The sequence below is a fragment of the Telmatherina bonti genome (assembly GCF_933228915.1).
Source record: "Telmatherina bonti genome assembly, chromosome: 5".
In the NCBI taxonomy this organism is placed as follows: domain Eukaryota; kingdom Metazoa; phylum Chordata; class Actinopteri; order Atheriniformes; family Telmatherinidae; genus Telmatherina; species Telmatherina bonti.
In genome coordinates, this window is record NC_136623.1 from 26,526,115 (window position 1) to 26,598,203 (window position 72,089).

Genomic DNA, 72,089 nt, shown 5'->3' on the forward strand with positions numbered 1-72,089 from the left:
TTGGTGGAATTTGTCTGAAATAAATGACAGATCTGTCATGCCATCATTTAGAACAAGGATCTCAAACTCAACAACAGGTCTAACTCAGCACCAAATAAGCTGTATGCATTTTTACCCAAGACAGTATTGTGTGATAATAATGTGTTCTTGTAATTAAGCAAATGGAGTATTGTAAAGAATGGAATGGGGCAAAAAAAAACAAAAAAAAAAAAAACAACTGCACTGCCTCTTGCACTACATGCCAGCACCTGTGTCAATATGGACTCTTTTTTTTTTTTTTTATCAACTGTGTTTGACCTTAGAAGCGTGTAAAACCTGCCTAAAACCAGGCTCATATGTAGAACTCAAAGACGTTTGTATGCAATAGTCACATATATGTTATGTTGACGTCAGGTTCGGAGAATTCACATGCGGACTCGGCTTGGAGTTTCGATAATTTATTTGCTTCTTTCAGATTCTTGATTCTTTCCCAGGTGGATGCGGAAACCAGGCTTAGTCGGCAGGCAGACAAGCGGGGAGGAAAACCTAGCGGATAGAGAGGCGGGCAGGCAGGCGGGCAGGCAGGCAGGCAGGCCGGCCAACAATCGGGCAAACAGGCAGGCTCTCTGACGGGAAAAAACACACGGGTTATTGATCAGGACTACACACAGGAAAGAATCTTTCAGGCCGAGAGTTGTACCGCGGAACGGTCAACAATCTGGCGATGAACAGCAGGCCGGGCGGATCCTAAATAGTGCTGCAGCTGATTGCCAGAATGAGGATCAGGTGTTTAGGATGCCAGGCACGCCCACCAAGGAACAGGATCACAACAATATAATTGTTATCATGAAACAAGACAATCTAACTTATTACTTGTTTAATATTATTATCATGCAACTAAGAGCCAGCTATCACCAAGCCTCGATTTCATGCAACAGAAAAGATTTAATTACTACAGAAAAGTCAAATAAGCAAGTCTACTCATTTAAAATCGGAGCATATAATGTAGTATAGCTGCATAAACAATAGTGTAATGTAGCTGTACAATGAAATTTGAAACACAAGGCAACACAGCCGCCCATTTGACCTCTGATGGTCTATATGCACACTTTTGATTTGTCCCTAAGATACTTGCCATGGTGATGTGGCCTTGTTATCTGATGTTATCTGCATACTGACCATTTACATCACATGTCCCTAGTAGTTGTCAGTGTGAAGCTTCTCACCTCAGATCGCCATCCGACCCAGTCACTTTCAGATCACTCACACTTCTAAGAATAAACAGTAAGTTTGTGCCAAAATGCACTTGTCCGCTCTGTGGCCAGGGCTTCATTTTGCTCTGCTAGACTGTGTCAACCCTCTGAACATATTTTCCCTGCAGGCTTAACTGTCCTCTCTACTCTTTTTGGCCAAATTTAACAGCTAAGTTCTTCCGTCTTTGAATATTTTGGCTACAGACTTCTGATCCAGTAAAATTATATAGTGTTTAACAACATTAAAAAAAAAAAAAAAAAAAAATCATTGCTGATTAATGTTGCCAAAGTACAATTGGAATGTTGTTTTTACATTATGATTTCCAAATTAAATGAAATTAATTTTAGTCTCATGGGAAATAAAGGCCTGATTATCCAAACTTCTCAAATTTCTCATATTGCAAAAGGAATCTTATATAGTGGAGTAAGAAAGTGGCTGATTTCCAGAGGTATAAAGTCTCAGATCAAACTTGTTTCCCTCAGCGTTTCAGACAGCCTACTTTAAATGTTGGTTTCTCCTGCAACAATAAATCCAGCAAGACCATTCACTGCAGACTTAATGGCTGTATTTACTGGTCAGGCTGCGTGAAACACTGCCAGAGCATCCTGTAAACTGCTGCTCTACATTAAAAGCAATAATGTAATGAGATTAAAACCTAAACTAAAGTTTAGTTTCCATTTTAAACTCGTGATTTATTCAAATAACAAACTTTTAAAAAAATGCTACACAAACTGTAAAAAGTAAAAACACTTATCTGCATTCCTCATATCTGTGGGCTGCTGTGTAGCCATCCATACTTTAAAACATTGTTTCATAGACTGGATTGCATTTTACAAAAGCCAAACTACCTTGTTTAAGTTTACATTAAATGATATTTACTGTTGAGTATATACAGGAACTATACACCACCATCAGAACCCACAATGGGAAATGGGAGAAAAAAAGTTAGCTTATACTGTTTAAAGTTATTTCACATTATTTTCTTAAAGATTATCACAAACATTGCAAATTTGGAATAAAGCAGAGCCTGATCGGCCCATTGTGGCTCATCAATCTGAGCAGACTTTTTTAGACCACATCCATGACAAACTCTGTGCACAACCACTATAAAAGTTTTCACCTGTCAAAAATAGGTCACGGGAAAATGTCCGGAGTGTGACATTAAGTAAATAAAATCTCACTTCAAAATAAAACAAAGTTAAACTGAAAAGAAAACTTAAGTCAAGAAATTCAAAAAGCTTACTATATCTGGGGAAACAGAATAATGTTTCAAGTGATTTTATTCATCTGTTGTTGTAAAAATCAACCATGAATATGACTGATTAGGTGGAAGAAAATGTGGAATTTGGCTTGCTCTATAATGACTAACAGAAACACATATGAACTAACACCAACAAGGGAAACTACATGAACACAGATTTGAAGATAAAGTGAAGTGAATATTATCTTACAACATATCCTTGCATCGCATCACATTGCACATACACATACACATATTAGCCTATGTGAAGAAGTTTTTAGACAAAACATTTTAATTAAAATAAAGAACAAATTTTTGAAGACAACATGCTCAGAAAGGAAAAGGGTGTCTCACTTACTTTTAAATGTGAGGGTTTAAAAAAAATGGTTATACCTTTAGGATTATATTGGAACCAGTTATGTGTGATACTAAGTACTTCATTCATTCATTTTCTGAACCAGCTTAATCCAAGTAAGGGTCATGGGGGAGCTGGAGCCTATCCCAGCAGCCTTCGGGTGAGAGGCAGGGTACACCATGTACAGGTCGCCAGTCTATCGCAGGGCACTAAGTACTTTTTAAAGTAAAAAATGTTTTTATTTAATAATCAAAATTCTGCATTTCACAACATAAGGATGTGGATGAAAAAAGCATGGCTTTCAAGACAGGGTACTAATCCTGAATGCACCTTTGAAATTCACAAATGACTTCTGAGGTACAAACTGAGTGCTTGCCATGACTCATACAGTCCTCCTGGTTTAAATTTAATCAGAAACCAAAAGAGACAACATAAAAGCAAACTGTGATTGATTGATCTATCTATCTATCTATCTATCTATCTATCTATCTATCTATCTATCTATCTATCTATCTATCTATCTATCTATCTGTCTGTCTGTCTGTCTATCTATCTGTGTCAAACTTTAAAACCATCATTCAAGCATAAGAATTTAGTTAAACTCTTCTTATAAAGTTCATTTAAGTTGTTGTCGTGACTCTTATGTCACTGATGAGGAAACTGAGTCATTGAATGGGAAACTTCTTCTCATTCTATATTGATCAGGAATGTCAAATCGTGATGGGTATTTGATTTTTTAAAGCCATGCATTCTTTAAGAAGAGCACAGAGATGATGACTAAGAGTGTACGTCATCCAGAGCCAAAAATAGACTCTCCCAAATGTGACTGGAATCCTCGAAAGTGGCACATGGGTTCAGCATCATTCTGCAGCTCAGCCCAAGATTCACTTTTGTTTCTGTCACTTTTTTTTCTGAAAAAATATCTATCTATCTATCTATCTATCTATCTATCTATCTATCTATCTATCTATCTATCTATCTATCTATCTATCTATCTATCTATCTATCTATCTATCTATCTATCTATCTGTCTGTCTGTCTGTCTGTCTGTCTGTCTATCTGTCTGTCTGTCTATTTCATACTCTCAGTCATTTATGAATGACACTGGTTGTTATCCCCTAACCCTCCCCTCCTGGTTATTTATACTCGCCTATGAATCATATGTTGTCATGGCTGTCACGCCTGCGCAGTAGACAGTGTGAAAATGTGAATCGTCGATGGAAAGTAGGGGAGGGAGAGCGTGGTGACTTTAGAGTGATGGGACCCAGCTGAGGAAACAGCACCGAGTGATCACTCTCCGAGCTGGTAATGACAGGTAAATATTTGTATTTTTAATCATTGCTGTTTATGTATTTTTACTTAACGTACTGGTTCAGTGAAGTAGCTACTGATGCTGAGTTGGATTGTTGCTTTTGCAAACAGGCAGTCGGGAATTGTGTGTGTGCCCCTCAGCGGTGTCATGTCTGAACATCGTAGCAGATCATCTTGCACATCTGGACGAAGCTTGTTTGCATTTTGGGAATACCGCCATGCAAATACTGATTTAAACTTCACGTTATTATATTGTGCAACATAATTCCTTTGCAAGCATGTCTCGGGTCTAAAATAAACTTACCCCCCCCCCCCCCCCCCCCCCCCCCGTTGTAACAACGCTTGTCGTGTGTGTGTGTGTGTGTGTGTGTGTGTGTGTGTGTGTGTGTGTGTGTGTGTGCCAGAGTAGGGGGTTGGGAGGGCAAATGGATGAGGTTGGTTGTCAAGCTGGCGTCACATTTTACGTCTGTGTGTTCCTGTTGGGCTGAGAGCTGGATGACGATAATGGCGTTCAGCACCAAGAGCAGCTCCAGGCTCAGCTGTTCCTCTGTTATGGTGGAAGCACGATGTAAATTTGACTTAGATAATCAGAGCCCATAAGCTAAATTAATTAGCTAAACTAATTAATCTCTTCTCTAAAGCTGGGGGTATAATGTCTTACGAACAGCTTCTTGAGGATATTGTACCTCCATCAGAAGATAAGGAAACGTGTGAAGCAGATGGGTTATTTCTGCCTAAATCCAAATGCGTTTTCAGTTTCATTTCCATAGCATTGTTTGATGCACAACTCTATATATTTTTTAACAAGCTTTCAATCAATAAACCAGTTGCAGCTGCATTTCTTTTTATGGCATGCATGGCGCTGTTTTGCGCATTTTTAGGTTGTGGTACAGACAGCTTTTTTCTGAATCTGGGAGGAGAGGGATGTTCACTACAGTCCTCAGATGGCAGAAATTAAGTAGTAATTTGATTAACCATTGTAGCAAGGAACATTGTGCCCCAGTTTAATTAAGCATTGTACTGGTCACACTCCTTTATGACCTGACTGGTTTTTACTGACTGGTCTGTATTTGTGTTTAATGATTCAAAGAGGTGGGACACTGATGTGTTTTGGTGTAACCACCAATGCCTTTAGAACAATGGTACATAACTTAGCCATATTAGGTACAGTGCATGCTTGTGGATTATGCATTTCTTGTAAAGAAAAAACAGCAACTCTAGGGATGTTTAGTTGGGAAGGAAAGGGTTGTGGAAAAAAAAGCTTCTCACATTGCACAACTTGTGTCAATAAATTGATTTTTATTGTTTGCTCTCATAATCTTATGGTTGTGAAAATGATTCTATAATTTCATATTAGTCAGAGTTCAGGCCAGATAATAGCCTGGAGGAAGTGTGTAACCACTTTACTGTATGTAATAACACATTATCCATTAGATGTTGTTTTTTTTGTTTTTGTTTTTTTTTTTTAAATTTACATGCAGGAACTTACCAGATGTAGCAGATATTTAATAACAGATTTTGCTTTAATAAGAGCTCTTTCGTCCATCTGTTGTAGAGTTTTGTAAGAACACAGCTTTGTTTTATAACTATTGTAAAAATTCAATTCAATTCAGCTTTATTTGCATAGCGACACTTCATAACAATGTTGTCACAGTGCACTTTACATACACAAATCAACATAGACATTATTTCAAGCCAATTCATACATATTCTATAATAGAAACCAACTGATTGCATCAAATCATGACTTCAATCCAATCCCCCATCCCCCCTAAAAAAAACTAGTGGGTGTGAACTGTAACAAAAATAGCATGAACGTTTGCACACATTTGTGCTTATCTATGTTTAAGGAATAAAGAAAGCTGTTAAACTTTTGTGGCAGCTGTTTAAGCATAGAAACATTATCATTATATAACCTCAAAGCACACATAATACAATATGACATCAAAAAAATTAAATGTAATGTTAACTTTGCACTCTCAACTCAATAAATGATAACTTATGCATCCTAAGTTTACAAATCATCTCACTATGTGATGTTTATCTACAACATGTCATCACTCCATTATTACATCATTCTATATAGTCAGTGTAGAAACATAAGACGCTTCTGGCTGAAGATGAGAATTCAGTTTCTACCATGTAACATTCATACTTCCTCATACAAAGTATTAGCCTTGCAATAACTTAAATATTCAATCATGTTTAACAAAGAATTGTGACACTGCTATGTTTTGTGGACAGCATACCTACTACAGGGCTTCTAGACAAATAGCAATGCACCTCATGTAATATTTCATCTTTATTACACAGCACACAGCTTCTTGTAATGGAATCATTGCAACCTTGATAACACTGAGGTCAAACTAATCTTTAAACATAATTCTGCATACAATAACATTACTTAAAATAAAGACTAATTATAAATTGGACTAAATATATTCTAAAGCTTATTCCTCTTTTTACTTAGCTGCAGTTGTCAAGCTTTGTGACTATCATGCTGACAAAACTTGTAAGCAGTCATTCAAACATCTGCCACATTACTCACCAACATTTACAGTAGTTCTTATCATATTTTGAGTAGTATATTTATTTTGTAGTGAGAAAAAAAAAACAAACAATGTTGGTAAACATTTTCATGGTGGATTTTGCAACAGAGAAAGTAATTCTGTGCTTGTCAGTGCTCTGTGTCGCTGAAAGAACACTGAATGTAAATATGCAGAAGGCTCAACTTGATTCCTAAGAGCAGACAAAAATGCTTTAATCTAAATGTACTCTGACACCATGCCTTCAGAGCAGTGTTACATAACTTGACTGTGTGTGAGGTGTGTGTTTGTGGACATGAATGTATTCATGAATTGTGTATGCTTGTATGTGGCATAGCTGAACACAGCCTATGTTACTGCATTCTCACAGGATGCATGCGTCCATTTACGCTGTTTGTGTGTGTGTTTTCAAGTAGACAGGTGTGAAGGATGACTTCATGCTCAGAGATCTGTGGGTCAGAATATGGTGAGCAAACTCAAGCCAGTGGAAATTGCCAGCAGTATGGAGTCCGCTCCTACTTACACCAGGTAGCGATGCAGACGCACACGGAAAATATTGTTCGAATGTGTTTTTCAAATAGAATAATCCTGATTTAAGTCATACTCATTAAATAACTATACAGACAGTTTGTTGTTGTTATTGTTGTCATCGGGATTGTATCGGACCAGTCTCAAATTTAGTTTCACCTCATGTTTTTAAAGTGTGAAGTAACAATAAAAAAATCCTTAAATCCTATAAGCACTGAGATGTTATGCAGGCTTCAGTTTACATATTTTAACACCAACAACTATTTAACTTTTTTAAAAAATAATTTCACTGTTTAATTCCTTGCAGTTTTATGAGGAGTGCACAGGTTCAATATGGGAACGCGATGAAGATTTTCAGATTCAGAGATCGCCTAGCAGGTGGAGCTCTTTACTCTGGAAGGTGAGGGCAAACTCAAGCTTTCCTAAACAAATCACCATCTTACATACTGTAATGCTAACAGTCAAATCTATGACAAAAGTAACTCCCAAAGCAATATTTATGTATGAATTATTCACTGACAAATTTCTTTCCATGCAGGTCTGTCTTGCGTTTGGTACCCTGATCTTATTGGCTGGCTTCATTGTTGTGTTGGTGGGTTATGCAACTCCAGCTAAGATTGAAGCATTTGGAGAAGATGATCTCCTCTTTGTCGACAGGTATGACGACAGTACGATAAATTAACAAAAAGAAATTAATGTCATTTTTATTATTGTATCACAGCTGCACTAAAGGCTAACAATTACATCTACAAGCACAATATATATTTTTTTTCATTGAATTTATTCTACAGCTGAATTTAACAATAAAATGATATAATTTAAACATGTTATATAGTGGCTGTGTATAGGAATGGGAAAATCAATTTATAAAACAGAAATCCTTCTATGCTTTATTACTAAGCAAAATCATGTGGAAAAAACATGGTATGTACACTCTGTCTATTCTAAGGTTTTATGTATCAGAAAGAAAAATTACTCTGGTCCTAACTTTATAACAAAATCTTAAAACTGAGTTATTACAAACTTTGATGAAACACTTTAAATATTACACTCTGAGACTGTTTATTTATTAAAAAATATAACGCTTGTTCAGTGTAAAATAAAAAAAACAAATGAAAAAAAAATACAAACAAGCTAATATTGCATAGCTCAGTAATTAATGGAACCAAAATTTGCAGCAATAACTTGAAAACATCATAAGTGTGATGGTTTCAGTCAAGCACATCCCTGAGGAGCAACATTGCTTCATTTTATTTGAGACAGATGTTTAAGCACAGCTCTCTTAAAGGTACAGTGTGTAACAAATACTGACAATTATAGGTAGAAATGGGCCAAATATTGACTTCAAATATCAAGCACAGTTGTAAATGAACGGTAGCTGTCAGTGGCCAAAATTCTTCCAGACATAAACATCTTTTCGTCTGTGAAGGATCTAGTGGCCTCAGGTGCAGCAATGACTGAACTACAGGTTACGTTTTTAAAATTGTCTGCATATACAGCTTTCTTTAATGTACTTTTTAAGACATTACGTATCACAAATAGTATTCTAACAAAGAGATCTCCAACCCTGGTCCTCAAGGACCACCATCTGCAGCAATTACATGTTTCCCTGCTGCAACACATAGAAATAAATGGATCTCTGACAAGTCTGCTACCAATCCATCAATCTTAGACAGGTGCTTTGAAGCAGGGCCTTTTTCCTGGTTTTATTTAACTACATGACCTCAGTAAGATTAGAAATCTCTTTTTAAAGCATGACCTACTAAGAAAGTAGCTCAAACACAGAGGAGGACCAGAGTTGTTCTCACTTATCACAGTATTCTCACTTCACACAGTTTGTCCATTCAGAGACACCATAGTTAAAGTAGTGGCATAAACATTGCAGCTTTCAGGTTGGTAGGCCTGCAGCAATTACAAATGACTTTGTGTAAGCTAATAGAAACAGAATAGGTATTTTGGTGAAGTGATTTGATATTCATAGAAACACAGTTTTTAATTTTGTTACACATTCTACCTTTTTTAGGTCACTCAGATCAGAGCAACTGCATCAACTCAGTTTTATTCCTTTAAGGCCATTTTGTTTGTTGTTGTGTTTGCGCTCACTGTCCTCTTACACAACCTTAAATTTGGTCGAACTTTAGTTTTGGGATTGCCTCACATTTGACTCCAGAATATTTTTGTATTTGGAGAAGTTCATGGTCGACTGAAATAAATAATAATCATGCCAAGTCACGCATGCAGAGTCTGACATTTGGCTTTTTAAAAAAAACATACAAACAGTTTCTTGTATCACTGCACAACCTGACTAGGATGAAATTCTTTGTGCATCCACTGCTGGCAAGACTGGCAACTGTCCTGACTGTATAGTTCACTTATTAATCATCTTTCCCACTGCAGAGAGACGGACAACAAATTATTGGGAATTAGTATTATAACCCTAAAAATTCTTCCTTTGGGATTATTGGTGATGTCTTACTTCTCTGACATGATGTCAAGACGGAAATCAATTTTTTATAAAGATACCCACAGTTGTTAATACGCAATTAATCAAGTGAATGAAACAATGCAAGGACAAAAAAAAATCATTTGGCGTTACACATTGGAATTTGCACTCATCAAATTTTAACACGTTTGGATCTTTTTTTATTATTTTAAAAAGACAAGCCCTTTTTGACTCTATGCTCTTTTTAACTTTAACTGAAAATACCAATGTTCACCCTAAAATTAGACCTGAAGATGCTGATATTAAATTGTATGAAAGACTAATGAATTCACTGTCCTGTTTTTGAACAGCCATGCAGTCAGTTTCAACCGTGCACTGGATGTTTGTAAGCTGACCGGCGCTGTGCTGTTCTGTGTGGGCGGCACCTCCATGGCTGTCGGCCTTCTACTGTCTGCTTTTGCCAAAAGCTACTCCAAAGAGGAACTGTATCTACAGCAGAAGTTTAAGGAACGGTTGGCAGATCTGCATTCAACTGTTGGTAAGGTGGCTTCCACCACTTTTCTTCAACTCCACGCGATGAAATGACCTTTTTACATAAATCTTCCATGCAATAAGAGCGATGTCGTGTGTGAAAACTTGTCTACAAATGACTGATTATCTTGCAGGTACCCCAATAATGAGAGCACCGACCCCTGGAGAGGGAAAGGTGCCTGTCACTCTATCTAAAGTGCAGAATATTCAGCCTGGGACTGCAAACACAGAGCCCTGATCGATGCTCAAATGAAGGCATAAAGAGAAGTTTGAATGAAAATTGATCAGCTTGCAGGTTCTGTATGTGTGTGTGTGTGAGAGAGAGTGTGTATGTGTGTCAGTTTACCTGAGCAGTTTCTCTTTTTGAAAGGTCAGCTTACATGACTGATAGTATTGATTCCTCATCTTCAGTTTTTTTGACGTTAGCTTGATTTTAAGAAGTTAGCATAGCTGAACAAAGTTTTATAGTCATCACTTGAATGACACTTACTCATCTTGCAGAACAGGTGTAGCCTAACTCAGAAAACCAGAAAACAAAACACGGAAGCAAATTCAAAGGCTGAATTCAATTTTAGCACTTTTTCCAAGCAGGAAGGTGTTTTTGCTGGAGGTGAAGCGCAGCAGATAAAGAGTTGTTTCCAGTCACTGGTGAGGATCAAAACTGGCACTGAGTCCACCAATCATTTCCTACGCCTCAAATGAAAATCAGAGTATGAATGTTTGTATGTTCAACAATCCTCCTTTGTGAATTGTGCATGCACTGATGTTCAGCTAAACTTTTCATCCAAAGACTGACAACGACAGCTGTGAACTTGAACGAGTTTTAGAAGTTGTAGAATAGCCGTTTAGTGTATGACTCCTCCTTGTTTGTGCAGTTTGCATGAGACAACAAGCTCGGAGTCTTAAAAGATAGTTTGCTAAAGGTTCACTGTGTCAGATCGGATTAGACGTGAAGATGAATTGGAGAAGAACTTAATGGCAGATTTCACATTGACATTTTCTTCTGTCTTATTAAGTCTCTGACCTTGTTTCCTTCAGTAAACATTTAGGTGGGATCAATAGATGAAGCAGACAGGACATACAGAACAGGACGAGTGTGGGAGATTATAAGAAATGACAAGGCAGTCATGCCATCTGCTCCTTCCATAAATATGACCAGCTTAGATACAATTAGACACCTTCTTCTTTAACTCATTTTAATATTTTTTTCTTCCTTTTTTTTAAATTGAGACACAAGTATCCACACAAGCAGGCACATTTTCTACAATCATGAATTCAAATGTGATCATGATTAAGTGCTACTTGTGGAAACCGCGACAGAAAAAAGGCTGCACCAAGAGAGACAAAACAACCAAACAGCAAAACATGTTACATAACAGGCATATGATGAGAACGCTTTCAGCTGCTGTCTGAGGAGCAGCCTCACATTTGACAGCACTAATGATCGAGCTGTCAGGATCCAGAGATGCTTAATGACATCCTTCCTGCTCTTAAGCAGAAAACTTGAAGTTACAGAGGTACACTTAGCCAAACATAACAACACACAATACAACTTATATAATAAAATATATAATCATTGGAGCATATAAAGTCTGTATTTGCTTTTGTGCTGTTTCTAAGTTAGCTTTTATTTCATTTCATTAAGCACAACAAAACTGTAATGTTTATGTTTTTCTGCTCTTTGTATTTAATACCATGTCTCCATGCGTTATGAAGCTATTTCTAAATAATCCTCACACTATTAACTGTGTTTATTTAGTTCTTTCTTTTGTTTTATCTATTGCATTGTGTGCACATAAATGCATCTTATGTAATAAAACACAATATACTGTACTGTACTTGGTAAAACAATGTTTAAATAGAAGTAGCCAGTGCAATAGAGCCACAAGTACTTTTTTTTTTTTTTTTTTTTTACAGTAATGCTGCAAACTAAGCTTCGTTATCAGATTAGAGCAAATGGTCTGCAGGGTATTTATTGTTTAAAAATGTTATGTTGCTGTGCTGGCCACATAAGTTCATGTGAGATGACCTTTTAATATTTTTCCCACAAACTCCATCCTCCTGTCTTTGTCATTTCAGTTTGAAGGTTTGTTGATTTTTTTAACCATGTGAACTCACAAACAAAAGAAAAAAATAAGCTAAAGTGATGAAAACCCTTAAAATATGATAATAGGAAGTTTAATTACTGAGCTGTGGAAAAAAAAAAAGCCAAGCTGTTAACAAGACATGGACAGGCTCTACAGTACAAAGAGAATTTTAGTCACTGATCACTGATTGTGTTGATTTAATTTAATGCCGTTTCACTCTGCATTAGAATTTCATCACAAAATCAGGTGTTGTTTTCTGCTCTGAGTTTTTTTCTCTTATATATATTGTTTCCTTTAATTCTTGCTTTATTTTTATCCTGATGTAACTGCTGATCCTGAGTTAAAATAAAAAGTACTGTGCTCATCAGAAATTGGATTAAGAAAAAAACACACAAAAGTGTCTATATACAGTATGTCTATTTTTAAAAGAACATAATAAAAACGAAATCTCCACAGCTCAAATGGTGTGAAAATTGTATTCATTAATTCATAATTTAGAGAAAGCAAATTCTGTTGAAATCAAATTAATTCAGCTCTGTTCAGTTTTATTTTACTATAGATTTGCTTTACAGTAGATTTACAGTAGATTACTCTACAACTGAAAAAAGGAACTTCTTTGTACAGAACAGGGGTGTCCAAAAGTTGGTCCTTGAGGGTCGCTGTGCTGCAGCTTTTTGATGTATCCCTGTTCCAACACACCTGCTTCCGTTAAATGGATCCAACAGCCAATAAAGTTCTGCATAATGAGATATTTAAGTTAGGTGTGTTGGAGCAGGGAAACATGGAAAACCTGTAGGAGAAGGACTAGAGATGGACAGATAGAACCATCCTTTAGCTGGGGTGGCCATCCGCATCAAATGGATGGAAGGGAGAGGACAAAATGGAGGGAAAAACCAAAACAATAGTAAATTCTATTGTGTGGGTTAAAAAAAAAACCAACGATGCATGAAGCATTCATCTTCATCATGGAAAACCCCCAGCATGGACATTTTTAAGATGAACCTCAGAGGTAGATGGGGTGTCTGTCCCCTCACCCTAAACTGGGACCTGGTTTCAGAGAATCTTGATGTGTTGCAAGGCTTTTTTTTTATTTTTAATTCTGGAAAATCTAAAAACCACAATACGGCCTACAATTTGAGAGTGAAGTGGTTTAATGGGAAAATGTGGACCTGTGAGATCTATAGGAAAAGACCTTAATATAGTTTGGTCATAAAATATGGACAGTAAAGAAAAAGACATTTTATTTTATTCTGCAGCCAATGAAAGTTTAAAAAAAAATATTTATTACATTTTACAAATTACAAAAGGTGAAATTATCTATAGCAAATAAAAGCATACAAACACAGTCATGCTGTATATCTGTAATTGTATACCATTTAATCAATTAACAATAATGGATATCAGGCAATCCTGAATATTTATTGGTTGTCTCTGTCTTTTATTTAGGACTTATACTGAACACTTCTTTTGAAAAACCTCAGTAAATATACTCAACTGTCAGTCAGCTTGTATGTTCATAAAAATGCATTTCTATCTTTAAATATTCAGCATGCATTTTCTCTCTGCACTGAAAAGACCAAGAAAAACTCCAATAATAAGATTAATGCAACCAAAGGCGTGCATTCCCAGCATTCTGTAGTGTTCCACCACCCTTCATTACATTTTGCAGAATTATAATCAATCAAGGGAGAGTACTATTCAACACCTTGTTAACACACTCCCCCCACACACAATAACACACACACAGCAGGTGGAAGAGATAAGACAAAATTGATGGTGACTCTAGAAATAGCATCTTGAGCATCATCACCTCAACCAGTCAGGCCTCGTGACTCACACCCGCTCCTTCCCCCCTCTCCTTTGCTTTGCTGTGTCTCTTGCTCGTCACTTCCTCCTTCTTCCACACCCTCCCTTTCACCCATGTTCTCTATGTCTCATGGGATGGTGACTCAAACGCACTGACTGCATAAATCTCAATTTGAACGGCTGCAAGGATGAGAGGGCAGCGAGGCCATCATCGACAGCAAATTAGATCAGCTTTCACTACTGTTTTCTGCCTGTGGAGGCAGTTTATTGTGGTTTTTTGCAACTGTGTTTTTGGGTAAAAAAAAAAATGGAAAAAAATGTTTATATACTGAATGAAAGACAGACTGTTTTTGCAAATAAGTTTTTTTCTCTGCAAGTATTAAAAAAAGTCCAACAATCTGATTAAGGTAATGATATTTGGATGTGCATGCTGTGTTAGAATACATCTCCTTTTCCATAATCTGGGCTGTACTATCAAAAACAAATTAAATACAGCACAAAAAAAGTCAATGGATCTATCACAGAAAGTGCTTTAAGACCTGATCTACAAAAGCTATAAAGTTAAAATAAGACATAATAAATAAATATTTTTTCAAACTTTTCTTTCGGGCCACATTTGAATTTTTATCTCTATGTTTCTAATAACCAAATAAATTTAAAAAGACTGCAGTATAGCTCAGAGATATAGATATTTATTATTGACTGTCTTTGGTAAATAATAGAACTTGTACACATGCAGTCGCTTATAAATGCATCTACTTCTGTGAGATTCTTGAGTTGTCTTGCATACGATGCTCGTTTAACATGTCAACACATTTTTTATGGTGTCCAGGTCAAAGAAGTGCAAAGCTTGTGTTTTCCTCAAGTCTGAGGTGTGATTAAGATCTTTATATTGTTGCAGAAACCCATCTAACTATTCATTATCTTAACTGCTTTGTCCAATTCAGGATTGCAGGAAGCTGGAGCCTATCCCAGTAATCATTGGGTGGGAGGCAGGGTACACCCTGGACAGGTTGCCAGTCTACCTCAGGGCCAACACAAAGAGACAAACATGACCATTCACACTCACACTCACTTTTAGGAACGATTTAGAGTAACCAATTAAATTACATGCATGTTTTTGGTCAGTGGGGGTAAGCTGGAGTACCCAGGGAGAACTTACACATGTACGGGGAGAACACGCAAACTGCAGAGAACCTCCACCCAAGCTGAGGCTCAAAGCAGCGACCTTCTTGCTGTGAGGCTACAGTCCTAACCACTATCCCACCATGTTATTCATGTTTGGAACAACCGATATTCAGTCTTAAAATCCACCATTTCCGATGTACATTTTTTTTCTTTCCGAAGACCAACTGAAAGTTTCCATTGTCAGTAGCTATGTTACAATCTTAAATCACGATTAATCCATCACTTCTGAGCTGTTGTATAGTTAAAACAAAAAACTGCATCTGTATTTCTTCATATTTGAACATTCCGATAAAAATTTAAATCTCTATTTTACTTTAATTTTATTTTTCATTCATTTTATCTAACATTTATTCCTATACAGATTAAGAACAAGTTTTTAGTCTGTCAAAAGGCAATGCCTTTTTAACAGTATACTAATCCCTTCACAGTTTGATAACATTTTGGCTTTTGGAGTCTGCCTGGGTTTGAGTTTTGCCCCTTTGACAATCCACTGATTAGTTTTTTTTGATCTCCCAGAGCTCTACGTCACCTTTACTATTCCACTCTTGCCGCAGCAATTGGGGTGTTAATAAAACTTTTTATCCCTCAGCTAACATCGGCTACAAACAAACAAGTTTGGACCCCAGACTTTTGGTCTTTCCTTAATTCCTCACATAAAAAAAAAGTTGTTGACACATTAAGACACATTGAAAAAATGACTTTTACAGTTTATATTTTATTTTCCATATTGAATGAATCAAATAGCATATTTCCATTGTGATTACATCATGATGGCTGTTACAATAAACAAGACTTTTGATCTATGTTCACTGTGTGTGCTTAGCATCCAGACAAATAAAGGATAATGTAGCTCAATCTGCTTATTCAAAAAGGTAATTTGCACCACTTTTATTGTACCACTTCACTTGAATACACGCCAACATGCTATGCAAAAGCACGTCTTGATTAAAGCATTCACCTCAAATTAGACCTCTGTCTTATTTCTGAGCTTCATTCACCAAAGTGTTCACAGACAGCTTTTACTGAAACAATTAAACAGCTAAGAAGATATCAGTCTATGTCAATGCAAAAATAGGGTAGGTTAAGAGAGTTTTTTATTTTATTTGTTGTGATCAGAAAACCGTTTCTGTTAGTATTGCTATCCTGCCTGCCACTGATTCGGCAGACAAGCTTTGCTTCTGCCTACTTTGTTTTTGTTTTACTTGATTGTGTTTTTTGGAAATGGACAAACTGATTGTGACTGATACAAACAAAACAATAAATAAACAATAACAATAAACTAACTAACTTTTATTCATTTGCTTTATGTTCACAGTAACTTATATATATATATATATATATATATATATATATATATATATATATTTTTTTTTTTTTTTTTTTTTTTTTTTCCTAATCTTCTTTTCTGCTTTTGTCTTGAGTCTCTTCATCAGCATCATTCCCTGTTTCCCCATTGGCTGCAGCATCATTGCAACTCTCCGAATTATTCCTCTCCGACTCTACCTTGCTTTCTACCTGATCATCATCTGCTTTCACCTCTCCCTTCACCTTCCCCTCTTCTCCTGACTCTTTGCTTGCTTCCTCAGTTATGCTTTTTACATCTTCCTCCTGGTTCCTGTTGCTATTGCTACGTTCACTGTTTTCACTTTCTGCCGTCTCGTTATCTGACTGACTCTTGTCGGGGCTGCTGTTTTCTGCCTCTTTTTGTTCCTCCCCAGTGGATCCATCTTTAATGTGGTCATTACTGCTTTCCTCTTTGTTACCACTGTCTTCATCTTGCTTATCTTCATCTTTATCTTTGTCTGGTTCCATCTCAGCCTCAGAAGAATGGCTTCCATCCATCTTCTCTGTATTGTCCTGAGCATTATCACTCTTAGCACTTTGAATTCCCTCTGTCTCACTCTGAACTTCCTCCTTACTTTCTTTTTTTACTTCCTCCTTCGCATCCTCTATAACTTCCTCCACTTTTTCATCAATTATTGCTGCTTCTTCTACTTTTTCATCATCATTTTGCTGATCAACTTCTTTGTTGTCTTCTCCTTCTTTTTCACCATTTGCCTCTTGGTCTTCCTTCCTGTCATCTTTGCTTGTGGTTGCATCTTCCTCTGTGGTGTTTTCAGATGTAGATTCCTCCTTCTGATCAGCCTCCTCATCCTTCTCAGTAGCTTTTAGATCAGCATTAGCATCCGGTTTCTGTAATGTAGTTGTACCATAGAAAAGGTTTTAGCCTGAAATGTTTTAACAATCAGTGCGAGTTTTGTTACAAACACACACACACACAAACACACACACACACACACAAAAGACAACTTTTGTTAAAGTTTCCCATTATGCAAAAAACATCACCATTTAGCTGATTTGTAACTAGTGATAGGCAATGAATTATTCTACAACTGAATACACTAAGTTCAAAATAAAAGCATGACTCCATGGAGCACTAAGGGAACAAAAAGACAATCAAAAATTCAGATTAAAGATGCTATCAAAGAAAATCTTCAGTATCTTTCTTTTAGTTTATACCTCTTTAGCTTTCTGTTCATCAGAGCATTTGCCATCTGTGTTTCCATCATCAGCCTTTGATACCAGATCATCTGGAAAAAGAAGGTGAAACAAAGCAAGTGGGTGATGCTGACATCTATAACAAGCAGATAGATGTTTCTTTCAAGTACAAAAAGTACTGAGAAGGGAAAGAAATGGATTTCATCAAAATGTTTCTCATCACAGTCTTATGGATTGTTTGTTTAAAATCTAAACAATGACAACCATATAAATATTTGACAATTATTGTACTTCACACAAGTGCTGTAGTAAAATGACATATCAGATAGAAGTACCAGCAAAGCAATAACATAATAGAGTGCAGGATTCAGTTTTAAGAACATTAGGCCTTCTTTGAGAAAAAAAAAAACAAATTCCTATTTTTTCTTTTTTATTTTTCATGTGTTACAAAGCACATGAGCAAAGTTAACATCAGTGCTGTGTATGCCTGGGAATTCCTGTTTTGGATCTACAAAAAACATCTACAAGTTCTAAAAGACCAGATCAAACAGCTTGGAAAAATTAGAAAGATTTATACATCACTTCACTCTCCTCTCAAACATCCTCCCTTCTGGATGAAAGCAGATGCTGTAAAATTACCGACAGTAAGTAGGGTTGTTAATCACAATAAGTTTGATAACAATACAATGTTAAATTGATTAATGGGTTATGATATACTTTTTAATATCACAAATTCTACCACAATGCAATTACAATTTTATGTCATCCTGGAGCATGTTATTGGTTTTCCCAAGGGCTCCCCTCACAGTGGGGTATGTCCTGATTGCTTCATCAGGAAGGTGTCCGGCATCTTAACCAGACATCTGAGGCACATAACCTGGCTACTCTCGATGTGGAAGAGGTGCAGATCTCTGAGTTCCTCCTGAATGGCCAAGCTTCCAAGGAAGTAAGGCAGTATCGTCTGACTTTATCACAGTTACACACCGCACCACTGAAAACAGGTCTTTTCCTCAACAAATTAAAATTGTACTAATAATACTAACAATGTTGTACTGAGGGAAATGTTAACAATTCAAAATATTTTTTTATGAAGCACATATTACAAAATATTCTAACAACATTTTTAAATAGTAGTGATTTTGTGAAACCACTAAATTGATCTACTGATGAACAGTAAATGCCTAACACTAAATTGTAAACATAATGGTGATATGCCTAAGAGTTGTGGTATTTGTCACATAAAACATGAAAAAGTCCACCCACAGTGAGGAAGAAGGACGGTCAAATCTGGCAACAAGGCAATTCATCACAAATAAGTCAGTTATGAGAAAGTCATCAGTTCTGATATGTTAAAAGTAACAAAAGTGAATGTTAATGTTTGAAAGGACAGCGCATAAAGGATGTAAAGGAAAATCCAATTGTTAGCCCACCATAAGAAGGTGCAAGTTAGCTACCACATTGTTCTTCACATTAATTTTATATCATAAAATTAAGTCATATTCCCATGGTCTAATTTCAAATTGCTTCAAAAGGCAGTGTTATCTTAATAATTGGGTTTTAAAATAAGCAGTAAGCCTAATCTACATTAAATATTTAAGCAATACTATAAATGTACAAAATATAATGTCTGGATTTATTTAATTTAACATCTTTGCTGCTCACTAATGGCATAACATAGTACTCGACCTGCCCGACCGCCCATATCATTATTCATAATGTTGGTCTTAGTGAAGACTTATTTAATAATGTTAGCCTGACTCTCAAAATGAACATTTGCACCATTATCATGTGAATGTTTTACTCTCATTAACATTCATTTGTGTTCTGAAGGACCAATATTAAAAAAAGCAGACAAGGAGAAGTTGTCCGGCTGGCCTGGAAGATACATAAGAATATACTACCTACTATTGTTTAAGTGTTGAAATGTATAAACGATTTTGAACATTTGAAAGTCTCACCACTATTAGAGCTGCATATTTAGATAAAAATCTGAGATTGTACTCCTTTTATATTGTGTTGATTAGTTTTTTATGTATTAGTATTTTTCAAAATACAAAACAAAGCCTTTTATTTGGCTGAGAGAAAGTTGGCAACGTTAATCCAAACATTTGGCGGCATCTACAGCTGCAACAGCAGCAATAGTAAAAACACAAAGTTAACTAAACGGTCAAGGTCACAGTCAAGTGTGAGAATATCAAATATTCACATTCTTATGTCATAAAAATATTAAAAATCAACAACTCTGTTCAGTCAAGCAAGCTGTCACTGAGGCTGCTAGCAACTGCAGGTGCTATGCAGCTGTTAGCATTCATGCTAAGTCAGCCACCCAAAGCCACAATGAAAGCAGTTTTCTCCCCATGTGCTGGCTCACACTCCAATAAAATTTAAGGCTCCGAGAAGATTTTCATGGTAACAGCCTAAAGATATAAAAAATAATGTGAAAATTAAAGGTTTTAGGGGCTTCATATCTGGTAGAGTATGACTTTAAAATAAACACAGACTACACTATTGCACTATTACAAAATATAACTTCTATTGAAACAGAGTGAATTTACAATAGCAGAACCGTTTATTTACAAACTCCCCACAAAACATCCATCACCTTCAAAGTAAAAAAAAAAACCTGTGTAAAATCATAAATAAAATCCAAGAATCAATAAAATCTGTCTTATCAATGGAGCTTTAGTTTACTCAGTGAGACTTGTTGAAATTGCTGTTTTTAGATCTGTACTGTTGGGCTCCGACAAACACAGCACAATACTGACACCTTGTGGTCAAATTAAAAATGCAGCCAGCTAAATCTCATGAAAGTAAACAACCTCAGACAATGGAGCTGCACAAGACAGAACCAATGAACAATTTACAAGCTCATTTGGAGATCCAGCTGTCACATTGGATCACTAACATTACTATCATTATCATTATCATCCTTGCAGTGATCCTCATCATAATTAAATCAATTAAATTAAAGTAGATGTTGTTCTCTCACCATGCTTGCTACGAGGTATCAGTGCACATCTCCACACACATACTGTTTGGGTCCATCACAGAGGAGTACATTTTCAAAGATTATTCTTTTAACTGAGTAAAAAACCCTCCAATTTAGTGGCTTAAGAGACTAGAAAAAAATATCAACTTTCTTTTTTTTTTTTAACCCAGGATTAGTTTCTTGTGCAAGAAAACATCTTCCACATTAATAACCTATCATGTCTAAACTACTGTAAGGTGACACTTTGAATCCTGGTATTTAAATGAGGATGTCACACTACATCTCAACACACACTCATTTCTATTGAAGCAGTCAGCTCTGCAAGGCAGGTTTGCTGAAGTGCAAAATGAATGTGGGGCTTTTCAGTTTGTGTGTAAGCGCAAGTATCAAAGGCTTCAGAGTAATTAACCCTAAACATCATAAGAGGAATACAACTATACGCTCTGATAAACAACATAATTGCACTCTTGTTTAGAAACCCTGGATGAAGCTGAACTTTCCAATCAAAAGAACTAAAAAAGAAAAAGAAAACAGAACAGCGTAATTAACGTTTTTAATATTAGTTTCTCTTTCTACACAATCTACTTAAGGAAGAAAAATGACTTGGGAAGAGATTAGAAGAGTTTATGGAAACATTTAATGCATTTCAAATGCAAAACTGATTGAAGTTTAGCCATGGTGGGAGATGAAACGTTATGGTAATAATCACGGACCTCTTTAAGAATATTTTATGGAAATCACCCACATTCATTAAAAGCGAGGGCCGAATGACAGAGTGAGCAGTAAGCAGCATAGAGCTGCTATGACTCTAAACATCTTAACGTGATTTGGGGATGAGGCACAGGCTCATGAAAATGCTAAATCAAATTAAATACAATGTTTAGAATATTTGCTTCCAGCTCTTGATTAAATCCGGTGTGTTTGTGATTGTGGCATTGCAAATAATTGGATAGCTCCATGTACAAGTGCCCATATTTAAGTATTTGACTTTTTTTTTTCTAAATTAAGCAAACATATGCATGCATCCCTTTTTATACTGCTGGCACAAAAACAAACACACCCACATTTCAGGACTACAGCTACCTCCCATCCATCAGTACGAGCAACAACAAGGATGCAGCTGTAAGTGGGTGTAATTACTCATATAAATGGCTCTTGCTGCCGTCATCCTGGAAGGTAAAGTTATAAATGAATGTTGTTCTACAGAAATGTAATAAAACACGACTGAAGATGAAGTGATAGCATAGAAAGATAGTATTCCACTCCTCAACAAGCAAACTCCATCTCTGTTTACACTCACTCACACACACATAGTGTGGCTTACTGCTGCTTGATTTTTGTACATGTAAGCCTTGAACGTAAATTACTTGTCAACAACATGCCACATTACATGTTACTTTTTAAAAATTTGAATATTTGTGTGAAGGCAAACCAGGTTTTCTTGTTAGTTTGGCACTCGCATATCATTTTGTATTTATTTATTTATGCTTTTGTTCACATTACATTACAACACTGACGTGAAACCTGGTTGGAGAATCCAGTTAATGAACTGGCTTTCCCCACTGTGAAATTAGCCTCTTTTGTCAGATGAGAGATTCACTTTGATATTGTCTTAAAAAGCTTTTCAACTCCCTCAAACAACTTTTTTCTTTTATGAGAGCCACCATCCTGACTCCATGGGAACTAAGTAGTAAGAAATGAGGATGTATGTGTGCCTCTGTGAAGTCACTATGAAGTATTGTACAAATACCTAACTCTTGTTTCTCTGAAAACCTTTGTTGTTTTCCTAAATTATTCTTAAAAAGAAAAAGAAATAAATAAAGCTTCATCTTGTGGTGAGATGTGAACAGAGACTAACAATGAAAGAACACTCAATACCTAAATTCATTTTTTTTAAAAAAAAAGGAACTTATGCACACAGCCGTTCTATAATCCTCATTTGGCTTTTTGCACTTTCATTCATTCATTCATTTTCTAAACCGCTTAATCCAATTCAGGGTTGCGGGGAAGCTGGAGCCTATCCCAGCTGGCTTTGGGCGACAGGCAGGGTACACCCTGGACAGATCGCCACTCCATCGCAGGGCCACACACAGAGAGACAAACAACCACTCACACTCATTCCTAGCGGCAATTTAGAGTAACCAATTAACCTAACATGCATGTCTTTGGATGGTGGGAGGAAGCCGGAGTACCCGGAGAGAACCCACGCATACACGGGGAGAACATGCAAACTCCACACAGAAAGGCCACTGACCAAATCCCTCCCCAGCCAAGGATCAAACCAGTGACCTTCTTGCTGTGAGGCCACAGTGCTAACCACTGTGCCACCGTGCAGCGCCGCTTTTTGCACTTGGTGAGCTTAATTCTGAAAAGGAAAGGCATACAAAGCAAATAAAGCCAATCAATCACCACATAGATACACATTTGTTATTACCTTTTTTGTTTCTGATTTTCATCTTAAAGCAGTCAAACTCTATCATCTCTGACAAGCTGACATCTACCTGAAAGGCTTTTTGGAAATATCTGCCATTGTAAATGTTCTGAATGTCATGGTGTATGTGATAGAATTCTCCTTTAAACCAGCACATATGTATAAATATGTATTACATATTTACACTCAATGCATTTAATACACATCAGCACATGCGTGAGTTATAGTAGCATGTAAAACAACATGCATTGAAACTCAGCCCGCTAATTATGAAATGTTGCCACTCAGCACGAGTGCTCCAGCCATCCTCTTAAAAGATTTAACGACTGTACAGCCAGCAACCGGGTGGGAGGCCCACTTGGTGCTGAGTTTATAGTGATTGGATTCAAAGAAAACAATCCAGCTGTTTAATGTAAAGCATGAAAACCTGATGGTTGGACACTCTGCTTTTCCATGTCTCTGTCTCACGTTAATACGTATAGATGATGATGAAAAAGAACTAAATAGAAGTAAGTCACAAAGATAATTACAGGATATGAGGATAATAAGAGAATAACATAATCCCAAACTTAAATTTGGTTAAATACAAATGCACTCAACAGGATTGTTATAAATGATCATTTAACACAGGTTTAATAAAATAGTCTTAATAATTTGTTAAATTATTATATTCCATCAAAATAAAATAAAATAAAATAAAATAAAATTTAAAAAAAACAAAAAAAAACTGTAATGCTGGTGTTTTAAAAAATGGAAAACATTTTACTAAAAATAAAACTTATCCCTACAGTCAAGCTTTGTGAACAGCTGCAGAACATCTGTCATTATTAGAACTACATTAAACATATCATTTGGTGCTTGGACCATGCAAGGAAATAAAAGCCTCATATTTTCATTCCCATTGAATCTGTCTCTATCTTGGAAAACCCAGGTAAATTATTCTAAAAGATTCAGTGTCTATTTCTATAAAATAGTAGAATAAAAAATTCCTCATATCAATGGTGGTCTTCAGCCCTGTGCTAAGATAGCTTTGACATTAAATCAAAGGAAAGCGCTGCTTAACATTGTTGCAGTCAGACAGGCAGAGTAATATTTATAAAGGTCATGGCTTCAGCTTAAACTTTAAATAATTCATGGAGCGTGTTCTCTCTCTTATCTCACAGTTGCCTGAAACCACTATCTTCATTGTATGACGAATTTACTCTAAATGGCCTCATTCTATTCCCTTCTCAACTCAGCATAAAAATAAAAAAGAAAAAAGAAACAATCACATAAGTCTGTTTTAAAACACTGCTGTTTATATGAATTTGAACAAAGTCAACTTTAATCTTAAAGCCTTTGCATTGGATTGTATATCTTGGTGTTGTCCTTTACATCTGAACTTTTTATCCTCTAGATGAAATCACTGACTAAAACTTGCAAAGAACAGAAATGCATTTAGAAATATATGTTCAGCTGCATAAGTTGACATTGACAAACACAAAAGTACTTTGCTCTGGCAGCACAGCAATTTCAGATGCTCTCCTAAGACATGATGTAAACCTCAGATATCTGCAAATGTCACTTATTTACTCTTGCCATTTAGGTTATATGTCAGGGCCGTTTCAGCGTCTCGGGCTGATACCAACCCCGCAGATACTGATGCTCATATCGCGGCTGCTCAGATGCATGTCTTCCCAGTTCAACCAAAACGCTCAGTGCAGACTAGATTAGAGGTGACAGACATACGGAACCATTGAAAGTGTCACATATTACCCTAACCCTACACTATGTATGTCACAGCCAGTCCTGTTGTGTGTCACAGCTGAAACCCTTGTTAGCAGATTAATATGGCAGATTAGTACAGCAACCCTGCTTTTTAATCCAATAATCCTGCATCAAAGAGTCATGAAGAGCGTTTTCTCTGCTGTGGTGAAAAAAACGGGGGAGATGAAAGGAATGAAAGAATGCATACGGGACAGATGAGTGTGGTCATGTTGTCTGAAATGAGGCATGTGAACATCAGCACAACGGCACATGCAAACAAGCAAGACATAAATACACAAAACGTAGAAACCACACTTTCCTAGAACTTTGAAATTGAAAGAAAGAAAAAAAATCTCCTTTAAGTGTTGCCATCTTTCAGCCTTTGCTGCTTAGTCTCATTTTTTGACACGGATGCATGATTTAAGACACACAGCCTCTTTGTGTACATGTCTGCTGTCTCCCAATGCTGTTTTGAAGCCTATTTCATTTTGACAGGTATTATAGATACATATGCTAACAGGGCTAATTCCCCAAGGCAGAATCGCATTTTATGGCACCAGAGGAAGAGGCTTGATCTCGGTTGGATGGCTTGTGCATACACAGAGGCAAACACATAAACAGACACACAAACCAGCTCACAGGCAGCCGTCATCATTTCTCTCATTTACAAAGAATACCAAGAACGTTTTCATTTAGATTTTTTTTTTTTTTCAAACTGACTTCAAGGAAAATCGTGGGAGGAAGGAATAATGTGCATTCTTTGTGAAACCTTATCTGAGCTATTGCACCTATAGATGAAACTTTAGCACATGAAAAGGAAGCAACAGGCCATTCAGAGCTTCAGGTTTGTTGTAAACTGCCCTTGAGGTGTCAGTACAAGCACTGATTCAGTTATCTGGAACTCAACAGCTTCCATTTGTTGAACAAAAGGCATGATGAACAACACACACTCCCAAACAGTGTGCAAAATGGCTCTGCAGGTGTTTGTGTTCACCTTGGAAACTCTAAAGGCAGACAATGTTTAGATTGTATCACACGGTTGCGTTTACGTCACTTGACTTCCATTGCTCTGAACTTTGCCACCCTTTCAACTAACTGCGTTGTAAGCTATGAGTTTGGTTTAATTATCTTTTAAGAGTAAAAAGTATGTGACATTGAAATTATTCCAATCGTGATTCACCTTAAACAAAAAAAAAAAAAGTCCTATTTCAATATTTAAATGGAACCCAGTAAACACTGCAGCACTTGCCATCAGCCACTTCAAGCTCCCTTACTGATGCACACAAGGACGACAAGAAAAGCTGATTTTCAGAAGACCCCCTGCTTCCCTTCTGTCTTTGCCTTCCCTGTCTCTCCTCTCATGCATACCTGTCTGTCAGTCTTTCCCTCTTAAAGCACAAAGCGCTTTTGTTGATTTTGTGAGTAGTAATTTGGCCCCAGCACGGGGCACAGGCAAGTAAAAATCTGCTTTGATGACTCTAAATGGAGAGATTATCCAAATGAAAGGCAATTATCCAAACCCCACCCATCACCTCTAGCCTTCAATATCTCTCTGTACCTTTTTTTCCCCCCACTCAGCGCTCACGCTCTATCAACTCGCCCTATTCATCATATATTCTCTATTCGATTCTACCTGTATTTCTCTTTTCTGCCCCTCTCCTTCCTCAAAATGCTCTTCTGCTCTGCCTCCATCATGTTGGCCTTTTATTCCCTCCTATTTAACCTTCTCTTTTATCTTCCCTTCATCACCTCTTTGAATGCATCAGCTTCTTTTCTTCTCTCTCCTCCCTTCTCTCACTCGCACTGTTTTTGCATCTTCTCCCCTCTGCTCTCAAGGGTGCCATTAACTGAATTGGCCACAGAGGCCCTTTAAGGAAGAGAACACACTGATAAACATCCTATTTCTATTTAGAGGTTAGCAACAACTGCACATTTCTACCATACAAACTGAACATGAAAGTGTGGTCAAACTGGAAAATAACTTCCTCTAGTTTAAGGATCTTCTGTGGCTATGCTGGTTGAAGCATAAAACAGGCAATGTGTCTTGCTGGTTAAGTCTTTAAAGGCAACGTCTTTGTTAGAGTGAGTTCAAATTCATCTCATGACCTTTGCTGCATGAGTTGTCACACCTCCTCCCCCTTGTCCTTGCTGTCACTCACCACTGTGTTTACTCTAATGAAGCATAAAAGTTATGAGCTTCACAATACACCAGACTGAGGCTGCTTGAGTTATAGTCAGTCTGGCTCCCAGCAGCTGATAGATGGTGAATAATGGGTACTGGGATACAAACACACACACATACAGACATGCACACATAAACTGGTCTCCATGTCACATGGAAACAGAGGAAGAATCTCAAGTTACAAGGTCAGTCTGTCTTGTTTGTCTTTTTTTTTTTTTTTGTATCTCTATCAAGTGCTCTCCCTCCCTCCTTTTTTTTTTTAAAAAAAAAAACAACCCATAAACAATGACATGACACCTTCATAATCATCTCTTGTTCCATTGTTTCGGTGCATCAGAGACCTGAAGTGTGGCTTTCATGTCATATTCTTTCCACAGCCTCTGCCAGTCTGCCAATGTTTTGGCTCTGTTCCTTTTGGCACCAGAACTGAATGTGTTTACCATTTTCTATTGAGCCGGGGCAGAATTTCTGCAAAGAAAATTCAAACCATAAAACACAGCTCTGTGTTTTTGTGAATCACGGTGCAAAAGTGATCCAAACACTGGCTTCCCTTTGAGATGTCAAATACCAGCACAAACTTAAACTTTGCTGCTATGGAAAGGCTGATGGCTACACAGCTAATTTATCTTTGGCAAATGAGTAAGAACCTTTACAGAGACATAATTCTATAATATCATGTAAGCTTTAGTTTACTTAGCGAAAAGGAGTAAAATGAAATAGTGCAAATATCTTTAGGGAATTGCAGCCAGCAGTCTTGAATAAAAAGTGAATCAGCACCATGGACAGAGACAAAGATATTGCCACCAACAGACTGCGCTGCATCCACAATGTCCTGCTATAAAGACAAACAAGCTGATGTGTCTTGTTGGTATGACAGCATTTGGAATGTATTTTGTAGGTTAAACTGCGTGCAATACACACAGATGTGAAATCCTCTAAAAACCTGTCCAAAGAGCTTGTCTTATGTCTGATCTTGCTGTCTGAGCTGTCTGTGAATTGAATTGTTGCTCAATGTCACCCAATGTGACCAGTGATGTGCATGTTTTCTATGTTTTCTGAGGCTGGAATATAACTTAGCTAATAACAATGTATTGGGGATTTTAATGTGACATTACAGCACACAAATGCATTTATGCATGCGCAGAGAGAAGCAAACACTGAACAAAAGAAACACACACACACACACACACACACACACACACACACACACGTCCTGTCTTTTGATGCAAAATGCCAGCTCTCCTGCACCACAGACACAAATTCACCATGCCTCGCCGGGCTCCTGCTGTTAACTCTCCTACCAGAGGAGCAAGAAGGCAACATCTATTAGGAAATACAAGGGGACATAATGTAGTCAAAAAAAGCATGAGTTACAGCATCATCACTTCATAAATATATGTTTTGTTTGTTCACTGCTTAGGCATATTTGACTGTACCATTCCAGAGCAAAATTTAGAAAAAAAAAAAAAAAAACAAATCAAGAAAGTAAAAAATCTAGTAAAGCCTACAGCAGAGTTTAAGGAGGACATTATGGACTAATATAAAAACCACAAGCCCAGAAGATGATGTAATGTGTTTCTTGTAATACTGGTCAATGTCATCATGCTAGACCTAATTTCAATATTGCAGGTTATATGTTTTACAGAGCAACAGTGCCACTATGTGGGCATTTAACTATGCAGCATGTTACATAAGGTTTCAATGCCAGCACATTTATATGCTGGTATATAATCATAACATTATACTGCAAAATATAGGTTGGAAGTTATTTATAGGAGAAGACAATTACAACACACAAATATGAGAAGGTCAAGAGCTTTTTCACACTTTGATACAGGGGCAGCAAGAGATGTGTTTGCATCTACATAAAAGCTTTCGAACGTAAGTTAAAACAACCATTTTGTCATTTATGAATTAGAATCACAAACATCTTTTGACACAAAAGGTCATCCACTTACAGTTATATGTATACATGTACAGACTAATACATTTATATAAGTACATGCTGAATACAGAAATTGTTGATGAGAAATGTGAAATGTTGCTGCTTTTGAGATTCATAACACACCCAGAAAATCTCAGTTGTGCTGTTCGGGCTGAGTCTGTTTCATTTTGGTGGTAAAGACACTCTTGTGATTGTTTTCATAGTTGTCACATAGTTTTATTTGTCGTGGCAACACTAATAATTATACTTGTAGGCCAAATATTTCTTTAATTTAATTAATGGAACCTTAGACTGATTAAATAAAATGAGATGGAGTTTCTAATTTAAGCTTTATCAATCATTTAGAAGATTTGTGATCATTTAATGTGTAATGGAAATAAAATAACTACATTTAAGAATTTGCTTTGCTCGTTTTAGTTATTTATCAATCTATCCATGAATTCGAGCCGATATTACTTCTAGAGGTAGAGGTTTGTTTCTTGTGTACTTTAAGTATGATCTTTCGTTGAACTTTATTAGTTGAAATTAATTCATCTATCATAGTTCTTATATGAATATTTATAGATTGTCTGTGTAAAACATTTTGACATTTTTAAAACATGATGACATTGTTGCCATCTGGAATTTTACACCTTCTAAACCGTTTAATAAGGTATTAAAGGGGCCTGGCTGTTTTGCTTCAGAAGGATGTATATTTGTATATCTTCTGCATAGCAGGGATCCATGATTCAATGACTTTTAAAAACCAAAAGCATGTAAATGGAGAAAAAAATTTGACCTAGAATTTATTGTTGGGGAGAAACTTCTGTTAGTGAGGTAAGACTCAAACCATTCGAGTATGGTACACTATGCTATGATCAAACATTTAAAAAACTTAAGTCCCAAGAATCTGTAACACATAAAAGATAACTAGAAACGCACTCGGAGAGCACAAACCTCCGCCAAGCACAATGTTAAAGAATGCTTTAAAAAATTCTTGGATACAAACTGTGATCCGGATCACCACCAAAATGAAATCACTTCTTCCTTTTCTCATATCCAACAACTCCTGAAAATTTCGTGAAAATGTGTCCATAACCTTTTGAGTTATCTTGAACACAAACAAACTGACAAACAAACAGAAAAACAAATAAATGCTGGTAAAAACATAACCTCCTTGGGAGAGATAATAAAACTTTTAAAAGTGTAGATTTTGTGACTGATAAACATCATTACGAAGTTGGTCATTTAAAAATCTGTGAAGCTAGAAAAAAACAACTCTCTCCTGCAACATGGAAAGAAAAGGTAACTTTGAGATTGTTCTAAAGTTTGACTGAACTCCAAGATTCGGAGATGACTTTTGATACTTAAGATCAACAGAGACAACCCCAGATCCACTGTAAGACTGAGATTTAGCTGAGATTTATAAAAGTCAACACAGAGAATAAAATGTGTATGTTTAATAATTTGAGCTGTCCACTCTTCTTGATTAGGCTTGTGCTGAACTAAACAAGAATCTGTGTGGTGGATAAAATTATAAAGTTTGAATTTATGTTCCAGTGTAGCTTTTGTGTGTGATTTTTACGAGTGCTTTTTCTTTTTTTTTTCTTTTTTTTAACTCTGTCATCTTTGTCATTAAATCAGTTGTCGATTCCTGGCAGCTCAAGGTAATTTCCAATCAATCAACATTTACTCAGTGTTTATCCTCCAGGAGCCAATGTGAAGTAAACATTTTGAAGGTCTGCATGCCGTTCCATCTGCACTGTAAAAATTGCTGTCTGCAGGAAATGTGAGCACTGCTTAACATACAGCAACAAATGATGTAATAATGAAATAATCTGTCAATATTGTCACAATTTATGACAAGATGAAGTAACTTATTTGACAAGCTTCTGCAGTTTCAGCGTAACTGCATTGAAAATTACCAAAATGATTTCAGCATTGACTGGTATTACGTTAATGGTTGTTATCATGTTATAAACTGCTATATACTTAAATGAAGATATAAAACTGCTCTTAACTTATGTTACTCAAACAATTTAGTTTAAAATAAAAAAAAAAAATTTTAAAAATAAATAAATAACAAAACAGAATTACATATCATTCTGTTCTTCATCACATGACGGGACACTCCAACTTGTGCAGTGCAAGACGTTGACATTTTCACATTTGTGAAATTATTGTATGTGTTTGTTCATTATGTGTGTGTGTGTGTGTGTGTGAGTGGGTAATTTCTTTATTTATATATTACCATTTAAACACAATTACAATGCAAAGTTCTCCAGACAAAAACAACAGTGTGTGAGTTTTACCATTATCAGATGTGCCAAGCGTAAAGCTTTGACGACTCTTCCTCTTTCTGAAGGATAGAAGTCTGGCCTGAGAGATCTCTCTTACGACTGAAGACAGGTTTTCCTTGCTGTTGCCATTAAGGCTTGGAGGAGATGCTTTGGAGTCTCCATCTCTACTATCACTGCATCGTACAGTGGACTTATTCTGCAGGAAGTACAAGTCAATTTTAGATTATTTCTAATTCATTCTAGCAGGAGCTTTAAGTTTTACATGCCATTGTAGGATTTGGAGGACTCAAATCTTGTGAAATTCAATATGATTAAAGAGCACAAAACGGAATAGTTCAATAATTCAATTTTAATCACTGAATAGATGTTTCAAGTTCTTACATTTTCTCTGTGTTTTGAGTATTTGTAGAGTGGTGGTAAAGAGTAGGCTTTCATTCTGGAAAAAAAAAAAAAAACAGGAAAAGCATTTTAGTGTTGCAAATGTCCAATTTCACAAGACTGATTCCTGCACATAGGCATTTTGCTAAAAGTAGGTTGTCTTGCGACAATGTATACAGATCAAAAACACTTAAAATAACCCAGATCTTTAGCAGATAGATCAGTTTTCCTAAAAATCTTGCCAACAGATTATTTAATGAGGATTCCAGATTTTGATAAATACCAACAATGTGTTGGTTGAATGAGTTTAGTGCAAAGAATTGGGACACGTATTTAACACAGAAAACAAACTTCAAAACAATCCCAAAAATTATAACGTCAGTCAGCACATTATCCATTCAGAATTGACTCAGTGCATGAATTCTTTTAGCTCTTAAGTTTTGATGTGATCAATTTTAAGTGACACATGGAAAAAAATACAAACAACATCAGCAGGGAAAACTGGATGAAGGACATTGAATATAGCAGGACAAACTTCCAAAGTGTTTTTTGTTTTATATTTCCAACCATTTTTTAAGTTCACAAATAAAAGTTTTGGTCAACAGTTATAAGTTTTCTAAAAAGAAAACACTTGTGTTTTAGGAGGCATTGCTATTTTAACTAAAGTCCCAGAACTGGCGTACTAACATCTTCTGAGCTTGAGTTTGAACTTTTCAAATAGTGTTTTCTTGAAAAGCAACAAATGACTGCAAATACCAGTTTTCAGCAATGTAGCTTTAAATATTCTCCTAAACGTGGAGATTACCCTCTGACCCTCCGTGTTCCCATGGGCCTGGTGAAGAGAAGGTCAGAGTAAGGAAGCTTCTTGAATTTTTCTCTTCCCACGGCTACATACAGCTGACCACTCTCTAGAAGATTCCCTTCAGTCACCTGCTGGCCTTCAAAGGTGTAAAGACTGCAATGAAGAAAGGGAAAAAAAAGAAACAGTAGAGCTTCTCAAATTATATCACAACTGGCAGGTTGTACTGAAAGTAAATCTGTTGTACCAGGACACTGGTTCAACGAGAGTAAAAGCTTCTGTCATTGCCAATCACGACTTTTTACTTGGTAAACTTTAAATGTGCCTATTTGATGAGATTTTGATCAGAGCTCGATGAGATTATTTGCAATAACAGCAGAGAATATGTCATGATGACACACACATTACTATACATTTGTGAAGGCTGTGCATTTCGGTTTACCTTCGCACTCCTCCCAGAACTCTCAAACCCATCCTCTCTGTGATCATTTCTAGTATTCTTTCAAACTGTCCAAGCATCCTCTGGTGGATCAGGAGCCTTATTGCTGGGTTCAACGTGTCACCATTTGCTACCACACTACACAAGAAATACACATGGTTGCAGAAAAACACTCTGAGTTCGGTAAACCAATAAATGCCATGGGTTCAGAAATGGATGACACTCATTTTCATTTAGGCGAAGCATCAAAATCAGGATGAGATTGCAGCAAATAAGTGTTGGTGAGAAACAAGGGAAGTACAACTTACAATATTGTGCATGGCTCCTTGATGGGTTTCAGGAACCGAGCCGACACGACAATTCTATTCTGTGGAACTGGCCTGGCCTGAAAAGGAGGAAAGATTCAACCAAATAAAATCAAAAAGTGTGTATGCTCAAATATCAATGAGTTGCATCTGGAACAGCATATGTCTGGCGAGGGAAATGACACTAAGTGTATTAATAAAAATGCATTGGTCAGTTATCCTGGGTGGGGGTTAGAGGGAACCACTTGAGGCTTGTTGCCAGATAAGTCAGCCCACACGGGGTTTTGAAAGGTAGCTAGAAAATCAAAACAACAAACATTTGAAAACTTCAGAGACTTTTACTTGAGGGACTAATACAAGAAGGGAATAGAACAATGTGAAGAGGTTTGGGACAACATTTAAGCTATTTCTAGATCCTAAAAATAAGTGTCAGCAAAGAACAGTCTGAGATATTAATAATATACATCCTCAAGGGTAAAACTGCTGAGGGATCCAAAAAAAAAAAAAAATGATTGCAAAGTGTTCAGCTACAGATGGCATGATGCTTATTTTGTGGACAATAACCTAAACTCCTTTCCAGTACTTTTTTTTTTTTTGTAAACCAAGCTACAAAATGCAGATTGTGTTCCATCAAAAGCATTTACATCTTAAAGGGAAAGAGGGGCAGCTATTTTACTTCCAACAGAATCAGCTTCTGAACTCTTTGACAGCAAAAGAAAAAAAGAATGAGTCCTTTATAGTCTTTAAGTTTGTAAAGAATGAGCCCTGCAAGACCTGTAACCCACTGTGACCCTGACTAAGACACGGATACAAAGAGAAAATAGGTTTAAGAGGCGGTATATTAAAAGTCTTCTGGGGTCTTCATGTGCTACCTGGCAACTGAGGTGTGAAGGCCTGAAGGAAACTTCAAAAAATTACTACATGTCATTCTTTATAACAAAGTGGACACAAGTTATTGTTCTAACAAGGTAAAAGGTTAGTAAAAGTACAGGACATAAGCTATGAAAAATGATGAAAATAAGCAAATGAAAGAAATCTTTGTGAATTAAAACACATTATAGGATTCAGATTCTTAAAATCCTGCCTTTTGTGAATGAACCCAAATACAGCTTTAGCTCCTTCATCGAACAACAAATTGACAGAGACAAGCAGAACCCTCTTAGCTAGTAACCAGTGCAGGTAAGGAACAAACAGAAACAAGTGAGGCTGGGCGGTGACTAAGGGATGAGTGTCAAGGGAGCTATTAGACACTTAAACTTGTTTTTCTATTGACAGGTATTATCATCTGTGGACAAAAAGTTCCCTGGGTTTGTTTTAATTTCCCTGTAGAGTAGGTCGCAATCAAACCAAGGGAAATACCTTGTTCTTCCAATGTACTTTATACCCATTTGACTTCACATAAGGTGTCCCCAAGCAAGAGCCAACACAAAGTATACCCGCTGTTGATGGAAGCCAATTTATTGCTTTATTTTAGTCTATACAGACTACAGTCAAAGGCTCGTTTTAGCTGTTTGGTTTTAAAATTGTGGTTAATTTGCGCTCATGATATGTCTGCATGCTTATAACAATTCAAATATGTCAGGTGTACAATACGTCAATTTGTACCTTTGCAAACATCAGATGCCCAAGTGCAAGTGAATGCTCCATGTAATATTCTTTTGTGTGTTGCTCTATTTGACGTTCTACAAGAACAACTAATTTACCATGTTGTTGATCAAAGTACAGCATTCATACAGCATCACCTTGCCCACTGCCTACGTATGTGATCATATTGGTTTGTTAGTTTGTTTAGATTTTATGTAAAAGTCATAAAACTACCAGATATGATGAATGTGAAAAGTTAAAACGGTCAATAATAAAATAATGCAACTTTGAATTTGGCTCAAAGCACCTTTTTTCTTGTTTCTTTTTCTCTCTTTAAGTGTTTGTCCAGCAGTGATTAAAGTCATAAAATGAAGGGTCATCATTAAAAACTTTTTTTTAGATTTTCTCTTGTTCAAATGGTTGGTCAAAAAGGAGCTGCTTAAAAAAAGCACATGCATGATAACAATGTTTAACATTAACCTAATAATGTCCCAAATCAATACAGAGTAAGACTGAAATGGCCAACCAAACAGCAAGCAAAATGTCATAAATATTACTTAATTTAGGTGAATTATGTGGGATTTTGAGGTGGAAGAAGGGTAATTTAAAAAAAAAAACCCAGAACAGCAGCAAACGGCTCGGAGAATTACCAGTGGTGAATAGAATAGATATGATTGACAAATTAAAATGAAAAATGCTGTTAGTATGATTTAAATGTTACAGTGGTAAAAGGCAAAAATATATATCTTTGCATTTTCTGGAATTTAACTCTTGAATAAAACGCGTAAGAATTCTTTAAGAAAACATAAAACACCTTTATCAGCATGGATTGTCACATTCCCAGATTTCTTTCTGTATATAAACATATACAGCACCTGTAATAATTTCCCCAAACAGTGGGCATCCAGATTCTTAATCTGCAGTGAAATGAGCTTTACCCCCAACATGAACAGAAAAGAAGGGCCTCCACCTGAGTTTCAGCAAAGATATGCTTGTGGGCAGCCTGACTTTTAAGTCACCCTTGTTTTGGCCGTGCACAGCTAGTGATTAAAGATGCATTAAAAGGAGGGATGATTATGATCCATAAATCAATAATGCATGGCCACTGAGACAACAACGTGTTTCTTCACTGTCAACAACACAGGGTGAATGCTTAACATTATCCCTGGCTCGTCTTAATAAAATCTTTACACCGTTCCAAAATCCTCATGTATCTTGCATTGAGTGGTAGGTTCAAATGTTGAAAACTTGGATGGAGAAAAGGTGTTGTGGCTGAAACTCTGCCTTGCAAACATAATGAGTTAAATGTTACTGCACTGAAGGTCAAATAGTTTTAGCATGTGTGCATCTCTGTAGACGCAGCTTACAGTACTTTATTTGATGCATCTCCTTCACAGGATTCTAAAAACACAACACAGGTTCGGATTATTGTTACTAAAAATATTTGATGTGATCAATGCAGTTAGAACGTCATTGCATCAAAGAATCAGAGACATGTTTCTGCCACCAGGTCACTGTGAAAACCAAGTCGTTGAAAAAAATGTAACACTTTGGTTGTCTACGTGTCCCAACTGTGTTGGTGTCACAATCCAGGGTTTAAAACTGTAAGTTGTATGTAAGGATATTTTCAAATGGCTTGACTCTGGAGGTCATCCCTTTATATCTAAATGTAGAAGCATTACACAGTTACCATGTGTGTGATATTTTGTATATAAAAGCCAGTCATCAGACTAACCTCATCTTACACTTCTCCTACTCCAAATAAGTTATAATGTGGCAAAAGTATCATAATATAATCCTTACGCAGGGTGGATGAGCATAATCATATTCCCAACATGGGTCAAAAACATGAGAATGGGAAAAGTTCTAATGTTAACATTTTTAAGCGCTTTTTGAGAAAGTGTAACATTTTGTGCTGTGGAGCAACATAGCTGATATACATTCTGTTGTCAAACTGTATTGCCCACCTTGACACATATTGAATGGAAAGATGTGGATTGCTTTTGGAGCAGTCCTGTCTTACCTGTACTGGCAGAGTCTGCATCATCCTCTTTTTTCTGGATCCAATCTGTAAATAACTTTAAAAGAAAAATATATCTTTGAGTTTATCATATTAATCATACACAGTACAGTGATTTATTTGTGAGAGCACAAAATATCCAATTACAGATAAAAACATTTGTATTTTTCATTTGCATGCAAGATTGCCATAACTCATAAATGGAGACTGATTGTAATAACACCCCTAAATAATAATAAAGATATGACATTTATCTATTTAAAGTTTTAAAATTTCTGTAATGTCATGTGTATATATATATATATATATATATATATATATATATATATATTTATATTTATGTATATACACACTGCTAAAAATAACAAAAGGAACACTTAAACAACACAATGTAACTCCAACTTAACCACACTTCTGTGATATTGAACTGTCCACTTAGGAAGCAACACTGATTGACAATCAGTTCCACATGCTGTTGTGCAAATGGAATAGACAACAGGTGGAAATTATAGGCAAATGGCAAGACACACCCAATAAAGGAGTGGTTCTGCAGGTGGTGACCACAGACCACTTCTCAGTTCCGATGCTTTCTGGCTGACGTTTTGGTCACTTTTGAATGCTGGCGGTGCTTTCACTCTAGTGGTAGCATGAGACGGTGACGCATGTTGACGCATGAGACGCATGTTGCTGCCTGCAACATCCTCCAGCATGACCGGTTTGGCAGTGGGTCAGTAATGGTGTGGGGTGGCATTTCTTTGCAGGGCCACACAGCCCTCCATGTGCACGCCAGAGATACCCTGACTGCCATTAGGTACCGAGTTGAGATCCTCAGACCCCTTGTAAGACCATATGCTGGTGCGGTTGGTGGGAGGAGATTCCTCAGGAGAACATCTGCCGCCTCATCAGGAGCTTGCCCAGGCATTGTAGGGAGGTCATACAGGCAATGATTAAAGGACATTACATCAAAGTTGGATCAGCCTGTAGTGTGTTTTTCTACTTTAATTTTAAGTATAACTCCAAATCCAGACCTCCATGGGCTGTTAAATTTGATTTTTATTGATAATTTTGTGTGATTTCATTGTCAGCACATTCAACTATGGAAAGAACAAATATTTAATCAAAATATTTAATTCATTCAAATCTACAACATGTTACTTGAGTGCTCCCTTTTTTAAAGCAGTGTGTATGTATGTGTGTATATATATAAATATATATATATATATATATATATATATATATATATATATATATATCACATCAGATTATATATCAATATATAATCTGATTTGTCTTCTGATTAATCACTGTTTACCATGTTGTCTGTCTACATCATAGCCCTTCTACACTATTCAGCAAGAAGCAGTCAGATTATGCAGAAATACATGCATGCAGTTTTTTATTTGTATTCATTGTAAAACAAAATAGATGCATGTCAGTAAGCAAAAAACCATTAAGCATGTTCTTGTTTCACCTTTGGACTCTAATAATACCTGACTGCACAAATCTCATGATCACCTCCATAAGTCCAGTTATTCTTAGGCCAGGGTAACGCATGCTTCTCTACAAGACTGATTTGACAAGACTCATTTGCATCAATGTGACTCAGCACTCGTACAAAACTGTCCAGTCACAATCACACTAAGACCATGACTAGTTCATCAGCTCTGGCAACAAGTGCCTGTTACTTTATGAAAGCGGTTTGTTGCTAATTTAACACACTGACGGCCAAACGTCTGTAAAGATCATTCAGCAGATGTCAGCGGTGGAAACAGAGCAGCAAATTACAACAAAAAACCACGACATCCACTCATCCAAACAGCACCACTTCGCGTTATTCTCAGCCATCAAAGTACAATAATTAGGTTAGCATAATTAGTATGCAAAGTGATTATGAGGGGAAAAAAACACTTGAAAAGAAACAAAACACTATTTCTTACTCCAGCTTTTTGAATCTTTCCTTTCCAGCAGCGACATACTGCTCACCGCTCTGCAGGTTCTTCAGAGAGTCCACTTTGTGACCCCCTCTCGGTGTGTAGATGTTCCTCACCGCTCCAAACGGAGCTTGTATCCCGCCGGTCACTTCTCGTAGCAAAGTCTCAAAGTTACACACCCTCTTTTCGTTGATCACTATCCGGCGAGCCTCATAGTATGGATCACCGTTCCGATACATGAAGATGTTCTTCACCACAGGCTGCGAGAGAAAGTTTGGCTTCTCTGAGCTCATCTTTGTGCGTAAAATCAGACTGACGCGCGACTGGGAGGCAAAGGCTGTTTGTTAGAATAAACTCAAAGCACAAGTTTGATAACAATTACGAGCCACGAGTATAAATGTCTTCATACTGTCAGGAGAGCTGGTCCATCTCTGACAAAGCAAAAGATAGGACCAACAAAATGTGCATCGCAGATCTGCGATTTGAAGAGAAACGACACAAGTGAAAAGCTGCCCAGAGAGAGGAGGAGTTAAAGTGTGACCACGTGCATCGCGATGTCGATGTATTTCAGCGTTTCAAATATCACTCTCAGTCTGTCTATTCACTGCAAAAGAAGCGTTGAACTGCAACTACCGAGTTCAATGTTGCGCCGCAGGTGGTGGTAAAAGCAGGTGTTGGACCATGACGTGAACGTCTGCCAGAACCTGATCAGACGCGGGAGCGCGCGCAGCCTCCTGTGTCTCTCTGGTCTGCTGCTGTCCCTCTCACTGTTAAAGCGAACATTCAACTACAAATGACAGTATGTGCATATTTTTTTAAAAAAAAAATGTTTTTGAGACATGTTGTTGCTTTAAAAAAGCGCAAGTGGACTTTATTGTGTGTCCTCTGCTTGTTCATATTTTGAAGTCTATTTGTATGATTTATGTGTCGATTAAAATAGTTTGTTTTCCTGTTTTTGATTATTAATTTTAAAAATGGTTACAATGCATTTGTTATTATTAAAATGTAAAATCTACTAAAAGTGCCTTGATTCTATCTAACAGTCGGCTACTGTACAGCAGGGCTTCAACTTGGCCCACTAGGGCCATCTTGCAGGTTTTCACCGCATCCCTGCTTCAACACAAACGACTCAAATTAAAAAGCACATGAAGTTCTGAACAATGACCCATTAATTTCAGTCAGGTATGATAGAGCAAGGATATATTGAAAAACTGGAGGACTGCATCTCTGGTGGTATCGAGTTTAATAGCCCTGCTGTATATTTAACTTAATAACTACTACCTTACCCAATCCCGTACCATTTTAATGTGGAATTACAGGCCTCAGAGGTTTTTACCTGCCCGAAAATAATTAATAATCAGACTTGCAGCACTTGAAAACAAGCTGCTGTAGATCCATTTTATCTGACTAACCACCTAAATCAAACTAAGTTATACTTTAAGCATTAACAAGGATAAGGCAAACACATGAAGCCATAACATGGCTTTATAGTTTCATCGTTCAGCTTACATTGTCTGCTCTTACAGGCATAATTAACCCATTAAAGCACAAACTTGTCCCGCAATCCTACATGCGGTAATGTGGACATACTGTTCTTGTTATTAATTGCGTGTGGAAAGGAACATCTGCGGTCCGCATGCGCAGATCAGTTTCTGCCCACTCTAACCCGGCATCATGGGATTTTATCTGTTGGGGCGTATCCATGGGAACGCTGTCTCTCGCCATTTATAATGGAGCTCATGCTGCTGTGTTCATCAGCGGGTCAGTCATTAACCAATGAGGAAATTACTTGTTCACGGCGTCTTACCTGCAGCTGCCGATGACCAAAGAAGCATTTAAGCCAAATGAAGAGGTCAGAGATCAATGAGAAGAATGTGGACGATGTTTAGGCTAAAACAAATCCCTAGCAGTCAGTAGAACAGTTAATTGGGCATCAAGAGACCGAGTGTAAACCAATTGGCTCCCAGTAACATCCCGGAAGTGGGACAGAAAACATGTTTGTTTTGTTAATTGAGACTGCGTTGCACCAACCTGGAAAATGTTGAGTAATTTTGTTTATTCTTGTCAAGGGAAGTGTAGAGGCTCTGTGAGACCAGACGAATTAATAGCCTAATGGGCAATAAACGCCCCTGGTATGTTTAATGGAAATCTCAAAGCATTGTAAGTTTCTCATTAGACCTTGTTGTCAACCCTGTTTGCTTTTGGCTTTTAGACCTTGGTTAGCAAATTCCGTTAAAAAATAAAAAGGTGCTGGGTGGTGAAAGAAGGATAATCTCATTTAAAACCTGTTCCACTTTTTGCCCTGCTCCAACACTTCATTGTCATATTGACCTCATTCGTCTCCACAGAAGCAGCCATTGTTAGTACCAAAGGGATGACATGAACTGTATAGCACTTTATTTAGAGAGAATGTACATCCTTAAATAATATTCTTCTTGAACATGTTTTTTTTTTCCTTTTACTCCAGGAACAGTATTTATATATTAAACAAAAAAAAAAAAAAAAGGCTGCCTAAGCTGGATTTAAAGACAAAAGTCCTCTTTAAGAAGGCATGATTTTCTACTATATTACTCTTGAGTAGTTTAAAGACTACTCAAAGGTAACTGTTATGGGCCAAACAAATCCATAACAGTGTGCTGATGTTTAGCTAAATTATATTAAATCTCACATGTGAAGGTCAGGAAATGCAACATGGTATTCTGTTATCGTATATGATTCTATCCAAATGAAAAGACTTCTATACACTTTATTACAACCAAGCGGTGTGGGCAGAGACAAAACAAACACTTTATTGCCATCAGTTTCTGTTCAACAGCTCAGATATAAGAAGCTTATTACATATAAGAGCAGTGAGTTGTCCTTGTGACCCCTGGAATGGTAACTGTGTAAATGTAACTTGGCAGAAACAGTTTGTGGTTTGCTGCCAGAAATATTGACACCAGCTTTCTGCACCTTTTTCATTGTAAGAAACTGGCATTTCGACACCAACAAACTTTCATCATAATAACAAGGTAATTGTTACGGCTGCTTGTGTTGCTGTTCAGTCCACTGTTTCTGACACTTCAGCTGGGATTCTGGCTCAAACACAGCTCTGATTGCTGCCTCTTGGCTGGGATTGGTCCTTCAGGTCACCTGCTCATCTCCACCCTGCTCATTGGATAATTGGAACTCCGTACTCAGCTGACTCCACTAATCACCAGGACTTAAAAGACACCAGGAGTCCTTCATTCAACGGCTACCACTGGCTTAGTAGTGGTCTGCCCTCAGCTTGTGTATGGTGACTCTAAACTGTTGTTTGTTGGGAGGACTTTGACAGAGCTGCCTTATTTGCTGTGGTATTGTTCATTGTCATGATTCTGTGATATCTGTTAGTTTTTTTTGGTTGAATAGTTAAACCAGTGTTTTTGTTTGGAAAAATGCTTTTCAGGCCTGTTCTTACTTTGTCTACCACCTTTGGACAATAAATCTGTTGGTCCATATGTACATCTGGCCACAGGTCTTTCTTTTGTGCGGCTCAGTTGCCCTAGCCGAGTCTGGGTGGTAACAAAGTGGGGGCTCGTCCGGGATCTCTCTCTGATCCCTCTTCCATTGTGAGATCTGTGTGTGTGACTTTTTAATTTGTTGTTCAGATTGGTTGGTGATCGGGGTTTAGTATGGCTACATCCTTTGACTTGGAGCGTTTTGTTGCTGCCCCCTCCCTTGCTGGACTTGATGGCTGCCGTAAGGCTGATCTTGTGCAGGTTGCAGATCATTACAATCTGTTGGTCCCGAAACAGGCCACTAAGAGTCAGATTAAAGCTCTTTTGGTGGGACAGTTGGAAGCTTTTGGGGTGCTGAAGGCGCCTGCAGAAACCGCAGCTGTGTGCGAGGGCACTCTGGCTAAGGGTGACCCAACAACTGGGGAGGAGGAAACCCACCCTCGGGAGGAGGTGGAGGAACCACTCCCTCAGACTCCCAGCGCAGTTACTGCCGAGGTGGGATCGCGGGTTGGTGAACAGGCGGGTGTGCCAGTTACTCTTCCCCGATATGATCCGCTCCTCTCTGACAGCAGTACTGGAGCCCATGGTGAGGCTCGATTGAAGGTTCGCTTGGCTCGATTGGAGCTGGAGGCTCGTGAAAAGGCCCAAGCCCGCCAAGCTCAGATGGAATTTGAACTGCGAAGGCTGGAAATTGAAGCTGACAAAGCTGTCAGGCTGCGAAGGCTGGAGCTAGAGGCTCAAGCCCAGGCACCGCCCCCTTCTGTCAATCTTTCACAGATGGCTCCTTCTGTTTCTGCTGCATTTGATGTGAGCAAGTGTATCTCCTTGGTGCCTGCTTTTCGTGACTCTGAGGTTGACTCGTATTTTGCTGCCTTTGAGCGCATTGCTGGTGCGCTTGGTTGGCCACCTGAAGTTTGGCCTTTGTTATTGCAATGCAAGCTAACTGGAAAAGCACAGGAGGTGGTAGCCGCGCTTCCTTTAAAGGATAGCCTCGATTATGGGAAAGTTAAGTCCGCTGTGTTGCAAGCTTATGAACTTGTACCTGAAGCTTATCGCCAGAAATTCCGCCAGCAGAAACCAACTGTTGGGCAAACTTATGTCGAGTTCGCTCGAGAGAAGAGTGTTCTATTTGATAAATGGTGTGCTGCTTCTAGGATTACTGAGTTCGAGGCGTTATGGGAACTTATGCTGATTGAAGAGTTCAAGAATTGTACTCCGGAACGTATTGTCTTGTATTTAAATGAACAGAAAGTGACCACACTTTCTTCGGCCGCTCTACTAGCGGATGAGTATGTGCTGACGCACAAGATGTCAATGCCCGTCAGGGTGGAGAAAACCCATACCCGTACTTTCCACCAGAAAGGTGTTGAAGAGACCCTCAATCGGTCCACTCCTAATCGGTCCACTCCCGGTCCAGTTAGAGAATGTTATTATTGCCACAAACCAGGCCATGTCATCTCTGACTGCTTGGCATTGAAACAAAAAAACCAAAAACAACCAAAAGGGGTTGGCTTGGTTCGGACGCAGGTCCGCTGCAGAGACGTTGACTTAAATAAGAATAATTCCCTTGACTCATGTTTTGTGCCATTTGTGTTTAGTGGCTCAGCTTCCTTAACAGGAAATTCAGAGGATCAAGTACCAATCCGCATCTTGAGAGACACTGGGGGCTCCCAGACTCTCATATTGGCCAATGTGCTGCCATTTTCCAAGACCTCTTCGTGTGGTTACAATGTAGTGATCAGAGACGTTGAAATGGGGTATGTGCCCAGACCAGTACATCAAGTACACATTTCCTCTGAATTGGTAACTGGGTTTTTTCCTGTAGCTGTGTGTCCTGATTTGCCCATAAAAGGAATAACAATGCTGTTGGGAAATGATGTGGCTGGAGGACGTATAGTCCCTAATCTAGAGATTTTGGATTTTCCTGTGGCCCCTCTCTCGGACCACTCGTGTACAGACACTAAGCTTTACCCAGCTTGTGCATTAACTCGTTCACAAGCCCGTAAGGACGTCGATATTGATCCTGCTGAGACAACTCTCATGGACTTGTTCTCAGGGGAAAACCCCCCTACTGACATCATCAGTGATGTCACTGTAGGTGCCCCAGGGGACACAAGTGATAGAGATGCTGTCATGTCAGATGTTGACTCGGAGACACTTCCCTTAACCCGTGAGCAGCTATCTGATGCTCAAAAGTCTGACCCAACCTTAAAAACCTATTTTGATAGTGTGAGAAATGCCGATCTAACTTTAAATCCGCAATGCAACTATGTTGTTGAAAATGGTGTACTTATGCGCCGATGGTCACCGCCTCAGTCAAAGGCAGACGACTGGGGTGTTGTCAACCAAATAGTGGTTCCACAACAGTATCGAACGAGGGTAATATCATTAGCCCATGAAAGCCAATGGTCTGGACATTTCGGAGTTACGAAAACATATCAGCTTCTTTTGAGACATTTCTTCTGGCCCGGCATGAAGCGTGATGTGTCATACTTTTGCCGTAGTTGTCACATATGTCAGGTTGTGGGTAAACCTAACCAAGTTATACCCCCGGCTCCCTTGAGTCCTATTCCTGTGGTGGAGCAGCCCTTTGATAGAGTCCTCATAAACTGCGTGGGTCCTTTGCCCAGATCCAAGAATGGAAACCAGTTCATTCTGACCATTATGTGTGCGTCAACCCGGTTTCCTGAAGCCATCCCGTTGCGAAAGATCACCTCGAAGGCTGTGATAAAAGCCTTGACTCAGTTTTTTTCTACGTTTGGGTTGCCTAAGGTCATACAAACAGACCAGGGCACTAACTTCCAGTCCCGTCTGTTTAAACAGGTATTTCGGACCTTGAACGTCAAGCATGTGACCTCAAGTGCATATCATCCAGAGTCGCAGGGTGCCTTAGAAAGATGGCATCAGACTTTAAAGTCGATGCTCCGAAAATATTGTCTGGAGTCTAAGAAAGTGTGGGATGAGGGAATCCCATTTGTCCTGTTTGCTGCTCGTGAAGCAACTCAGGAATCACTTGGATACAGTCCGGCCGAACTAGTCTTTGGGCATACACCGCGTGGCCCACTCCGAGCTCTGAAGGAAAGATTCTTGTTGCCTGTCAACTCAGCCAACCGCGACATCAGTGAGTATGTGAGAAATTTCCATTCTCGTTTGACCCACGCTAACTCTGTTGCTAAACAGTTCCTAAATGCCACCCAGGTGAGAATGAAACGTGTGTATGATCGTTCAGCTGTGAAAAGAGAAATCAAAGTTGGAGATCAGGTCCTCATCCTTCTGCCCTCTGTAGGGTCCGCGCTTTCTACGAAGTATGAGGGACCATTTGACGTAATAGATCGTATTGGTGAGTACAACTATCTAATCAAAACTCCAAATCGCCGTCGTAAGTCTCGGATTTGTCACATAAACATGCTCAAATTGTACCACTCCCGCAAGGGTGAACCAGATGTACGCATTTATGCTGCTCTTGTTCCAGAATTTGAACTTTCCACAGAGAAGGAAGATGGCCTAGATGTTCCAAAAACCCATTTAAATGCCCGTCTTTCCAACTCGGAGATGTTATCCTCTCTGCCTAAGGCCCTTGAGCACTTGACTCTCACCCAGCAGGATGATCTTCTAAAAGTAGTTAATTCACATTTGTGTCTGTTCGGAGATGTTCCAACTCAGACTTCCGTCTTAATGCATGATATCGACGTACAGGAATCAAAGCCAATAAAGCAACACCCATATTGGGCTTCTCCACTGAAACGAAAACTCATGAAGCAAGAAGCAGAATACTTGTTAGCTCATGGGCTAGCAAGGCCAAGCCATAGCCCATGGAGTTCACCCTGCCTAGTGGAAACCAAACCCGATGGGTCCCCCAGGTTCATCACAGATTATCGTAAAGTTAACTCGGTTACCATAACTGATTCTTTTCCTCTTCCCAGAGTCGAGGACTGTGTTGACAATATTGGAGCTGCTCGCTACGTGAGTAAACTGGATTTGTTAAAGGGTTACTGGCAAGTGCCCTTGACTAAGCGTGCTTCAGACATTTCAGCATTTGTCACTCCTGATGATTTTCTACAGTACACAGTTATGGCTTTCGGTATGTGCAACGCTCCCGCTACATTTCAAAGACTTGTAAACAGAATTTTGTCTGGTCTTCCTAAGTGCTCAGCGTATCTGGATGACCTCGTCATATTCTCTGACTCTTGGCCCGAACATATAGAGGCCCTAAGCGAAGTGTTTAATCGTTTAGCCCAAGCCTCCCTGACTCTAAACTTGGCTAAGTGTGAGTTTGCCCGAGCCACTGTGACCTATTTGGGCCGACAAATAGGGAGAGGCCAAGTACGACCTATCGATGCTAAAATTACAGCCATCCTTAAGTATCCTATACCCACCACTCGCCGTGAGCTGCGTCGCTTTTTAGGAATGGTTGGTTACTACCGGACATTTTGCCGAAACTTCTCGTCTGTGGTTCGTCCACTTACTGACCTCATCAGTCCAAAACAGAAGTTCGAGTGGACTGACGAGTGCCAGACTTCATTCGAAGTAGCAAAATCCTTACTGTGTCACACTCCTGTTCCTGCGGCTCCTGACTTAGCCCGGCCGTTCAAACTAGAGGTTGATGCTAGTGCCGTAGGGGCTGGGGCTGTTCTGCTGCAGGAGGATTCTCAAGGGATCGACCACCCTGTCTCTTACTTCTCCAGGAAGTTTAACGAGCACCAGAGAAGGTACTCCACTATTGCGCAAGAAACACTTGCTTTGTTGATGGCTCTTCAATACTTTGAAGTATATCTTGGTTCCGGTGCATACCCCATTGTGGTCTTTACAGACCATAACCCTCTTGTCTTCCTCTCCCGAATGTACAATAAAAATCATCGTCTCATGCGCTGGGCTCTGCTGATCCAAGACTACTTGGACATCCGGCACAAGAGAGGGTCTGAAAACATTTGTGCCGATGCCCTTTCCAGAATGTAACTTTTTGTTTGACTTATGTTTTGTTTATTTACAGAACTCCTGTCAAGGTTCTGTAACTTCAGGGGGGGAGTGTTACGGCTGCTTGTGTTGCTGTTCAGTCCACTGTTTCTGACACTTCAGCTGGGATTCTGGCTCAAACACAGCTCTGATTGCTGCCTCTTGGCTGGGATTGGTCCTTCAGGTCACCTGCTCATCTCCACCCTGCTCATTGGATAATTGGAACTCCGTACTCAGCTGACTCCACTAATCACCAGGACTTAAAAGACACCAGGAGTCCTTCATTCAACGGCTACCACTGGCTTAGTAGTGGTCTGCCCTCAGCTTGTGTATGGTGACTCTAAACTGTTGTTTGTTGGGAGGACTTTGACAGAGCTGCCTTATTTGCTGTGGTATTGTTCATTGTCATGATTCTGTGATATCTGTTAGTTTTTTTTGGTTGAATAGTTAAACCAGTGTTTTTGTTTGGAAAAATGCTTTTCAGGCCTGTTCTTACTTTGTCTACCACCTTTGGACAATAAATCTGTTGGTCCATATGTACATCTGGCCACAGGTCTTTCTTTTGTGCGGCTCAGTTGCCCTAGCCGAGTCTGGGTCGTAACAGTAATCAATCAATCAATTGGCAGTTATGTTTATGATAAGTAATCATTTACTAGAGCTTAACTTGACATAATCCTGAAGGTGAGCAGTATGACCTGTAAGCAGTTTGATAGCTTGACTTGGCGCTGTACAAATAGGAACATGTGATACACTTCTTTTGCCAGTAGAGGGGAGTGCACACCAAGTAACACACAAACAACATATAAATATATATATATGTATATATATATATATATGTATATATATATATATATATATGTATATATGTGTATATATATGTATATATGTGTGTATATATATATATATATATATATATATATATATATATATATATATATATATATATATATATATGTGTGTGTATATATATATGTGTGTGTATATATATATGTGTGTGTATATATATATGTGTGTGTATATATATATGTGTGTGTATATATATATGTGTGTGTATATATATATGTGTGTGTATATATATATGTGTGTGTATATATATATATGTGTGTGTATATATATGTGTGTATGTATATATATATGTGTGTGTATATATATGTGTATATATATGTGTATGTATATATATGTATATATATATATATATGTATATATATGTATATATATATATATATATATATATATATATATGTATATATGTGTATATATATATATATATATGTATATATGTGTGTGTATATATATATATATATATGTATATATGTGTATATATATATATATATATATATGTATATATGTGTATATATATATATATATATATGTATATATGTGTGTATATATATATATATATATATATATATATGTGTATATATATATATATATATATATATATATATATATATATACGGTCATTTCTGCCTTTTTCCGCAGCTCTTTCATACTAAGCCAGTTTAACTGCTGTATTTATGGTGCATGAAAACATTTACAATCACTTTGCCAATGTGAGACCGTATGGTCTCGTGCAGAAAGCATATTACTGGATGTGTCTGATGAATGCTATGGAAATTTCAGCTTGCTGCACATATAGACACATATCTATGTTTTGCTGTTGATGTATAAATCATAATTTTGCCACTCACTTTTTCATTATTAGTATTAACAGCCAAAGAGCTTCCAGTTAAAACACCGGCTTGTCGCGGGTTGTGTTTATCTTCTTTGACACAATGTCAAGACAAAGACAAAATCACATACAGTGCAGTGCACCTCAGAACAATAAAATTCCATTTGCTTCCGCCTCTCCTTGTGTATATCTTTTCAGTGTCAACATCAGAGGCAAAACATGAAATTATACATAATCGCTGTTGTTTATTGGATGTGATAATGGCACCTTTTAAACCGTGTCTTGGGATGGTCAAAATTGCCAGCAATTGCCCTAGCCTGACAACGTTTAGAAAATTCACATGGCAAACATTTGTTGTGGTGGGTTACAATTGTCAATAACTGAAGGCAAGGTTGCATGAACCGAAAGACAAGCAGACATGTATTATACAGAAAATGTATCGTAAAAAGTACATGAAATTAGTGAAATCAACATGTATTCATGCAATTTTCTGCTCTGGGTGCAGTAAACTGTTCCTGTGTATTTTCTGTTAATGAGGTGTGTTGTATAAGAGCTACAGTTACAACTATAGTGGGTCATTTTAGAGTGGGTAATGACTGTGAAATATAAATGTACCAGGAAGCAAAGATAGAGTGAAAATAAAAAGCCCTTTCATCAAGACGAATAACAATAAAATTTAACACACACACACATACATACATACATACATATATATATATATATATATATATATATATATATATATATATATATATATATATATATATAGACATATTGACATATTGCAGTGCATCATAGAGTCACAATATTTTGTCATGTTTAACAGAGGGTTAGTTTATTATCCCCGACACAATTAACCTATTGTGTTTTTGAGTAAATTATTGTTTAAGCTTTTGTTTAAACTCTCTATAAATCCATCTAAGAGGAATGGTCTGACTACCCACAACTAGAACAGATATTTTTTCTTTCATTTCTTTTTTTTTGTCATCTCTTTAGACAGTGATGATCCTGAACTGTTATTGTAAGTGGATATTGGTTATTCTGTGAACACAGATAGTCTGTGAGACAGCATGTTTGAATCTCTTGGTACTGTAATGAACATGGACGATTCCAGGTCACGCTGATCAATGTTTGAAGTTCTGATCATCAATATTTGTCACCATATTCATGTTGTCCTTGTGATTTTACTCTGTTTAGGCGGAAGACACCGCTTTAAATATTTCCAGAGGCTAAATGAGCAGTGTCCTATTCTGGATACTAAGCATTGCATTAGGCTGGATCAATATTCCTCTTTGGTACAAAACTTTCAAAAGACATCTGCTCTTCATGATGATATGCTATCGAAAAAGTCTACAGAAGTAAAAGTTGGTCTAGACGTAACGTCACACACAACATTTTAGTTTTTTTCATTAGGATTTGGTTAAAAACTCAATGTGTCGTACTCGGCCAAAACAGAACATGCACATGCTTTTATGTCTTTGCCTAATTATTTCTAACATGGCGGCAGTTTTCGAAACAAAGATTCAGCAAAATAATATATTATTTACTGAGAAATAGGGAAAATATGCAAGTAGATATTAAACATAATTTTATTAATTATACTTTATTTGACAGTACAAAACAAAATCATACAGTCAGAAACACCACAAGGCACAGTACAGCAGCACAGGCATACAACTTGGGACAAATTTAACCCTTCAGTGTGTTACATGTACCATGAGGGGAGAAAAATGGGTCACCCATTTGGGGAAGGTTTCTGATTTAACTCAAAAAGCTTGTTAAGAAAAGAAATGTTATCATGGAGTTTTCATATAATTATAAGATCCTTAAGGCTAATAAATATATTTATGTATATATTACACTTGTTAATAGTCTAAGTCAATATTTTACAGTACAATACAATACATTACCTTTACTTACACCGATATTTCATTTAAAGTACTTCTTTTTTCTTTAAACATTACACACTATTATTTGCAGTTTGAGAAAAAAGCAGCGTTTTTAAACAGTCTTGAAATACAGAACAAAATTCTGTAACCAGCAAAATTAAAGCTTTATGCTTTCTGGAGAAAATGTGACAGTTTTGACTTCCAAAATCAAACCCTGAACAGATGGGAAACAAACTAAATCCAGTTGCACTAATTTGTTACAACTCATTGTCTGCTCATTATAAGAACAATTCTTTGTAAAATGTTCTAATTTGAGGAATAAATATTAGAATTTCAATGTTCTTTGGTTGATTAAACCAGTATTGTGATTGGTGGTGTTTTGTAGAGTTCCCAAAGTTCAAATCAAGAATTATTGTGGGGCTTCCTTTTACTTATAATTAAAAAAGAAAAAAATTCTCTTAAGAGATGCAAGGTCACATGTACAAAAAAACGTTTCATGTCTTCAAGCCATATCCTTTAGAGACTAAGATTTAGTGGTTTGGATCCATCACTGATCACTGACACAACCAACAAAATTTTATTTTGATAAATGGTGAAAGAATATTAACTATCTGTTACACCGATAAACATTTATTTTCAGTCAGTTCTCAGGATTTGTGTTGAATTAGTCAGAAATGTCATTGTATTACTTTTGTGGTTTCAGTGTATTCAAATGTTGTCTGCTAAAAAAAAAAAAGGAAGTTAATTTCATGTAATTAAAATCTTTAGGTGTTTTGCAGGTGGTTTAACAGTGCAATTACATTGTAACAGTCTTCAAAGAAATATACATAATAAAAGTGATCTGAAATGAAGTGGGATTCAGTAAAACTTGTGCTAGTTTAATTTTTTTTATTTTTATTATAATAATTTCTGCCAGCGTAATACTGATCTAGACTTGGCAAACAATCACAAATCAATGTTGTCTATGATATCTCAAACAAACAGAAAAAAAAACAAAAATCACAAATCAGAAGCACCACGATATTGTAATATTAAAATGTATCTTTTTTTACTATTGTGTTTGGCTTTTTGGGGTTTTTTTATGTTATGTCTTTTGTTTTGTTTTGTTTTTGTTTGTTTTTTTTCCTCGTGTGCCATGAGAGATGTAAGAATGTACACCAATTCTTTGTATTGTCTCACTTGTTGCTTTCACTGATAATTGTTGCAACTGCGCATTGCATGAAAATCTAAAGAACATTTCTGACACTGATATAAGCATTTACTAGCATGGCAAGGAAAACCACATGAACTGTTTAACTGAATCCCATTCACCAGCTTCTGGAGAAAACGGTGGAGAGGGCCAATGCACAGCTTCACACATCCACTGTTAAATTATAACACTACCATTTCAGTTGATTTTTTTCCTTTTTTTTTTTTTTTTTTGTTGGCACTTGAAAGCTTCTCCCACCACTGCTGTCATTGTAAATTATTTATTTATTTGGCTCTCTTCTGATTAGCTCTTCTGACCTTTGTTGTGCATGCGTGCATCTACCTAGCATCCATTCTGTCATTCTTTCCATCTCTTTCCATCTCACTTTTTGTTGCTCTCAGACCACCAACCAATGATGCAACTGTGAAATGAAAAACACAACAGGCCCATAAATGAAACATTGTACTGCACAACTTCTGGAATCATGATAGTATGCAAGTCCAAAAAACATAAAGCACAACTTACAGTAAACTGCCGAACCTCCCCATTTTCTACCAGATGATGCTCTGTCTCAGGGGTGATGGCATAAGCCAGTCTCTGTTAAAGAAAATTAAGTCCCTTTCAAAACAGAACGTTGTACCAATGATTCAAGTTTAACACTGACATGTTAGCAAACTTTGGATCAATGTAATTAGTTTAAACTTACATTGCAAAACTTCCCGGGCAGTGTGCAGAGTTTGTAGATGGCGTAGAGAGGCACCATGGTCATTGAAGACATGGCCAAACACCAGCCTAGCATGTTAGCCCATGGGGGAAACATGTATGAACCATAGTTTGGAGGGTTGAATGTGGCAAAACTGACCACGACCATAAACTGGGGAGGAAAAGAGTGTAAATGAAAATGTTATTAAACTCTTTAAAACCAAATTCTTCAGGCTTTTTTGGATGATACTAGAAATTAACACTGATTGATAGAAGAAAAAATAAATAAGAGACATAAGAAGAAAAGGTAGGTAGCCATGATTAACTTTTGCAGGTGACAAAAACTTAAGAAACTTTTCTTAGATTTAAATTTAAAAGTACAAAAAAGATTCAAATAACAATACAACAGTAATATAAATTCAATTAAATGCATACTTTGTTCACAATTCTATGAATTCCCACTGGGTAAAAGCAGCCACTTAATGAAAGCAAAGCAGTGTGAGTGGTAGGCCTTACCAGGAGGAAGCAGGGACTGACAAACTTCCAACACAGCCTCCAGTACCTGCCTGGTCGCTGGCCAATCATCTCCTCAATATCATCACTGAAACGATCCACGCCTTAAATAAAATTTTTTAAAAAAGAAAAAAAAGCTTGGTAGTATTACAATGGTATTTGAAAAAAATATTGCAAAGGCCACGCACAAAGGACGTTTTGGGTATAATAAGTATTTCTGCCTCTGTTAAATACAGATAAACATTGCCTGACAGTAGTATCAAAGCAGTGGAATGAAAGTGACATGTTTAATTATATGAGAGAAGTGAATCTATTTAATCCATTAGCAGACCCAGCTGTAAGAGATGCTGCGCCATTTTTTTTACCTTGTAAGGATCTTCGTCTCATTTCCTTCACTATACATTTTTGCTTCACTTGGTGCCTTCCTGCCTGGAAGGCATTTCTCAGTGGAGAGGAATATATCCAGACTGATGACCACGTATTCAGCACAACTAAACATTCTCAAGCAATGGACAGCAGAACAAAAGACCACAGTAGCCAGAGGTCAAGGGGTTCCTGTCAGCAGTTATAAGGATGGAGAAAAAAATTAGCCCCACAAAGGCCCACTGGGGCCTTAGGCTTGATTTATCTGGCTTGCCAAGGTCAGGACCCACCAAAGTGGCGCAATAAGCTGACCTGTTTGCCTGGGGCCTTTTTAGTATTTAGTTCTTTATTCACCTCTCTACAGTCAGGTTCAGTAGACTTAGGACGAAAAACTCAATTTTGAGGTCAATTGTTCTGCTTGGCCTTTACATAGAAAGAAAAAAAAAACAAACTTTATGCCTGCTGGTGTTTCAAAAAAGGGGACACATTTTAATATATGTTTAATGCAAGTTATTCTCTCAGTTTAGAGAATCTGGGATGAAAGCCAAGGTACTAATGGAAACCAATAAATAGCTATTTAAAAGAAAAAAAATCCCCAGCTGTTTAAGTGAAATCCATACATGAAAAAACTTGAAAATGTGTTGCCTCTGCATGAATAAGCTGTTTACCGTTTCTCAACTGCAGTTTGTCAGTATGCCACACATTATTACATGCACAGTGGCTACCCACTGTTTACTGCCACTGATCAGCTGTGACACAAAAACCCTGCTACTCTGAACCCAAAACACCAATGCAGAGACAGCTAAGTTAACTGAAAAGCCAGAAAAAGAAACAAACATTACATCTTTTTTCATATTTTAGCAAAAGTAATGACCCCCAGGAAACTAGCTAGCAAGTGTAATAGAGATCCTGATGGTCACAAATGATCACAGACATGATAAGTTGGAATGCCATTGTGCATGAAATGACACAGAGGAATGTTATTTTTTTCAGCAGATAAATAGTACTACATAAATAAATAAATTTGAAAACCTAAACTACTGTCTGCTGTAAAAAACAGACCCAGTACAATTGGGTTGATAGTTTAGCTGCCTTGTCTGAGGAGCCCAGGGAAAACACTGGTCAAGGTTAAAATTCATTTATTCCTCTTATAGGTGACATATCAAGTGTAACCTAACAATATATACACACAGTTTTGGAGCAAAGGCTGAAAATGGCAAAAATATTAGTTTGAAATAGACCTTGTAGCAGCACTATTTCTATATTTAATGGAACTTTGCTGTGTCGAGGCACAGAGCAGCTACAACAACAGATTTTTCATCAGACTCTTAATGAGGCATCAGCTTTGTTTGCCATGAAACAACCAATCAAGTGTTTTTCACGACTCTTTCCTTTGGTCCATCTTTTCTTACCATAGAACCATGCAATGCCAATGGCTTCAATAAGCACTCCAAAGAGAATCGATGTCCCTGCGGCAAAATGGTCCAGCAGAGTGAATACGTACATTCCTCCCTATGAGGGACAAAAAGGAATATATTTGTATATGTTTTATCATTACAGTTAGATTAGCCCAAAGAAATTTAAAAAAAAAATTCTGATTATGAAGCAGATTAAATCTTCCATCTTGTTATCTTTCACAAAGTGTTACCGGGCGACAATGTAGCAATCAAAGTTTTGTTGACATGAAAACATAGCCGAATGGAGGAATAAATGTTACTCATCAACATACAAAAAATATAATTTTGTTAAGTAACAAATGCCCTGTTATGATGCTGACTTACGTTGGTGACGCAGAAGAGGGATATTAGAAAGGTGGCAACAACAATGAAGAGCGTGAACAGCTCTCTGTGTTTGTGCAGAAATTTGAATTCATCAATTAGCCCTGTGATCACCGACTCCATTCCACCCATCTGCAAGAGGAAACACAAGTCAGATAAACAAAGTCATAGCAGATGCTTGCTTGTGTGACTGTTGCTCAAAGACACAAACAAAACGTTGTATGCAAAGATCACTTCAAGATTAATAAACATAAAAAGTAAAACATCATATACTGAAGAATTCTCAAAGCATGCCACATTTAAGGGAGAAGGTTACTGTTTTCCGGTTGTACTAAGATGTGTGAATGTTGGCTTGTGCTTGGGTGCATACTCACAGCGCTGTCTATTCCCAGCGTCAGCAGCATGATGAAGAAAATGACTGCCCACACAGATGACCCAGGCAGCGTTGCAATAGCCTCAGGATAAATGACAAACACTAACCCGGCACCTAGAAAGGCACAAAATTCACACAAAAAGCAATGTGGAAAAACCAACAGTACTATTACATTTCTATATTTTGGGACAGAAAGAACATCAGCTTTAATTCCACACAACATATCACCAACATGCCAGGAGATACGAGACCACAACTGGAACAGATGGTGCTCAGCATGACCTTGTTAGGTCTGTACAACTCAATTTGATATTCTGAGCTCCAGATGATGTCATACCATCTCTGGCAACTTTATCCAGAGCGACATTGTGCTTATGGGACATGTAGCCAAGGAAGGAGAAGACCACAAAGCCAGAAAAGAAGCTGGTTAAAGAATTGATGGAGCTGGTAATGATGGCATCTCTGAAACAAGGAAATAACATGGAAAAACCAGATTGAATAATAAGAAAGTGAAGACATTATTAACCATACAATAAGTGTGTAATTAACATCCACATAACTCATCTGTTAATGACATTGTCAGGGCTCAGTCAAGGTACTTTTTCATCTGGGTTTACAATTAATATGGGAAGCCTGATAACCTTTCATGGGACTTTGATTGTTGGACTGTTCATGTTAGATTGTCAATGCTTTCATCTTGTATTACTTACAGGCTATTTGCAACTTCCTGGTTACAATAAAGTGTGAAGACGTTTTTATAGAAAACAGACTGCTGAGAACGATGATAAAAGTGTGCTTAACGGTGAGCTTGTCAGTTTCATGCACTGTTCCTAAAAAGATTAGCATAAGGAAGATTCCTCTAGGTGGAATCAGTCATGTGTCATTTATCTGAAACATTTAAAATAAAAAAAATTTAAAAAAAGAAATAAAAAGAGCAGATAAAAGCATCCTGTGGGGATGCTGATGATTTTCAAAGCATGTCACAGTTTTGATTGGTGTTATGGCTGTCTGTCGCGCAGCATGATGGTAAAGACACTGGGGGGGTTTTGAAGAGCTTCAAAGGTTATTGTAATTCACCTGCTTATGCTGCTTGCATGTCTGCTCTGCTCTGCTCAGCGAGGAACTCCCCCACCCCTTTCTTCCTCCTTAAATGCCCTCCTGCTTCTCACACTGTGTATCTACCTGTAGCAGTTGTTGCTGAATTTGTTGTAGCTGGAAAAGGCAATTAGCACACCAAACCCCACTCCCAGTGAGAAACAGATCTGCGTTGCAGCCTCAATCCAGACCTGGGGAGCAACAGAGCAAGCACACTTGAGTGAAGCGGCAAACAAAAGGCACAGGAGAGGAAAAAAGCCATTATTAGAGATAATTGCAGGAAACGCATTCAACAGCAGTAGATGAAAGACGCTTGTGAATACGGCGAGTAATTTTGCAAATTACTGCTCCATGCATCTATCTAATCTAATTCTCCAATTGCTCCCATGCATCTCTTGACGACTGTCCGACTTGCTTTCTCCATCATTCCCCGTATCTGAATCCCCTTGGTTCTGCCTGTTTGCTTATTGAGGCTCTAAAAGCCCACTATTAGGTTAAATAAGATATTACACTTAGTGAAAACAAGTTTTGCATGTAAAGAAAATACCTTAAGCAACATTCTCTCTCTCTCTCTCTCTCTCTCTCTTTAAATATCTCTCTTTAAATGCCTTCAATAAGAGCAGCTACAATGATAATCAATGCATATATATATATATATATATATATATATATATATATATATATATATATATATATATATATATGTATATATATATATATATATATATATATAGAGAGAGAGAGAGAGAGAGATAGATAGATAGATAGATAGATAGATAGATAGATAGATAGATAGATAGATAGATAGATAGATAGATAGATAGATAAGAGACATGAGGCTAAATCTCAAAATGTCACAGCATTTCTTTAAAGCAGTTTCCAACACCCACTGTTCTCTTCCTCCTCTGTTGTACCCCCACTGCTCTCAGCTCACTTATATCCCCTTCTCCTTGGTTCGCGCTCACCTTGGCATCACAGAGTCTCAGGAAGTCCACGGAGAGGTACGCTTTAATGCCATCGATGGCTCCAGGCAGAGTGACTCCACGGAGCAGAAGCACAGTCAAGACCACATAGGGCATGGTAGCTGTGATCCACACAACCTGAAAAGTCACACATAATACACACATGCTCATCAATATGCACATACAGAACACCACATGTACCAAAAGGCATATAGGAACACATGCACACATTTTAAACACACAATAGTTGGATTAAACATTGAAGGAAAATGCATGATACCATTACACAGTTAAAGTGATTTATAAGAGGTGGTTTAAATGTGAATAAACATGGCTGATGTGTGCTATATTTGCTACCTTGCCAGACGTCTTGACTCCCTTCCAGAGACTGAAGTAGAGCAAAACAATCACCACAGCCAAACAGGAAGTGAGCTGCCAGCGTGGACTGCCCAGGTCATCAATACCATTACTGTCCTGAATGTGAAGGACCCCTCGTCTGGGAAAGAGAACATTCAGTTCAGTATGACTACAAAAGATGCCTTGCACTTAGCACTATCTCAATTCCAATGTGCTAAAGTCATAAGTCCCAATCTGAAATGCTTTAATCATATTATCACACCAGTTAAAATGAATAGATCGTTTGTTCTGTGCTAACAGGCAATTTATAAAGTGTTGCCAGACAAGTAAAAGATATGTCAAAGAAAAGATTTCTCAAAATCCCCTCTCAGTGGGATGTTGCAGATGGATATATATTTCTTTTTTTTTCTCTTTTGCCAGAATAAGTATGGTAGATTTAGGTAGTAGGAGTATATTTGCAATTCTGATCTTCAAGACATAATGTCATATAAAATGCAGAAGCTTTCACAATCACTTAACCACATGCGTTGGAAGGGATTTTGTCCGAGATACCAAGACATGGAACTTTTTTTGCCATGGTATAAGATGCAAATATGACCTAATTACAAGTTCTGACAAGTTAAATCCTGTTCAGTAATAATAGCTACACAGACAGTAGGTGGCGCAACAACAACTTCAGTGCAAGCTGCTGGGTTTGAGATATACTCCTGATGCTGCATCTGAATATCTATCTCCATATCTATCTTAATATCGATTCTAAAATCAGAGACAATTGCTTAACTACTCCCTCATAAATTCAAGTACATGTATCAACCTGAAAGACTGCAGGAAAACCAAACGATGAAGTTTAAAAGACAGCCATAAATATGGACACTAACTCTTCAGTACTTATGGTCACATCATTTGCAGGTGGTTGTGTGGAAACAGCTCAGTAGCACTTAAGCTATCATGGATGACATGACTAAACTGTCACAACAAAACAACCCTTCACATCCTTTCACTTGATGAAGCAGGAGGCACCTGCACAGCTACAGAGACAAAGGCAACACAGGCTAAATGCAACCAAACCCCCTAAAGAATAAAAGGAAAGCAATGCTGGCTTATGAATACATTCATATTTTGTTGATTCTTTACTAATAAAGTGATCCTGCATAAATATAAAGCTGAACTTTTACACATTTCACCAATGATATTACTCATATATTTACAGCACTTACCTCCCATGCTACAGTAAACCTACAAATAACAAGTACCTGTTCAGGTAGAGCAGTAAACCAGGCCAACTTACTCAAAGTACTCCTGAGCTGGAGTGGCTTTGTAAATGTCACCGACTGAGCTGTTGTCAGCCCAGTCTGAGCAGTTTGCACTGTTCCAGGTGTTGTTGCAGTGGACCCAGGGTAGCTCACGGGTGAATGAGGAGAACAGGTAGAACAGCGCCCAGGAGATAATGACATTATAGTAGAAGCCAACATAAAGGGAAATGAGGATCACTGTAAAGCCTACACCTGTTAGGAGAACACACATTATTAGTGTTATAAACATTGTATTAAAAGCAATGAAACATATTACTATTGGAGCACAGAAGAAAAGCACCTCAACTATACTGATGAACTGCTGGACACATAAGCGATGACAATCACTTGTCTGTCCTCGCTCAACCTGAGCTACTTGCTTGAATTCAAGTTGAATTTTCTTTGTCTTCTTGCCTCACGCTCTCTTTTATTTTTGCAGTCTTTCATAATCAGGCTTTTACATGTTATTTAATTATTGTTATTGTTATTATTTTAATATTCATAAAGATGCACCAAAAGGAAGGCAACGGTTTGAGCGTGTGTTGTATATTTAGTCAACTACACGAGTTAGGTTCCATTGGGCTGTTCTGTGGCCAGTAACCATAGCCCTAAATATTTGGAACAATGCCTACTTAGTGCTAAATCTACACATGATCCTGGATCAGTCTCCAACCAAAGCCTCTTTTCCATTACAGGAACTTCTTTTATTTATGTGGGATTAAAAAAAAAAAACAAAAACCCAAAACAAACAAACATAGGAAACACTTGTGCATTTCCACGGACATTATCCCTCCAACCCCAAACATTCCCTGCAAAAAGCACACAGTAGATGGGTAGGACCTCAGATTTACTTTGTGGGACAAGGCTGTGCACTGAAGAACTTTGATTGGTTGAACGCACATGTAGCAGCCTGTACTTATGCATGTAAACTGATGTGCAGCTACAAACATGTATATTTTACTTTACTTTACTTTATTTTACTACAAACGTAACTATGTCTTTTGATTTATCAAAAAAAAAAAAAGGCCCATGAGGACTTTGACAATTTATATGGATGACATTCAGCACCACTTAGAGTTAGCATCTCGAAACAACCAAATGTAACTGTGGAAATTTTATGAGACTGACGCTAAATGTCAACTGAATAATGAAATCTTTGAAATCTAATCGTGACGACTCGACAAAATTTACTGAATCAAGTCAGTTTCCTGGTTTAGTTTTTTTTTTGGATACATTTTGGAGAAACTGCACAAAAGCTGCCCATAAACTGGGCATAAGATGGGTGTTAAGTGAATTGGAGATTACCATGCAAAGGCTCCACTTAAAACGAGTATCATTATTTTTTTTTTCTATCTACATCTTATTTGTTTGGTATGTTGCTTTTCTAAATTGAGACTGTTGTAGGCACATGTTGTTGGCAAACTTTGTGTGATTACAAGCTGGTCGTAGAGGAACTTGGAGGACCTGCAGGGATGGTTGATAGAATTTATCACAAAGGTTATGTGTATAGGGTATGTATTGAAAAACACACAAATATTTCATTAAAGAATTGGATAATTTCAAATGAGATTTAGAGATGTTTTTGAAGCAGGATCTATTGATGTTCAAAGAGAATCCACTTTATCTTTATTTTAGGTTTTTACAGAAGACATCAAACTTTTCTATATCGTGTAGAGCAAACATGGGGATGGTGCCATTATTGTTGTGTGAAACAAAACACGAACCCCAAACAAACATAAACCATAACTTCAGGAAAACTCTGCAAGTTCCTGAGTGATCCAGTCAATCTGTGTACAGTGATTTCTGAACTTCTCTCTGTGCCTGAAAATTTGCCGACAGGTGGAAAGTTAGAAACTCTTTTTTGTTCAGTTGTGTACTTTAGTGCAACTTCAACTTTACTTTTACATTCACCACTTACTCTATTTCATGAAGAAAAATCCTACTTTTGAAGTCACAATATTACTATAGAAGCTGAAAGTGCAAAGTAGTTCACACGAGACTAAAAATATTATTATTACACAAAATAAAAATGCTTCAGGTATAAAATCTTTGACTTCTCTTACTGCATGATTCACTGCATTTTTCCATTCTACTGTGCAACAAATGTGCTCACATGCACCATTTATTTCATCTTTAAAAGCCATTGCTCGTCCCTCTGAATAAATGCTTCAAGTACAGATTCCACATACCAGAAAGCAAATTCCTTCGCTCGGTGTGAGTGTACATGTCAAAAAATCTGCCCGCGGTCTCAGTGCACATAAACTGAACTTTTAAACACTGCCATGGTTTAATTATCAAAACATCTACCCTTTCTATAAATCTGAAACAATGTCCACTCTTCTAAGGCTGAATTTAACTGTTGACCTTTGCTAAGAAGCTTGACCACAACTGTGCCTTATTGATATCTTTGTAATGTGGATGTGATATTTGTCCAGGGTGCGATGTGTCTTATTAGCACCACATGTGGCCATGCTATCTCCCCCATCCCGGCTTCTTCAAATGCATTGATCCTAAGAGGAAACCAGCTTGTTGATCAGAATAATTATTGTCAATATGGGCATGTGTGTGTGTGTATTCGAATAATTACTGTTATTCCCCTGCTGAGAAGCTGAGAAAGAGCGAAGTGTGTGATTAAAACGTCAGCGTTCTCAGTGTGGTCCCTGACAACGGCACACGTTCACACACAGCAGGTGCACACTCCAAAATACACACAAGCAGGAAGACAAGCATAGACACAAACAAATTGTGGATAACCTTCAGACCCACAAGGACAAGAGCAACAGATAGTCTGCAGGTATTTGGAATTTCTCAGGTTTAGGCTCTTATGCACAAATGAATTGAAAGTAAATTGTTTAAAGCGGATTTAAGTTTTCTTCTTTAAATATTCAAAACAACTTGCCCCAAAACTAAGCAGAATTTACAATGCAAAGAAAGAGATGGATGACAACACACGTATAAGAGTAAAAGTGTATTAAAGCATAAAAGTTTGAACTGAGCAAAGTGTATTATTATTTTTTCAACCTGTGACCGTGCACCGAAACGAGAATTGTTCTTAATGCTTGTTTCGCCATTTGTGTATGTTTGGATGGCATTCTCCTGCACTGCGCTTAACGATCTGTTGAAAAGTAGTCGGAGAAAGTGTCAGCCAGTTTTTCCCAATTGGACAATCAGGACGAGAGTCTAAAAGCCCAATTTTCATTTGCTTTCCATCTGAGTGCCAACAGAACCTGATGTTCTGGGAGGGATAAATAATGCCTGTCGCAGCTCTGCACGGAGACAAGCAGACAAAAGAGACTGGCATGTGGACAGGCAGGCATGTGGGCAGATGCACGCACAGAAGGACATGCAAATAGAGAAGGGATGGGGGGGGGGTATACACTGTCAGGCAGACAGCCATTAAAGCAGATGAGCATATAGGAAAAAGGCAACTTACACCATGACAGACATATTTATTATACATCTGCAAGCAATCCTGTGATCACGTGTGAGGAAGATTGTTTTCATTCATTTCACAAGTCAAGATATTTGCTTTAGCTGGAACCTAACATTTCGGAGAGATCTGAAGGGGAAAATCTGAAGCTGAAATGTAAAAAAAAAAACCAAAAAAAAAAACTGATCAACGTGAGCATTTATTCCTAGAGAAATGTTTGAGAGTGTTAGAACGTGTTATCATAAGTAGAGTCTAATCCACTTTATTTGGGGGTGTCTTGCATCTGTAGCACGACTTTTCATGTGCCGATACGCACTGAGGGGGTCAACCCAAGGTTCAATATTTTTCTCAAATATTTTCAAATGAAAGGACTGGAGATGTTTGAGGGCATCCATCAAACTGAAAGACAGCAAGTTTGCCTCTATAATACAGCCAACCTGTCTATGACTATCTGATTATATGTGTTTATATATATTCCTGGCATTCCATACCTTTAAATATGGGACATATTTTCCAGACACCTGCTGCACCTTCCCTGTTATATTGTCCCAGAGCCAACTCCATGTAGAAAAGTGGCATCCCTGCTATCACCATGAAGAAGAGGTACGGCACCAGGAACGCACCTGCACATATATTCACACAGAAATCCAAATATAAAAACTGCACAAATACACATTACATGTTCTGTAAGCAGATTGAAGCCACAAGTTTCTTGTAGTAAAAAATGAGATCACAAACAGCAGAGGACAGAAACACCAAAGTTAAGAAGAAAAAAAAAAGATTTATTTATAAATTCATAACTGTTATTGCCTAGTTAAGAGAAATGATCATAATGTTTAATTAAATTCATACTAAACATAAATAATTGTAATAACAAAAAAAAATCACATTAACTATTAACACATTTGATTGTGAACTTTTTTTTTACTCTTTTCACTATTAGAAAGTAATCCTATAAGTATTTTTGTTATCAATTAACTAATTTAATCTGCTATTACTGCAAGACAGTTTATATCTTGAAATGAAACCCAGCGTCAATAATTGTGTATCAGTTTGTGTAAAGTGTGAAGAGTAGGCAAATCGCATTAGGTTTTTTGAATAGATTTGGATTAAAACAGGGTTGAGGGAGGCATTATAATCCTTTGTCATAATGTTACAAAGGTTTGGGTCAGTGTATGGTACAGCCAAAGCAAACAGTGGAAAGTATTATTTCTTTTGTGGAAAACAGAAAAAAAATAATAGAGGATATGCAAAAAAAACAAAACAAAACAAAACAAAAAAAAAAAAACATAAAAAAATACAAAAAGTATTAGTAACCCTAACCCTAACCCTCCTACAAAATCTGAGATTTTTTTGTCTCATGCAGGTTAGATTTTGGTGATATGCCGGCTGTCAGTCTTGACCATAGTCATTTTATTTATAGCTACAGTATCACTTAAAGCTCTCAAGCATAATGAAAGCTCCATGTTAAACAGCTGTAATTAGTGACACTGATTGTTAAAGCTAATCTATGCAGAGCAGCTGCAGTGGTTTTTCCCCTATTTTGATCTCGGCAAAGGGTTGCGAAACACACATGCACACACACACACACACACAACCATCACACAAGGATCTTAAACATGCAATGCTTACATGTGTAAAACCTGTTGACATGCAAGTGTGAATTTATATAATGCAGGATAAAACAAACAGTATACTAATATAGCATGCAGCTTCCTTTGCAACTTTTTTCTTTATTTTACTTTTTTTTTTTTTTTTTTGTTCTTTTAATATCACAGTAGTTATGTTATTTTAATGCAGCAGAATGGTAGATTTCAGACAAAGACAGCCAAGACTCCTTTCTCCACTAACTGATACATGTCTCACCTCCTCCATTCTTGTAGCAGAGGTAAGGGAATCTCCACACGTTTGCAAGGTCCACAGCAAATCCTATTACGGACAGGAGAAAGTCAATCTTCTTCCCCCAGGTCTCCCTCTCCCCCTCACCGCTGGGGTTGGTCTGAGGTGGGGCAGGAGCCACTAAGGTGGTTGAAGTAAACTGAACCCCATTCTGCTCCTTTACAAGGATCAGCTCTACCTGGAGGGTCATATTTATAATAGATTACATATATGATATCAGCTGAATAACAAATGTTCTGCAGAGCAATAACACCAATATAACTATTTTTCTTCAGTTTTTTTTTTTTTTTTTTATTTGGGGGAAACTTCTTGTTTAAACGTGTATGTTTCCCACGCATCATTTTCATTCAGTCTCATAACACAGACAGAACATTTAAATCTGCACACATAGACAGGATTCTTCTGATCTTTCAGTTTCAACCTACTTCTCACATTTCCCACACATTACAGATGGATCCTTTCACCTTCACTTCATGTCCCAGCCATATACACACATACACACACATATATTTGCGCCTAAATGTCGCCTATATAAATGCACCTATCAAAAGGCTAAAACCACAATGTGATTGAGTTAGTTTTTAATCAAACTGAATCTTCTTAGTCTTTTACACGTATCACATACTAACCTCTTTAGGTCCCATGGTGTTTGTGGAGGGTTTTTCATGGGCTGTGACTGAGGACATGACTTCAGCAGGGGATCACTGTCAGCTGGAAGGGGTGTGCAAACTTTAAGAGTGAGATGTGGAAGAGAAAAACAAAGCATGTAAATCTGAAGAGGTTTGAAAGCTGAATGACCAAAAACAGGAAGATAAATTAAGTATTCCTTTTATAGGAAATTAGGTTACTGCTACAATTGTACAAAGTCTGCCAGGGGATTCAACACATTGCTAGAAAATCTTAATAAATTAAACTGTTAAAAACCAATGGGAGCCTTTTGGCAAATGCATCACATAAAAACAATCCATAATACATATGGGTTCGTGCTTTCATTTTTCCAGCTTTGAAGTTGCCACATGAAATGTGGAGTGAGCAGTGTGGAATGAGCAAACAGAGAGTTGAGGGAAGCAAAGGGTGATGGGCTTCAGACTGAATGGAACAATAGGGGATGGAGAAGCATCTGTAGAAGGTCACCAGCGCGTGCTCGTTTTATCCAACACTTGTTGATCGCCATTTTGCAAAAAGGTTTGAACCCATGCAGTCCAAACACAATATGTTACATGTAGTTTCTTTTTAGGCACAGATCTATTTTTCCATTTAATTTTGTTCATGATAGCATTTTATTAAAAAAAATAAAAAATAAAATCAATGAATAAGTTTAATTCAAATATCTTTATCTGTTCAGTGAAAAAATTGCCACAAATAATCAATCCTGTATATTTTCCGGCAAAATTAACACCCCAGCGAAGTCTATGACAGAATGCACACAAAAGAAGACGAAACAAACAAATATGCTCTTGAGCTTTTTAACAAAGTAACTCTGAAAAATGTGTTACTCACCTTTTGAAAATAAGTCGCAAGTGAAAGCTCCACCAAGATAGTTTGGATGATTTAATTCCAATGCTGAGGTTCTTCAGTGTACTGCAAACTGATGTAGACCATATTTGTGCAGATAAGTTAGACTTGGACTTTGATTAAAGCAACGATGTTCAGCAACGAAAAGGAGACTGGGAAATATAGACAGTAGGATGGTAGATGAATATAAGGAAAGGCAAAAAAAAATGACAGGAACTTTCAGTTTATGAAAGTCCTTCCACCCTCCTTGGCTTCAGAGGCAGACTCCCAGAGACCAGAGCACCCTGTGGTCTCGTATGAAGATCTGTCTGCGGGACCTCTCTTGAAATATGAGAAACAATCAACAACACTCCCCCATCACCGTCACTCCCCCTCCCTCCCTCTCTCCTCACATAAGCTTCAACTGTCCCCCCTCCTCGCTCAGCCATCACTGCATTTTCTCACCTGATTTCAGCATTTACTTGAGTCTCCTTTAATATTAATGTTCATCTGTCGGCGTATATATTCATCTATGCGTCTGTATATACATATACACAGAAATACTGGTGTTCAAGAGGTATTTTTGTTAAATATCTTTTATCATTATTTTAGCGTATAATGGATATTTTTTAAAGATATTGAGAAGCTTAAAGCTAATTTCCATGCTTATATAGTCAAGTAGTTATCTTTAAATTGTTTCTGGAATTAAAACTCTGAAGGTGTTTGTATTCTGAAAAAAAATGTCAAATTAAAAAAAAAATCTCAATGCTTTACATTTAAATAATGTAGATTTAGTTTCTTAAGAGAAAAGCGAAATTCCTCATGAATGGTTTAACTTACAACATCATGAAAAGGAAAAGAGGAAAAGAAAAAATAAATAATTCAAAAGTGTATCATTTGAACAAAAAGAAAAGTCATTTCTAATCTGAGAAACCTTCATTTTTGTATGAGTAGCTGCTCATATTGTTTCATTAAATGAACACTCAAGTTAAAGCATTTGTGTGAATAATAATATTTAAACAGGGGAGAAAAAAAAATATCATCTTAGAGGTTGACTAGCAAGTGGAGAACACACCATATCATCAACCTGACAGACATTTCAACTAGAAATAAGCAAATAAATCCAGCTGCATCAGGAAACATTTGTTAGCAAGACCCAAACATAGTAATGCATCATAATGGCAATCTTCATTTATTAGTTTAATTGGTGGGATGTCAATGTATCTCATGGATGGGATTAGATGTGTGCCAAATAAATCATTAAAGACATAACAAAAAAATGCAGTTTGAAATATAAAACTTACTGTGAGCAATATAATTCTTATGGCACTTGTGTAAAGTCTTTGTCTTAACTCCATTGCCATTGCTTTTACTACCAATTTACTCTGTTTCATTCTCCCTGATCAGAGCTTTGTTCTCGCTGCCATCTTTGCAGTTAAGCCGATTCTCCTTTGTATTCTCTACCTTTTTGTTTGCACTTTGTCACAAACTTCTTGGGTGGGAGGGTGTCATTAGACATCCTTTGCCACTGGACAGTGATTTTTTTTAGTTATCCAGGACTTAAGCAGTTAGCTTGTAGACTCTGACGCATTTTATTCCTTCAAGATCAAAAGTAAGTATTGATCATATATTTTATCTGTACGTGGACACTTTGAATGAGTGTCAATATAGGTAAATAAAGTGAGTTTCCTATATTTAGCTAATATATTAGCTTTAACCTGATCAGATCAGCCATCTTCCGATCTGTATCCATGTTCAGATCATTTTATAACTGGTGAGTAAAACATGTATAATAATATCATTCAGGTAATATGGTTGTTTTTGTATAGATGGAAAAAATACCAAACATCAGAGGAAGGATTAAATTAAAGTGCTGACTTCCCTTTGTCTCCTCAGGACAGTCAGTTGTGTGGCCAGTGTTCCCCCATAAACCAGCAAGCCAAAATACGTAGAGAAACATTGGAAGGGTTCCAGATATTCCACAACTTCATCATCAAAGCTTTACTAGTGAAAAGGCAGGCATTCAAAGGTGTAGCCGATTGTGGTGATCAAGCACCTGAAACTTGGCCACAAACAGCAAACTCCAACATCTAGGTCTGTCGCTTCAACAGATGAAAATGGCTCAACTTCTATCAAGTATGACCCCAAATGACCCTTTTGCCAACCTGCAGGTACAAGCATATGATTAGAAAAAAAATTGTGTCTTATGTTGATTACTGATTGCTTTGAATGATGACTCATGCTGATCTCATGTAGCCCTGTAAGTACCATAACTTTCCCTTCATTGACATGCGGTGGCAGGGTTTTAAGATGTTCCTGAAATGGTCTCATTTCATACTGGGCAGGGGATCCGATCTTAGCCAATAGGGGCTTCCCTCTGAAAGATGATTTTGGGGTGCAGAAATAATAATCCCTTCTTGCACCAACACAACTGTTGGCTAAAGAAGTGGAAACTTTAAGGGATAAATATTTCATCATAATTCATGTTGAGCAGGCCGTTGGACTTATCAGAAACAGATACACCATTCTTCAAATGAGGCTGATCTTTCCAGGATTGATCTTTTTATACTGTGGTTAATTTATTATTAACCTTTCGTATACATAAATACACATCCAGCGATCCAGCCTACTTCCTGATTAACTGAAACCGATTGCAGATAGGTTTGTATTTTGGGATGATGATGCTTGTGGTATGATTCAGGATGAGGAAATAAGTTCTTACGGACTTGAATCCTTCAACATAAAGCATGTAGTTGTCAACATCGCAGTATCTCCATGCCACCCTCCATTAAACCAGTTACCAGTTTTCCTCTTCACTTGCTCCACCCAAAGCCCGTAGGCTCAAACCAGAAATCTAATTTCCTGTAATGTCCAGTAGCCTAAACATAATCATTTCTGACACCCAGATCTTTCCCATTGCAAACTCAAGTCAAACAGAATCAGTGCACCAAATAACACAATCAGCTCGCTCCCCACGGACAGATATACGATGACCCTCGTGTCCAGAATGACAGCTACTTGTATGCAAGCCAATCATAGTGATCAATTGGCTCTAATCCCCAAATCTGCTGCCTCCTCAATGTGCACACCTTTAAAGAACAATCATCAATCAAGCCCCAGGCCTCATATCAGAAACTGTGAGGTCGATACAAGCCCTGCTGGAATTATGAGGTTTTGGATGGAGCTTCGACAAACGACAAGTCGCACATAATCGAGTGTCTTGTTTTCATAGATGCAACAGCTGAGACCCAGACAGGGAAAGGGTGAGGAGAGAGAAGAGAAAGAGCAGGAGTGGAGAATTGGTAAAGGAGGAGGGAAAGTAAAAGGGTGAAGATGGAGCGAAGGAGGGGAAGGGAAAGGTTAAACTAAAGAGGACATGGAGATTAATGCTTTTTTTTCTAATATCCTAAAAGAAATGTCAGTAATAAAGTGTGAGACGTGACAATATTTTGTATTCTAATTTGTGCACTGGCCTGCTGCTTTGATAGCTTGTAAAGACCCAAAAGCGTACAGCTTTAAGCATTGTCTTCATTCTCTTAAAAGATATGAACACATGACAAATTCTTAATGACAAAATACATTACATTGCACTTCAATCAGCACCTCAAACAGCCTACCAACCAACAAAGTAGAAGTCTCATTTCGCAGCAACTTATGTTGTTCATCGTGGCATTTTTATATATAAAGAATATATATTAAAGCCAAAGAATTAAAATGTAATAAAATGAGTCACAAGCATTGTATCTCCACCAAAAATGTTACCAATGAAAGTCCAGTTAAACAAACGACATGATGTACATCAGAGGTTTGGAATATTTAAAAAAGAAATGCCTAGACTAATAACCATTGTGACTCTTTCTACCCTTTCTTATTCTGAGAAAGACATAGAAGTGCCATTGATTTAATCGCTTTATAACTAGAGCTTTTGTGGGGGGCGGGGCAATTTTGGCACACATGAAAACCCAATCCTAATATGTAGAAGACCAAAATGATGAGGAAACACTCAGCTAAAACAATCTACTAAACGAAACATGGTAACAGTTTCATTTTAACGGAACAATAAAACCACACAAACAAGGTGTCATGAAAGTAATCTGCTAAGAACATACATCTCATCACCATGTGATAAAACCTCTGCCATCACTAAGTCATGACACTTGCCTACCTTTTGCTGTTATGGCCTGCCAAATATTTTATCCTACCACAAAAAACAGACAAAAATAAAAACCTTTGCTATTGTTTTCTTCCAATGACTGTCTTTGAAATGACTAATGAAGAACCTGGTAGATTATCTCACAGTTGTTTTATAGGGAAACATTTATTCTTATGATATACTGTTTTGCCTTTCTGTTCTCTCTGGAACCTCATTGTGTTTCTTGTGAATTTGGAGGCTATTCCTTGATACTCCTGATAGAAATATGTATAAGCAGCAACAGCTGATGAGTTTCTGAGGTATTTACCTGCGTAACCTTAGCTGTGAAGATATACTCAAAATTTTTTTGGATGTGTAGTTTTGGACATGTATAAAATATAGGCCTAGCTAAAAAGAGCTTAATAAACATTCAGTAAGATGTACTTATTATGAAGTTAGAGGCGAATGCAGGGACTCACCAGCATTTTATAATTCTTCATCTGACCACTATGAATTTGCACAGTTGCAGGAAGAATATTCATCCTGGAGAGAAATAGTAGACTTTCGTGGTTCTTCTGAAAGCAAAATCAAATCATCAGCACAAACAAGAATTAGTTCCTAAAGACAAATAACATTAGGTATTTTTAAGGGGTGTGCAACATCACCACTACAGATTATCCATTGTCTGAACATATCAGCAATAAGGCCTGTAAACTTAAATAATCTAGTGATGATCAATCATATCTGTGGAATTACTCATCACAATAATCAGTGACTGAGGCTGACGTGACCTGAAAGTTATTGCAGTTCCACATGTTGCCTCAAGAGGGAGACATTAAACCGACAAAAGTAAGCGGGAATTTTTTATTTTTAAATCATACTTTACTTAAGATGTTTTTATATGTGAGGAGCACCTCTCCAGGAAATTTGAATGGACATAACTCTGGCATTTAAAATAATTTAAAAAAAAAGTTTGTGATGTGTCATGGTCATTCCAGTGGTGATGCACCCTATGGTTATGGCTGAGCTGGCCCCTGGTGTGCAAGGATCCCCAGGACATAATTTCTTCACGGTTTGCCAAGCCAGATGTTATCTCTTTTATGTTTAACATTTTACTATTATTATAACTTATCGGTTAAAGAGACAGAAGATTACTATAGAAGCTTTATCAGGTAAATATGGGATTGGGGGGAGTGCCAGTATCTGCGCGTGAATGATGATGTGTCTATTTGTTTTAATATATGTAAAGCACTTTGAGCTGCTTCTTGTATGAAAGGTGCTATACAAATAAACTTTGATTTGATTTGACTGTTAACATTTGTTGTATTACTCTAAGAGGAATTTATCCTATTATTCCATCTTGCATCAAAATACACACTTTCTGCAATCACCATTGTGACACTGACACAGCTGTGTTTTAACATTTCTTCTTTAATTCCATCCAAGAGTCACATAAACAAGTTACATCATAGCAGTCCTGAACAAATTCAGCATAGCTTGCAGTGATGACTCTTCTTCATCAAAATGCATTAATAAAATAAAACTTGTTTGATATAGAAAAAAAAGACAGGGAATAAAGCTACAGATAAAAATACAGTTCGGCTTCTTGGTTCACAAACAGTAAGCCATCAGAAAGACAACATCGCTCCGTCGGGAGTACACAAGTCTTTCGTCTTAGGCGCACTGCTGAACTAACTGCAACAGGCAGGCGGCAATAGCATA

At 37.5% G+C, this 72,089-nt stretch overlaps 3 protein-coding genes across 4 annotated transcripts; 1 reads left to right on the top strand and 2 right to left on the bottom strand.

The window, feature by feature from the left end:
• The first annotated feature begins 4,028 nt into the window (after nucleotides 1–4,028).
• Nucleotides 4,029–12,886, top strand: nrsn1 (neurensin 1). 2 transcript variants are annotated; one of them, XM_079240259.1, is made up of 6 exons: nucleotides 4,029–4,143; nucleotides 7,099–7,213; nucleotides 7,521–7,613; nucleotides 7,752–7,870; nucleotides 10,007–10,194; nucleotides 10,322–12,886. In XM_079240259.1, the coding sequence occupies exons 2-6, from the start codon at nucleotides 7,115–7,117 to the stop codon at nucleotides 10,423–10,425; spliced, it is 603 nt and encodes a 200-aa protein (XP_079096385.1). In that variant the 5' UTR covers nucleotides 4,029–4,143; nucleotides 7,099–7,114; the 3' UTR covers nucleotides 10,426–12,886. The 2 variants fall into 2 exon arrangements, with proteins under 2 accessions (XP_079096385.1, XP_079096386.1); XM_079240260.1 differs by having other exon boundaries at nucleotides 4,030–4,143; nucleotides 7,102–7,213.
• A 3,774-nt stretch (nucleotides 12,887–16,660) lies between these two features.
• On the bottom strand, nucleotides 16,661–39,088 carry LOC306756414 (uncharacterized protein; the record flags this gene model as incomplete). Its single annotated transcript, XM_079241142.1, has 9 exons — nucleotides 16,661–17,461; nucleotides 17,789–17,859; nucleotides 31,352–31,535; nucleotides 31,721–31,775; nucleotides 32,523–32,672; nucleotides 32,959–33,093; nucleotides 33,264–33,340; nucleotides 36,868–36,922; nucleotides 38,802–39,088. 9 exons carry the CDS (start codon nucleotides 39,086–39,088, stop codon nucleotides 16,661–16,663), a joined length of 1,815 nt encoding a protein of 604 aa, XP_079097268.1.
• A 13,286-nt stretch (nucleotides 39,089–52,374) lies between these two features.
• Nucleotides 52,375–65,427, bottom strand: slc6a3 (solute carrier family 6 member 3; the record flags this gene model as incomplete). Its single annotated transcript, XM_079241293.1, has 15 exons — nucleotides 52,375–52,398; nucleotides 52,503–52,574; nucleotides 52,684–52,851; nucleotides 53,196–53,296; nucleotides 54,968–55,067; nucleotides 55,337–55,465; nucleotides 55,708–55,820; nucleotides 56,044–56,168; nucleotides 56,889–56,992; nucleotides 57,767–57,901; nucleotides 58,121–58,259; nucleotides 59,409–59,625; nucleotides 63,334–63,465; nucleotides 64,709–64,915; nucleotides 65,367–65,427. 15 exons carry the CDS (start codon nucleotides 65,425–65,427, stop codon nucleotides 52,375–52,377), a joined length of 1,827 nt encoding a protein of 608 aa, XP_079097419.1.
• Nucleotides 65,428–72,089: the final 6,662 nt, after the last annotated feature.

Bases quoted from the DNA above. Each gene is read 5' to 3' on its own strand.
- nrsn1 (XM_079240259.1), top strand. From the start codon at position 7,115: ATGACTTCATGCTCAGAGATCTGTGGGTCAGAATATGGTGAGCAAACT. The intron at 7,214-7,520 runs GTAGCGATGCAG...AATTCCTTGCAG, and splicing joins TCCGCTCCTACTTACACCAG to TTTTATGAGGAGTGCACAGG. The intron at 10,195-10,321 runs GTAAGGTGGCTT...ATTATCTTGCAG, and splicing joins AGATCTGCATTCAACTGTTG to GTACCCCAATAATGAGAGCA.